Source organism: Canis aureus, chromosome 24 (assembly GCF_053574225.1).
Source record: "Canis aureus isolate CA01 chromosome 24, VMU_Caureus_v.1.0, whole genome shotgun sequence".
Classification (NCBI taxonomy): domain Eukaryota; kingdom Metazoa; phylum Chordata; class Mammalia; order Carnivora; family Canidae; genus Canis; species Canis aureus.
Genome location: NC_135634.1, coordinates 39,345,454 through 39,417,542, shown reverse-complemented (window position 1 = coordinate 39,417,542; position 72,089 = coordinate 39,345,454). Strand labels below are relative to the sequence as shown.

Genomic DNA, 72,089 nt, shown 5'->3' with positions numbered 1-72,089 from the left:
ATTTTGTCACACAGAACATTGACAAGATAGGTAATTAGGAGTTGATATTAAATAAAATTTGTTATTTTCATTACTTCATTAAGGGCATTCTTAAGCAAACTACCTCTTTTTTCTTCCTAATATTACATTACTTTGTGCTAAGTTGCCAGAAGTTTTACTCACCATTGATTTTTCATCTACAAATGTCAACACAGTAAAAAAAAAAAAAAAGGCAAATAATAATACCTCACTATTATTATGAAAACAATGCCTTTACTTGATGGATAAGCAGTTTCAAAGACCCCCAGAGCTTCACTCTTTACATGTTGAGAACCATTAATATAAAAAATAATTTTATTTTATATTATGAATTTTATAAGGATGATTTAAGCACATTAAAGTTATGTGAAGGGTGGTACATTATTTCATCCTGATTTTTGTTTTTCTCCATTAAAAATATATCTAAGGTTTTAAGATGCACCATTCAATTTAAATCCTTCCTACAAAAGATGTTATTGTAGTCCACATTAGTTGATACAATGTAGTGAAGTCTGTACTTCATGTAGTTACCAGTTATCCAAAAGTTGAATTCCTTTCCACTAGGAGCACAGTGATGTGGTTAAAATCAAAACAATAACAAACATGAAGTCATTCCTGCTCATTCAGAAAAAAATTCTTGGAGCTGTTGGGAAAGCATCATTCCAAAATCAGTAGAGTGAATGTATGTAACTAAGACTATTGGTTAAGAGTCCTATATGTGGTTTCTCCATTGCAATGTGAAAACAATTTCATTTTGTTTGTTGCAAATAGCAACAATAGATTTCCTTAAGAAATTTTTAGATCTGGCTACATTTAAATGTGTCTGCTAAAAGCTTCAGGATAATATCAAATATTAGTATAGCACAAAGATAAACAATGGAGCCAAATAACCTGGGGTCAGTCCCACCACTGACTACATATAGGACCATCCATAAAATGGGGATAGTAATAGTGTTTCCTTCCATTATTATAATGAACATTATTATTAATAATAAAATCATTTTTGAAAGACAACATGAGTTAATATATGTAAAGTTCTCAAAACAGTGCCTGGAGTAGTAAGTAATAAATATTTTTTATTTCACTTATGAAATAATTTATTTTATTTCAATTATATCAGGAAAAATTGTGAAAGACTTTGAAATAGGCAAAAATAAGATTAGTAGATATCGTATCCAGTCCACCCCTTTGGTTTATCACAGTCTTTAGTTATTTTTGAGCTATTTTACAACTTTAGAAATTTTAGAAACCTAAGAGTAATGCAGAAGACTGTTGTGAGCTGGAAAACAACTGATCATTGCCTTGTGGTTGTTGACTGACTTTACAACTTCCCAATTGTCTATGGATGTGTGCATTTTTAGAATTTTCCTTTGAGCAACTTGGAATGCCTTCCTTGTGCCCTCATTAATTAATTATAAAATCTTTGATGAGTGTTCATTTTATGCTTCTATGAGCATCATGATTTTAGCATTTTAAGAAATTATTCTTTAATTCATTATTATTGCAAAGAAATCTGACATTAATTAAAGGGGAAACACACTATGAGGAGAATTAATATAATTTTGGAATATAGTAGGATCAGGTGCCATCGCTTACTGGAGACAGCACTGGAAATCCTCAGAGGGCATCATATTAACAGCAGCGAGTTATTAAATCAAAGGTAATCAGGTTAGACTTTTCGCTACTGAAAAAGGTCGGGAAGTGAATATAATATTTTTGTTATTTTTTTTTAGTTGACAGTGTTTTAATATTTTATTTTAAGCTTAGTTATCTGGAATATTTATGTAGATAGAAAACCTCATTTCTTGACAAAATTACATATATAAAATGCTATCTACAAAAATGTGAAAGCTTTTCTCTCTCTCACCCTATCACTGTAATTTAAGTTGATTCTCCGATATTCTGTCCAAGGTTATAATTCTGGAACTAGAAGCAGTAAATCATCAGTTGTCTCTATTCCACTCTCTTCCTTGGGTGGACTAAAAATTCACTGAATTCTCAGAGTATTGAATTTCTGATCCATTATATGATGGCATCTCATTTTAGCATTTTTAAAAATGCCATTTATTTTATTCCATACACATGTATAACTGAATTGTTGAGAATATTTATCTGTTTTAAAGAGAGCTCTTTTATTTTTCCTTTTATTATGGTCCTACATTTTTTTAAATTTTTTAAAAAATTTATTCATGAGAGACACAGAGAGAGAGAGAGAGAGAGAGAGAGACAGGCAGAGGGAGAAGTAGGCTCCAAGCAGGGAGCCTGACACGGGACTGGATCCCGAGTCTCCAGGATCACGCCCTGGGCCAAAGGTGGCGCTAAATCGCTGGGCCACCAGGGCTGACCAGCCCTGGCCCTACATTTAAAAATACTAATACAATAAATCAAGAAGGCTAAAACTCAGTAATGTGGATATCTTAATAATTTAGGCAGGAAAAGACTAAAATCACATTGACTTTTGTACACCTATTCATGTGAGAAAATGATTTACTAAGTTTATTTAGTATAAAATAGTTCAAAATTCTCTATTAAATTCTCTATTAAAGAAAGTAAAACATTTCAAGGGCTTTATGCATTCATTTCTACATAGTCCTCCTGATAGTAACAGATAATTATTATGTACTAATTTAAGATATCCACTTTTAAGATAGTCTGTGGTTCTGGTATACACCAAACATCCTCACTTGCTTTTTTTTTTCAAGATTTTATTTATTTATTCATGAGAGACACAGAGAGAAAGTCAGAGACATAGGCAGAGGGAGAAGCAGGCTCCATGCAGAGACCCCGATGTGGGACTTGATCCCTGGACCCACGATCATGCCCTGAGCGGAAGGCATATGCTCAACTGCTCTATCCCTCTTCACTTGCTTTCTGTAACAATATCCTACAATTTAAAGTAACCTTTCTGATGAATAAGCAAAAGCTTGAGTGTTTCATTGCATGTAGACAATATAAAAATGTTTTTATCCTAAAATATCTGAGTGCCATTTTATTTGTGCAAATTTATTAAACATATTGAATTGCCAATTTTATAGCAAAGTCTCAATAACCGATTTTTCTTTTCTACCATTTTTTTTAATTCCAAGAAGCAACTTAATTCTGCTCTCCCAGCCATATGAATAGAGGAACCTTATGCACAACATGGTAAAAATGAGACCTCAAAGCAAAGTGAGAAGTTTTCCTGATACATGTCACCAGCTCTCACAGACTCAGAAAGCTTTAAGGATACAAGCTTGTATCCTCGTGCCCAGTGTCCGACATGCAATCTTATAAGTAGGAAGAAAACTAAAACCGTCTGAAAAACTAGGGTTTAACCAACATAAAATTCAGTATTTCCCAAGGGACCAGTATTTGTATATGGCACTTCCAAAAAGTAGATTAACTCTCTGCAATTGGGTGTGAAGTGTACTCAAAGATCTCCAATCTTGAACCACTTGGACTGACCAAAAGACTATGGATCAGTCAAATTCAACCACTCCTACTTACTAACTACCAATAGAAGAATGAAGAGAGAGAGAGAGACAGGCAGAGAATGAGGGAAAACAATCCTGGTTTGGATGAGACACTAATGAGATAATGCGGACTTTTCATTGAATTATAAAATCATCCTCAAAACAAAAGCTTGGTTTATCACCCTCTAATCACAAATTATGCAAGCTGGCTGCCAGTTAAGCATTCTTAACCATGTGAGGAACTCTTAGAGACAAAGTGATCTACTTGCCAAAGTACAGCAAGAGACAGGAGGGTTGCCCCGGCAGCCCTGGATGCAGAAAGCCCTAAATCTTTGAACTGGAATTAGAGTAAATGAGAGAAGCCTGCACTATTTCCACAAACTCCTTCTGTGCCTGTGGGTCCCTGACCTCATTCAGACACTTCTTTTTTTTTTTTTTTTTTTTTTTTTAATTTTTATTTATTTATGATAGTCACATACAGAGAGAGAGAGAGAGAGAGAGGCAGAGACACAGGCAGAGGGAGAAGCAGGCTCCATGCACCGGGAGCCTGACGTGGGATTCGATCCCGGGTCTCCAGGATCGCGCCCCGGGCCAAAGGCAGGCGCCAAACCGCTGCGCCACCCAGGGATCCCCATTCAGACACTTCTTCATTCATCTTTCCTTTAACAATGCTTTAGGCACTGGATTTATTTAAGTTCGATGAGCACTAGTAGATTATTTCATGGGTAAGAAAATAACGCCTACTTCTTTTCCATTTTACTAGAAAAGATGCTTCCCCCCCACACACACTGTACAAAGAATATGGGGAACCATTAGGAAAAAATGAGTTGTCTTTCAAATTGTAAATTAAAAATTATTTCAAGACTGGGAGCAAGAAAAATTTTTTTTGGCTTATATGCCTATTCCTTCCAGGAATATCCTTGCACTATATTTACAACTAAAACAAATCTCTTAAGCATAATGTACCTTTGTAAAATAACATCTGCCCTGAAGTCTCCCTGGAGTTGTACTGAGAATTAAATATAATAATTTGGCTAAAGTCCATATACTTATATTTTAACTGTAACATAATTGCATCAATTCAAATATTAACACAATGATCATATTTGGCCCATATATTATAAAGGTTATATTTCATATAAATATATTCCTTACGTTTCTGTTTCAAATATACAGGTATTCCATGAATCAAATAAGCTCTTTGGAGACGTTTTGAGTTTTGATCACTCTAAATTATCATTAAGAAAGTTTTCATTAATTCTGTGAGTTCAGATTTATCTCCGTTCACCCCAGTTGCTAAAGTCATGATAATAGGAAATTCAAACAGTAATAAGGAGATTTTTATATGTGATGTTAGTTCTGGCATGCTGCCTTCTGACTTTTTACAGGTCAAGTCTCAGAAATCTCATTCTGTCCCTGCAAACTGCTTTATTCATGACTTTGAAAATGCCAAGATCAAAAGGGGGTGCATTCAATTCAATTCAATTTGTTCAAGTGGACAGAAAAGATGTTCTTTTATTCAAATGACAAGGACATTTGATCCAGAAAAGCTGTACTACTTCATTCTTGAAGAAGGGCACACACCTTGCTTTACGAATTCTGTTTTGAAAATGTCTTTGTTGATCAGTTTATTAATAGTCTGATCTAAATAACAATCTAAAAATGAGGCAATTAGCAAGTCCTTTGTCCAAAGATGAAAAAAAAAATGCATTTCATTATCAACAGCCGATGAGCATAAAAAAACCATCTCTGGGATTCTGTTTCTCTGAGAATCTTTGGCAGGGTCAGGGGGATGCCACATAGGCTCTGAGAATTGAGAGGAAACGATAGTTCACAAAGTGCCAATAAATCTATCTGGGTGTCCCATTTCAATTTGCCTGAAATTTGGCACCTTACTATGTCTCTGATCAGCACCTGGCCTTTCAGCCACACTAAGGAGAGGGTCCAGGAGGTGTGGCAAGGGCTCTCACCCTTGTTTGCAAATCAGTATCACCCGGAGAGCTTTCTGACTATGTTTCTGTCTGGGTCTCTTCTCTTAACCCACTAAATCCGGGTCTTTGTGGGTGGGCCCCAAACATTCCCAAATGTGCCGCTAGAATCAAGAATCACTGATTTCAGGGGAAATACAGGCTTTTCAAAGTGAAATGGCAAATATAGGACATATAACAATTCAGGAAATAGAAATAAGAATGCGTGTTCTCTCAGGACTCACCTGACAGGTCCCAAGTTCTGGATACCACTTTTCCTGTCTGGTATTTCCTGGTAAAAGAGGACCCACATTTGTACGTTACTGCTGTCCCATGCTCTCTTCTTTCCTCTTCTGCTAATCAGATCCAGGATGTCAAAGCAATGAAAACAATCACTTCACTCTTATGAAGCTGACAGCAGTCTTCAATTCCAGCCCTGTTTCTAAGAAAGGGGGCCAGAGTGATATTTTTTAGTGAAAACGTGGAACTTAACGTAAATTCGACCAGATAGGTACTTGCCTTGGAGCTTCAGAGTCTATGAGATTTGATTAACTAATACTGCCTGCTGTCTTGCTGATTTCATCCTTAGAAACAGGAACCTAGATGATTTCAAGGGAGGTACGTGGAATGGCAGGAATGCTCTGATGCTTGTGTGGGCAAGGATGCCGTAAAGCAGAAGGCTTGATCAGATCCGGAGTAAAGGAACACCTCCTAGGGCAAAGTGGTTGGCAATCCATGAGCAATGGTGATAAAAAGAGATCAAAGAACACTATTTGATTCTCTCCATCCTCTCTGTGTCAGGAGGCACGCTATTGCAAAACATGACTTCTGTCTTTTGTACTTGCTCCTCACCGAACACACACTGGCAGCCTCAAAAGAATCAAGTACGTGGAACTCACAATGATGGTGGTGACTGAGCCAAATTACAGTATTTCCAAGGAATCTGTAAACTAATCCTTACAGAGACTATCTTGCAAATTCATATATACCATTTATAACGAACCTAAAACATCTATATATGTTGCCTCTTTGTTAATCTCTCAATGCAAATTCAGAGATAGAGGCAGAAGGACTCCAAGACTTTTAGAAACTTACCTCAGTGATGACTAATTTTAAAGTTGGGTTGAGGTCTTTATGGCATTAAAATGATTTTATGGCAAGAGGACACAAGGATACTTTGAACTCTGCTCCAGACCAGAGGTAATCATCTTCACACGGTTGTCCATAGAACTAAACACAGAATGTCTGCAAAGGGAATGAAAGAATTTTTTTTTTTTGTCGTGGCTGAAAGAATATATTTTTTTTTTATTGTTGTGGCTCAACGCAGCTATCAGGAAGGCTGAGCTGGAGAAAATCACCTAGGTGAGGAGCTTCCTGTTACCAGAGTTTAAATCTGAACCTCAGCTGTCATCATACTTTAGGAAATAACTATGTTGAAGAAATAGTAGAAATATACCTGGAACTAATGTAACGTTGTGTGTCAACTATACTTCAATAAAAATAAGTGAATACATACATACATACATACACACACATATACCAAGAAGAAAACAAAAGAAAAAAGAAAGAGCATGATAAGAAAAAGGCTAAGGAACAGTCCCTGTGGCAGTTTGTCTGGGTTGCAGAGACAAAAGTATACCGGGTGATGACTTCATTTATTAAACTTTTAGTTTTAATTAATTGTAGATTCTCATACAGTTATAAGAAATAAAACAGAGGTCCTGCGTACACAGGATATTGACACACTTAGAATTCACAATTGTACTCTACTCGTGTCTGTGTGTGTATTTAGCTCCGTACAATTTATCTTATCTGTAGGTTCATATATTCACCACAGAGTCAAGGTACAGAACAGTTTCAGCACCACGAGGATCCTTCATTTTGCCTTTTTATAACACACTCCTCTCTCTTCTTCCCAAGTCCTCATTCTTCTTCCCAAGTCCCCAACCACAGATACGTTCTCTACTTCTAAAATTCAAGAATGTGGGATCCCTGGGTGGCGCAGTGGTTTGGCGCCTGCCTTTGGCCCAGGGCGCGATCCTGGAGACCCGGGATCGAATCCCACGTCAGGCTCCCGGTGCATGGAGCCTGCTTCTCCCTCTGCCTGTGTCTCTGCCTCTCTCTCTCTCTCTCTCTCTCTCTCTGTGTGTGACTATCATAAATAAAATTTTAAAAAAATAAAAAAAATAAAAAAAATAAAATTCAAGAATGTTACATAAATGCCTTTGAACAACATGTAACACTTTGAGATTGGCTTTTCGCAGGTAGCATAATGCCTCAAAATTCATCCAAGTTGTTGCACGTATCAATCATTTGTCCCCTTACGTTGCTGAGCAGTATTCCATAGTAGGTATGTACCACAGTTTAACTGCTCACTTGTGGAAGGACATCTAGGATGAATCTCCATTGTGGCTATTGCTTCTAGAGCTGCTTTGAACAATTGTTTACAGGTTTCTGTGTGAGTATACTTTTCATTTATCTGGAATAAATGCCCAAGAGTACATTGCTGGGTCATGTAGAACTTGTGTGGTTAGTGGTTTTTTTTTTTGTTTTTGTTTTTTTTTTTTTTTTTTTTTTTGTGTGTGTGTGTGTGTGTGTGGTTAGTTTTTAAAGAAACTCCCAAACTGTTTTCCAGAGTGGCCATACCATTTTATACATTTATAGCATTTTATGAGTGATACAGTTTCTTTACATCCTCACACTCATTTGCTGTTTTTTATTTTAGTCATTCTGGTAAATAGTAATATTTCATTGTAGTTTTAATTTGCATTCTCCTAATGGCTAAGGATATTGAACATCTTCTTATGTGCAGATTTCCCATCTGTAAATTCTCTTTAATGAGACATCTGTTCGTGAGTTTTGCCTATTTTCTAATTGGATTACTTGTTTATTTTAACAGCTAAGTTTTGAGAGTTCTTTACATATTCTAGATATTAGCTTTTTATCATATATGTGGTTTTCAAATATCTTTTTCCAATTTTTACTTGTTTTGCATCATTTTAATAGGGCTTTCCACAGGGCAAAAGTTTGTAATTTTGGTGAGGTACAATTTATCTTTTTTTTTTACTTATGAATCATGCTTTTGGGGTCAAGTCTAGGATTCCAAGGCTTTTGACTAGTCCTAGATCCCAAGAATTTCTATTTTTTTTTCTAAAAGTGTTATAATTTTCTGTTTTACTTTTAATCCATCTTCCATTTTGAATTGATTTTTGCAGAAGGTGTGAGGGTCAGATCAAGATTAACTTTTTTGCCTATGGACATCTCAGGACTCCAGTACTAACTATTTAGAAGACCATCTTTTCTTTCATTGTTATTACTTCTACATTTTTGTCAAAAATCAGTCGTGCTTATGTATGTTTATGTATTGCTACATTCTTTGTTCTGTTCTCCGGTCCAGTGACTGCAGTACCTAATAAACATGTCCTGATGGCAAATGCTTACTAACTCTCCCTGTTGGAAATAGAATGGGATAGGAAAACATTAAGGGACCTTGAATATCATCCTCTGACGGAAAAATCCTAGTAATGTTTTGTTTTGTAACTGCTGTATTAACACACAAGTGTAACTAAGGAATTACACTTCCTCTCTTTGTTTGACATAAGCAAGATTAGTAAATCGTCAAGAAATTCCATTTCACACTTATATGATCACTTCCTAGCACAAGCCCCTGATCCTATGAATCCAAAACACTGTTACCGGACAGCTCAACCCCTCAGTGTCTCTAGACACTATGACTTGTGATAGATCAGGACATTAAATAATTCCTAATCACTTTTAGTTCTTAATGATTACCATGCCCAGCTATATTGTATAAACTAGATTACCAGATATATTACACATTGCAGATTGCTTAACAGTATAACTAAAATGAAATGAAGTTAGCCAGATCGAATTCTCTAGTGAACAACTTTAAATAAGTGAAAATCAGAAAGTGAATCTAACTTGAGTGAAGCTAGATACAAGTTGTCAAACAGTACAGAAGCCAATCTTTTACTGTTTCTTGTTTTCATTGTCTTTATATTAAATCTGCTGGAAGCAATTTGATGAACCTGGATCACTTCCCATGCTCACTCCCTAGACTAATCACTGCTGATAATCATGGGATTCAATGACTGGCCAGATTTAAGATGTGTATAGAGATTGTCAGACTCACTAGAACAACATTGGATCACAGAGAGAAAAATCTTGAGTTAAAAGGTTACTGAGTAGGCACAAATAAGAAATGGCCTCTCTCTAAGAAGGATGAGAGGTCAAAACTATCTCCCTTGTCCCACTTTCATCAAGGGGAGTATCATTCAAGTGTATGTCTGTGTCTAGTTACTTCTTGAGAACTTACATTCTAGCCATCTTCTACTGGGAGTATTTTAGCTCCAGCTTCCCAGATACTGGGAGGAATCTGCTTGCCTCTGATTGAGAAACACTCCTATATCCTTGCAAACTGTAGAAAGGAAGACCTGAAGTCCTCAAGTTTTCTTTGACTTTCTTTCCTTTTCCTTGGTGTCAGTTCTGTCTATTTAAAATATTTACTAGATATTTCCCTTTGGATCCTGATTCTATGGCTTCCTGACATGGGTACCTTGAGTTTATAAGAGGAAACTCTCCAGCAAAGTTCACAGTCAATATAACTCTGGTCATATATCGCTCTCCCCAAATCCCACCTATACTCAGAATTTGGTATTTTTTTCTTGGACTTGAATAAATCATGACTTATTTAATTGTAGCAGAAACATTCTTTTCTATGGTATTTTTCCTGCACCAGATGGATATGTCTCTATTTCCTCCAGGGTTCCATTTCTATCTCCTTCTGTTATTACCATCTCCTTTCAAGCAGATCTTAGCTGAATTTTTTTAAAGTTCAACCTGCTTCTTCAATTAAATTCAATTTCTCTTCTACATTTGTAGGCTAAATATTCATTAGATCAAAGTAACCTCTTCTTTTTTTTTTCTTTATTTTCTCCCACAGTTCCTATTTTTCCTGCAAAACAAAACTTAAGTGTTTTTGTTTGTTTGGTTAGTTAGTTACTCAGCTAATATCGCTACTTGTGTTCTGGATATTCCTTTCGCAAAGCCTAAGCAGTAATTCTCTCTTCACATAGTGGGCAATCAGTGCTAGTTGGTACAATAGACAGGCCCTGAAATCTCAATGACTTACCACAATGGAAGTTCATTGATTGTTCAGATGATAATCAGAGGCTGGGTGAGTGGTCATCATCCACATTGTAGCTGTGCCATCTGTACCACATGGCCTCCAAGTCACCATGGCAGGAGAGAAAAAGATTGAAAGACTTCACAGGGTGATTCTAAAGACTAAGCTTATAAGTGGCTTACAGAACTTTCCCCCACATCATATTGGCTAGAAATTAATTACATGGCCTCAGTTTAATTTCAGGGGAATCTGAGGTAGATGAATGGACACTTTTATGAACAGACAGGCTGTGTGACAAGCACTAATGGCCTCTGCTGGTATTCATTCTCAATTCTTCTCATGCTCACATTTTTTCCCTATCTCAGAGCAATCCTGATTGAACACTTGCAGTGTGGCTGGTCTGAACTGAGATGTACTGTGAGTGTGAAATACATACTGAGCTTCAAAAACAATACAAAAAAGGAACATCTAAATTTTTATATTGATTACATGTTGAAATGGTAGCATTTTGGACTTATTTGGTTAAATAAAATGTTGCTAACATTAATTATTTGTGTTACTTTTTGTTTTTGTTTAATGTGACCACCAGAAAATTTTAAAATCTCGTATATGGCCAATATCGTATTTTTATTGAGTGATACTGCTCTAGAGATGTAATGTTCCAGACTAGGCTTTTTAAAAATTATGTTTAATAATGGTTTTGCAGTGATTTCCTTGAGATTTTCTACCTCTAACTCCAAGAGATGACACCTTCTTCTAATAAATATCCCTGTTCTTACTTAGTCATCATTGATGGTGTCCTCCCCTTTACTATATATAAATCCACTGTCTAGATTTCTGAAATCTATAACCAGGATAAGGACTTATCCAATAAGTATACAATACCCAATTCAAGAGCAAACTTTCACCACTGAGTAGGTGTTAGCTGTGGACTTGGCATATATGACCTTTATTGTATTGAGGCACATTCCCTCTATACTCTATTGATAATTTTTATCATGAAAAGATATTGAATTTTGTCAAATGCCTTTTCTGCATCTATTGAGATCATTGTATTATTTTTGTATTTTATTCTATCAGGGTAATGTATCACATTTATTGACTTGTGTATGCTGAACTACCTTGAATCCCTGGTAAATCCTACTAACTCATGCTAAATGATTTTTTTAAAGATTTATTTATTTGAGAGAGAGATGGAGAGCATGAGTGAGAGGAGCAGAGGGAGGGGGAGAGAGAGTCTCAAGCAGACTCCACACTGAGTATGGAGGCTGACACAGGCCTGGATCTTATGACCCCAAGATCATGACCAGAGTCAGACACTGAACCAACTGAATCATGCAGTCACCTTGTATGCTTCTTTTAATGTACTGTTGATTTGGTTTGCTACTATTCTCTTGAGAATTATTGCATTTATATTCATTAGGTTGTTGGCCCACATTTTATTCTTCTTGTAATATTCTTATCTAGCTTCGGTATCAAGGCCATATTGGACTCATAAAATGAGTCTTTCCTCTTTGATTTTTTGCAAGATTTTGAGAACGATTGGCATTAATTCTCTAAATGTTTGGTATAATTCACTCATAAACCCATCTCCTCTGGGCTTTTCTTTGTTGGTAGATTTTTGAATATTGGTTGAGATCTCTGTTCTGCTTGGGCACCTCTGCTAGCAAGAATGTGGTCTGTCAAGATCCACACACTCATTGCTGGGAGCCCCACACCACTTCTTTGCCTCTAGCTGACTCCCCCAGTCATCTCCATGATGCAATATCTAAGTGAGCTTCCCTGGGGAAACTGAACATCCTTGTTGGGATATTTCCCCCTGGAGAAACTGTAGGTCTGGGGGACCTCCTTGGTACCAGCCTGGGAAAGGGTAATGCAGCCAAAGTGAAACCATTCTTCTTAACCTTCTAATGTAGTTTTCCTGTTTTGGTGGCCAAGAGATGCTTCAAACTCAGCCCCAGCTTGGGAATCCTAACAAAGACATCACGTCTGTGGATACATATGGTTAAGTTACTCTTTCTGTACGGGGTACCAAAGTCAGGAACCACTGATTTCACCATTTTGCTGTCACTATCCTTTACTCATAAATCTTTATCTTAGAGCAAATGGGAAAATGAATAAAGATATAGATATGTAAAGAAAATTACTTTAGTTTTTTTATAAGCACAGTGAAGCAAATAGAATTGTGTTCTGTAGAATAACTTGCAGTGTGCAGGAATAGGTGGTATGGGGTAGATTTGAATTAGATGGTCCAGAAAAGCTCCCAGAGAAGCTGATATCTGATCTGACAGTGGACAGATATAAAGGACCCAGGCATCTAAGGAGCCAGGGGATGTGCATTCCAAGCTGTGAGAGTAGTACTGTGTATTGAGTAGCCCCCAGGGAGGAAAGTGCTTATAGTTTTTGCACAAGTGAAAGTTAGTGGGGAGTGTTGGGTCAGCTAGAGCATGGATCAGCAAACTTTTTCTGTAAAGGATCAGAAAACAAATAATGTAGGTTTTATTGGCTGAATCTCTGTTGCAACTGTCCAACTCCCTGTTATAACATGAAAGCAGACATAGGTTTTATATATTCCAATAAAGCTTTATTTATCAAAGCATAATATCACCATAGGCTGTAGTTTGCTGACCCCTGAACTAGAAGGGTATGGTGGAAAGGGTTAAGGAGGTAGATAAGAGTAAGAGTCAGTAAAAACCTGGAAGGATGAAGTGCATTGACTCTCTCTCTCTCTGTAACAAACCACTTCAACTTTGCCTCTTAAGTCAACAACCATTCACTTGCTCATAATTCTAAAATTTTGGCAAAGTTCAACAAGGATGGTTCCTCTCTGTCCCACACTCTCTTGCCTGGGATGGCTGTGGTGGGCCTGGAGATTCCAAAGACGTTCACTCTCATGCCTGGTGGCTAAGCTGAGACAGATGGAAGGGCCAGAGACTGTCTGGACTCCTTTCTTTCCCTTCATAGTATCTCAAACACCAGGACCCCTCTCTCACCACATGGTCTTTCTCTGCACTAAAGCCCTAAACTTCTTTGGTGTTTTGCTTTACATGGTGCAAAGCCCAGCTCCCTGAAGCCTAAGTCTAGAACAGGTACAACATCGTTTTTACCATATTTTACTGATCAAAACAAGTCATAAGGATACTCCAGATTCAAGCATAAGGAAAAGAGATGCTACCTATCACTAAGAGGATTGTTAAGAACCATATTTGCAAACCAGCCATGATATACACAGTAAAAAGTTTAGGATTTTTTTTTTCTTTTTTTATTCCTCTCTTTTTTTTGGTTTATTTTTTAAAATTTTTATTTTAATTCCAGTTAGTTGACATATAATATAATGTTAGTTTCAGGTGTACAATATAGCAATTCAACAATTCTACACATCACTTAGTACTCATCACAAGTGCTATCCTTAATCCCCATGACATATTTCACCCATCTCCCCTCCCAACTACCTCTAGTATCCATCAGTTTGTTCTCTATAATTGAGAGTTTGTCTCTTGGTTTCTCTCTTTCTTCCTCTTACTTGTTTGTATTGTTTACTAAATTCCACTTTTAAGTGAAATCATATGATAATTGTCTTTCTCTGACTGATTTATTTCACTTAACATTATACTCGCTATGTCCATCTATGTTGTTGCGAATGGCAGGATTTCATGTTTTTTATGGTTGAGTAATATTCCATTGTCAATATACACCTCATCTTCTTTCTCCGTTCATCTACTGATGAGTACTTGGGTTATTTCCATAATTTGACTATTATAAGCAATGCTGCAATAAACACAGTACGTGTATCTAGAAAAATCAGATTATCATTTTTAATTATGTGAACATTAAAATAACAGGTATGTCAGAAATCAAAATGTTAATTGTCATGCTTATAAATATCTGTAATGGAAACTTCTTGCACATGATATTAGCTCTCTCAATTATCTTTTTAAATAAACATGGCTGTGCAGTTGCTCATGCATTTTACATTTTCAATTTTTAATCAGATATTTTTATTGATATCATATTATACAGTAAGCATAAGCACTCTATGTGCTTACTTATTATATTATTTTGTTGAAAGCTTCAGTAGCAATTTGACTTTAGTCCACTTTTAACTGTGATATGGATATTTATTTATTTATTTATTATCCCCTTTTAAACAAAAACAAGTGCCTCAGGGGAAACTTACAGTGAACAATAAAGACACTTAGTCTCTGTAGTAGGTGTGTTTGAAGAGTCATTAACGATAATGGAAATTATACAATGGCCTTATTTCTCTGTCATTGAAAACAAGGCAAAGAAATGTGCTCTAAGAAAATGATTTGCAACAGTCTAAAAGTCAAAAGTAGCCAACCAGCTATGTTCCCTAGGTAGTAGAAGTAATAACACAATTTCTTTCCTGTCACAGTACCAAGAGAATAGAATAAATGTGTTTCAAGCATCACCTGAAAGGGGAAATAGGAACATTTTAAAAACATTCTCATTAAGTTTAGCATGATTTCATTGTCCTTCAGCAAAACATATTTCCTATCAGGGAACTCTGTTTCACTATTCTCTTGAAACTGGCTTAGGGAGGGAGACATGAACAGCTTGAATAATTTCCTGCCAGCTATATGCTATTTTCTTACTATTGCTTTTCAGGTTATGCTATAAAATCAGACTTGGATTTACCTAAAATTTAGAGTGGAGGTATTATGTTCATGAATTGAACCAGGATCAGCAATAACAATTTTTAAGAAAAGCTTATTAAACTTTCTTGTACAAGAGAGGATTCTTTTGTAATACAAATAAGGGGCATTTGATTTATTTACTTTAGACTTGGGGCAAGATAGAGAAACTCATGCCACAGGTAGAAGGAATAGATTAAAGATACTGAAAAGGACCATAAGGGAAGGGGGGAAACTGAGTGGGGAAAAATTAGAAAGAAAGACAAACCATAAGAGACTCTTAACTCTGGGAAACAAACAAAGGGTTGCAGAAGGGAAGGTGGGTGGAGGGATGGGTAATTGGCTGATGGGCATTATGGAGGGCACATGATGAGATGAGCACTGGGTGTTATACTATATGTTTGCAACTTGAATTTAGATAAAACTTTAAAAAAATATTTCTACAAAGAATGAGAATGACAACAAGAGAAAAGGAATATGCCCTTACATGACAGTGTTTGAAGAAGTGTTTGTGATATATGTTCCTGTTCCCCAATTTTTACTGGGGAACTTGTACATTCTCTCGAAGAGGGTTGCAGGCAAAACCAACAGAGTTATTCATACTCTTGGATTCATAAATAGCATCTCTCAGTATCCAGGTACAAACTTTGCTATCAGTTCCAAGGGAAAGAAGAGGGGGAAAAAATGATGATAAAAAAAGAGTTCCAAGGGAAAAAAGGTAAAAAAAAAATTGGCATGGACTCATGTAATCTCATATAATAAATTTTTATTCTGGCAACTCAAAGGCCATAACACTCATTAACACCAGAGATATTGTGGGACATTCCCATCAGAAGGCAGCATTGCCCAGGATGGCAACATGAGGTTGGCCAGCAGAGGTGATAATCCCTCTACTACTCAAAGAGTAGTCCCTTTTCCCAACCTCCATGCAGCTGATGAGAGAGGAAGAAAATGGTGCTGGAGCAACAAGCAGAACTTGCTTGCTTATAAACATATCCAACAGCACATATATTGACCATAAATAATTGAACAGTTACTTTAAAGTGTGTATCAGAGGACAGTTGATGTGTTTCCAGCCCTCTAGCATCCATTTCTCTCTTAACTAATAGCTGCATGATTTCCCTCTGGGAATTACATCCCCTCTATACTGTGTGTTATCCAGGAGGGTAAATCATGGTACCATCCCATAATGAGAACCAAAGGAAACCCCAAGGACTTTGACAGTCATGGTCTTCCAACCTGGTAGAAGCCATAGTACAGAAACGTGACCGAAGTGAGAGCAATTGGCCTCTGTTCCAGCTTTGAAATTGGAGCATGAAGAATTAAGCATTGGATAAATAAAGGGAGTTGATCCCTCCAGTAAAGGCCTTAAAGCCCTAATGTCAGATGATTTCTATACAGAGATTCCCTAAACTTACTATTACCAGTTTCTGTTATTCCCAGACAATGTTCTGCTTTTCTTTCACTCCTGTAAGTTTCTATATACCCACCAATAAATTCACTTTATGTTAGAGATAGAGTTTGTTTCTCTTGTTTGCAATAAAAATATACAAGTGGGATATTATACATTTTTAAAGTGAAATAATGCTTATAATTATCATGTGTTTAGAAAACCTGTCTTATTTTGTCCAGCATAGTTTTACTAAAAACCAGATTTTAGATGGATCATTGCTCTATCAGGCTGCAGTTTCAGTGTGGTGTTTTATGGTCCACGACTGCACCACTTTTGTTCTAGACTGGGTTCCTGGGCCAATGTGTGGTATTGTGTGCCAAAGACTCTGTAGGTGGGTCACTGTCAGTCTTCAAATAATGGCCATGAAAGCCTGAACGACATATCCATACCAGGAATACATATCATTTCCAGTTGAGATGAATCACTGCCTATTCCAGGGTTGTAGAAATCCAGTGTGATCAACTTGTCACTATGTGGTTGACTTGTCACTTTAATGGACAGTGTCGCATCCAAGGACTGTTACTTGTTGCTGTCATTTGTCTGTCGGGCCTTCAGTAAAGGCCATAGCTAAATCAGCTTTGATGAATGGGGACCCTGACTCCTTTTCTATCAGCAAGTTCTGAGTCTGAGAACCGACCCACCAAAAACAGATCATAACTATCTATTACCCTTAATTTTATTACCTATTGTTAATTTCTTTTGACTGTACATGTCGAACAAGACTTTTATCTGCCCAACTATTTTGCCCTAAGCAAAGCCATGCTCTACTCTCCATCTCAATAGTTCTCTATTGGACCAGCCTGCCTGGCTGCTGCTTCAGCTTTGCTGCCCATTATGATAATTGTGCACAACTTGCTTGTGAGTGCTAAGTACCACCACCTGCCTCTATTATTTTAGGACTGTATCACCCCATTTTAATCGGGGAGCCCAGATCTGCTATAGCATCTCCTTCCATCTCCCCTACTTATGGGAGACAGCCACCACTGGGATTCTCCATAATAGTGGGGTCTCTCTCACTAGCACATCCTAGTATTGATAAATGGAGTATTCCCTGCGCCCACCACAGAATGTAGTTGGTTTTCTGGCCTTACACAGTTTATCCACTCTAGTGTGCCCATTCTCTGAGCCTTGTAGTTCTTCCTCTATCATTTGCATAGCAGTTTTGGCTTTTCTTCTTCACTGCAAGCCTTAATTTTCTCCGAGCTTCAGAGAGCCAATGGAGCAGCAAATTTGCATTGTTTCCCAGATTCCTTGCCAGGGTATAAAACTCTGTATCAGAGAGAGTGTTACATTAACAAACACTCTCTTAATGAACTTTGTATTCTGCCTCCTACCCATCCCCGGGGTCTGGAACCCTCAGGATCTGGTCCCAACATATGTTCCTGGATCCTACTATTATAGTTGACTGGTTCTGCAGCTTTTTCAGAAAATGGCACTTCTCTCCCTCTAGCAAAATACTCTAGAATATATTGGCCAGATTATCTTATGATCACCCCAGCTATTGGTCTGTTATCCAGGAGGAGAGGTGGAAGCAACTGCCTCTATATTCTCCGGCAGGTTGGGGAGGCTTTAATTGGCAGGAGTAGACCACTGCTATAGACTAGGTGGATTCAGATATATCTTTGTGTTTCAAGGCTCAGGTACCATCATTTCAAGCATCCTTATCCTGATTCTCAGGTTCTAGACCTTTCAAGCCATAAACCTGACCTTGGCAATGGCAGACTTGCTAAAGATGAGAATTTAACCTTCTCTGAAGCTCTGCTACACTTATAATTATATCCTGGTCTTACTCTCAGCTTTTTTCCAGCCTCCACCTGCAAAAATGTGGTACTCTTTTTATATGCTGCCAAACAGGCCTTTGGTTTTTACATTTTGACCTTAAATTGTTGATGAATCACCATCAGCCTTTCATCGTCTTTGTCTAATGCATCAACAGTATTCTGATTCCACTGTTTCTTTAATTGCTACTTCCCCAAACCTCTAAAACCCATGAGATTTTGCAGCAGCCAATGCATTACCTTCCCCAGCATCTCTTTGCAGTTCACCACCAGGGAACATTTAACTATTGTTATTACAGCAGGTCACATGCCAGCACTGTCCTACCTAACAGTGTGGCCAGCTGGCCGGGGGTGATCTCGCTCAAAATTCTTCTTTTTAAATCTACTTCCTTAGGGTTAGTCTTGGCATTAAATATGTGAAGCCAGTTTCCCCATACATGCAGTCTGAGACAAAGTGTGCATGCAGGACATCTATGGGGCAGTGGTCATAAGAAAAACACCTATTAAGAAGGAGGGAAGAATAATTGGGAAAGGATGAAGTTGAATGTAATGCATTTGCAAAAAAAAGCCCCAGTAGTCCAGCTAAGATGACTCCAGAGGGGCTGCTTGAGCTAGGATGACCTTCCAAGGCCGTCTAAGATTGAGGCCAGGGGTAGGTCTCTGCATCCCCCTCCATACTAATAGGTCATGGATGTGGGTTGGACCCTGGGGCAGGGCTATAACCTTTGTGAACCAGCTTTTTCATGCCAGCACTCTCCACAGCAAGTGGCTCGATCCTGATTTGGGAGCCAACACAGCATCCACTGCATTTGTACGTGTCACACTAGAGGAGAGCTATGGCTTTCAGGTTTTACCAAAAAAGGCTCAATTTGCACCTTGGCCTTGCCAGTGACAAATGATTGGACAAGATAGTTAACTTGTCCTAGTCTTGGTTGTCTCTCTTGTGGAAAAGAATTTAGTTATTTTTTTAGCATTATTATGGCTATTCTCACTTAGCCGTCCTTCCAGATGTAATGTAGATTTACCTTGTTAAAGCCCCATTCGTATCAAAATTCCATTAGTATTTTAAGTGAAGAAAAATAAATATATGGTTTATTTTGAAAAAGAAATTTTGGGGATCCCCGGGTGGCTCAGCGGTTTAGCACCTGCCTTCGGCCCAGGGCATGATCCTGGAGACCCAGGATCAAGTCCCACCTCAGGCTCCCTGCGTGGAGCCTGCTTCTCCCTCTGCCTTTATCTCTGCCTCTCTCTCTCTCTCTCTCTCTCTCTCTGTGTCTCTCATGAATGAATAAATAAAAATCTTTAAAAAAAAAGAAAAAGAAATCTTTTCTATATTACTGAATTTCTTTCTCCATTCTCTCTCTCTCTCTCTCTCTCTCCCCCTGCCCACCTCTCTCTCTCTCTTCCCCTCATGTGAATTCTCACTCTTACTCTCTCCCTCTTAGTTCCAGCTGGCATAACATAGTATCATAAACTGTGTGGCTTATAAAACAATAGCATTTTATTTCTCACAGTTCTGGAGGCTGGACATCTGAGATCAGGGTGCTGGAGTGACAGAGCTCTGGTGAGCACCCTCTTTTGTACTGGAGGCTAAGATTTCAATAAGTGAATTTGGGGGAAATACAAACATTCGGTCCTTAGCAGAAAGACTTCAGTTAAGTCGTGGTGTTGTGAATAGGCATTTCTAAAGGTTGCTTTTTTTTTTTAAGATTTAATTTATTTATTCATGAGAGACAGAAAGAGACAGAGACACAGGCAGAGGGAGGAGCAGGCACCCCACAGGGAGCCCGTTGTGGAACTCAATACCAGGACCCAGGATCACGACCTGAGCCAAAGGCAGATGCTCAACCTCTGAGCCACCCAGGCACCCTAAAGATTTCTTTCAACTGCTGTAGGAGCATGTCTCCTCTTTTAAATTTCAATTTTTAATATGTTAACATAGAAAATTTTAATTTTTTGATGGGATGTGGAAATGGTTCACATTTTCTAGGAAGAAATTTTCATTTTCATTTATAATATCTTATCTTTTCAAATTATCAGCACTGATTGCAAGATAATTTTTTTACATTTAAAAGCATCATCTGAAAAAAATCCCTCATCTATACATATATTTAAAGTCTTCTAAGTTCTAATTCTATTTCATTTTGACTTTTTCTTTTGCTCACTAGACTATTTAAAGAATTTTAAAAGATTTTTTGTTTGATTTATTTAAAAAACAACCTTCTTCATTTATTTATAAATTCAGTTGTTTTTCTAAATTTTCAAATTTTATCATTTCTGATTTCTTATTATTTCTAATGATTTCCTTAATTTTCCTTGCTCACTTATGTTAAATTTTTAATTAACTTTCACTGATTTTCTTCTTGCTTAATAATAAAAGCTACTAATTGTTCTTAGAATTTAGCCTAATTTCTCTAGATATATAGTATTGTAGTTTCTATTATTTATTTACCAAAAAGACCATTCACTTGAATGTTTAATTTCCAAATGGCTAAGGCTTTTTTAATGTTTGAATTTTTACATTAATCTGAACTTCATCACATTTTGCTAGGTTTACAAAATTTCTAAATTTTTAAATAAGCCGAGATTTCTTAAGACAATGAAGTATGATCTATTTTAAAAATAAACATCTATTAAATAAAATACATAATTTTGTTACCAAATTCCTCTATATTCATTTTTCTCTATTTCATCAAAACTTTGGGTTTTCACTGTTTCCATTATCTCCTTTATGATACTGTATTTATCACATACACAAAAATCATGCCTATTGATATTCTCTTGAGGTTTGCCTCTTTTATCTTTCTAGAATGTCATCCTTTTGTCCTATTAACCATCTTTTTAACTTTGTCAGTCACGGTCTACATGTTTCTTATTTGTGGTTGGTAGATATTCATTACCTATTCTTTTAGCAACTTTGCTGTGTTACAATTTTTAAGTATTCTTTATTATAAAGAGCAAGACATTTATTGCTTTGTTTTGTATTTAATACAAATTAACATTTTTTAACTGAGAGCTTAACTTATATTTATGATAACTGATGTTTATTATTACTACTATCAACTTTTCTTTCTTTCCAGGTTTTTTTTAACATCGTATTTCCTAATATTCCCTTTTAAATAGCAATTTTCTAATATTATCCTACATATGGCAAAAGGCATCATTTTATTTGATCTATTATTTTTTACAGAGATTTTTATTTAAATAATACCATATTATCTTTTAAACAATACACACATTTAGATTTTTCAAATTAGACTTTGTGTGAAGAGGAAAAGTGAACATGAACCTACTGACTCCTTCCAGTGAAAATACAAACATTTTTGCATGTTTTTAATTCTTTCTACTTTACCTCCTCACATCCAGAAGTTTTTCTGGGACTCCAAAACAGTTGTGGAGGTTGAATACTAAAAAAATTTGGAGCATGACATTTACATTGAAGGCATCAAAGATTTATATATATCATGGTGGAAAGTGTCCAGCAGATAGCAGTAATAGATCTTGTGTTAGAAAAATATGTTTATTATTTCAAATTCTTAAAGGATTAAAGTAAAATGTTCTTATTCAAGGATATCTTTTTCTAATTCACAGGGAAGTACCACAAAACTGTTCATGGCTCTGCTTAATAAAATGTGAGATACGTTTATTATCATTGTAAGTAAGTCTTCTCTTTCGAGCATTATTGCTAATATTTTTCTAAAATTTCGTATCTTGGGGATCCATGGGTGGCTCAGTGGTTTAGCGCCTGCCTTTGGCCCAGGGCATGATCCTGAAGTCCCAGGATCAAGTCCCATGTCGGGCTCCCTGCATGGAGCCTGCTTCTCCCTCTGCCTGTGTCTCTGCCTCTCTCTCTCTCTATGTCTATTGTGAATAAATAAATAAAATCTTTAAAAAAAATAAAATAAATAAAATAAAATTTTGTATCTTTATTAAGAACAACATAAATAAAAGGCATAAGAAAGTTTGCACCCAACAAAGATGCAATAACAGGGAGCCAAGTTACCTTTCTCCATTAAACTATGAGAAAATCAAAATAGCAGTAGTTTCCAGAACTACTTTCAGACAAGTTGGCTTTGAACGACAAGCAGCTCCTGTTAGTAGTGATCCCTGGGGAAGGGAAGCCAACAGGAGAAATGCTCTGATAGCTCCACATCGTTGTCTGGAGGGTCTATTGCTGAGAGGCAGAAGGGGAAAACAAGGCAGAGCCTGAGAGTCTCCCTAATTTGAGCAAACCACCTGGGAGTTGGATGAGGCCAAGGCAGCTGGGATTTGTGCAGAGGTTACCAGGTAGAAACAGCTACAGGGGACCTAAGGGGGCTGCTCAGGGAGCCCTGGAGACCTGCAGAGGATTTCCTTAGTTTCCAGCACGTGACTGCTCCTGCAGGTCAGGAAATTGAGAGACCAAGATAAGAACCAGCAGAGACAGAATTCACCACCAGCCAACCTGCACCACCAGACAAGATGAAGGACGTACTTAGGGCAGGACAATGATAACTATGCCCACATCTTGGTTTCCGGATACCAGACTAGAAATGGCTGACTCTAGGACTGGAACACAAAGTGCAAGGTGAACCGTCTTGTACCAGAAAATGAGGAAGGACTCAAATCACAAGAAGATGGAGGCATTTCCTAGGGACACAGGAAGTAATTTGAAAGAACTTCCAGCGATCAGAATAGGAATGATTTGTGCCATGTAGGAATGTTGTACTGGGCTATAAGCCAAATTATAAAATAACTATACCTAAGTCCACACAGATACAAATAAATAATTGAGTAAGCAAATAAATAAATAAATCGGGGGTCAAGGAACAGAGGCAAAACTCCCTGGTAGGAGAATTATAAATAACAAAATCTTATGTAATGTAAGGGTTATCCTAAGTGTTTCCACATACTATATATGTGGGAAAATTGAGGTCACTCAGTACCCCATTGATAGTGTAGGCCATGCCCCAGGCCCATGGAAAGTTGAGTGACATATGGATTTGCCAAACTCCTTAGTTACTTAAGTAAGCTTAGTAAAGCCAGGAGGAAAAGAAAGGTTGCCATTTCCATCTTGGGCAGCCCCACTGGGGAGAATGACAGTTCTCCTGAGCCAGCCTGACTCAGGTATAAAAGAGGAGAGAGAACATCATTGTTATATAGTATTATATGATATTTTATAGGTTTGCTTTCCTCAATTAAACTTGAGTGTTTTGAGGTGGCTCTTTTATAGCATGAACAACTTTCTGGGGACAGCTCAGCAAGGCTCCATTTTAGTTGCCTTGAAGGGTGGCTGAGGGACTAACACCAAGCTAATGGTCGATAATCATGCAAAATCTTTCCTGTGAAGGGAAAAATAATTGGGAATATATAAAGCCACTGTCAAAAATTTCTGACCATCTAGCATTAAAAGGAGGCTCTTGGGAGCTATTGCTTTGAGAAACTACTGCAAAGGAGAGCTTCCACCACCCTGAGGAACTAACACTGGACATGGAAGCAGTTGCTGGGCATTACTACCAACCCCGGCAGTGGTCAACAATGAGAAACTGCCAGGAGGCATGGAGCACCCACTCTTGCACGCTCTCCCAAAGCACATACAGTGTCTCAGTGTGTTGCCTTTTCGGCATCCTTGTGTAACACCTCAAAGATATGTCAAATTCAGCATGCCTTAAACCAGAATCATAACCTACCCCTAACCCAGCCAGCCTGACCCAAACTGGCCGTACTCTTGTATTCTCTACCTGAATGATTGACAACATAAGCCAACAATTCTCATAGTTTGATCATCTACATCTCCCAAACTCAGTCTACCTCCACATCCAACTACTTTTGTCCTTGGTAACTCCTAATCTGGTTCCTTGCTATATCTTCATTACTCTACCCAAATGGCCATCAGCTTTTTTCCTAGACTAAAGCTATATTTTTCCCTAACTGGCTCTCCTTTGCATCCCAAACTCTGCTCTATAGCCAAGGATTAGAAAATGCAAAATGATCATATCACACCCTTCTTAAAGCCTGTCAACATGTTCCCATTGCTCTTGAAATAAAAACAAAAATGTTTAAATTCTTACACAAGGTTTCCGTGTTCCAGACTTTTCTTGTTATTCCAGATGGGCCAGTAAAAACTCAACATCACTACCAACCCCTTCCAAAAACTCCCCTGTGCTGAAGAAGAGAATCAAAGAACTACATTTCCCAGAGCACTTTTGCGTGTTTAGAGTTTGGGGATGGCAGGCACTCATACAAGTTTCTGAAGGTAGAAATCCATTGTTCTCATGTTGTGGCAGCAGAAAGCATGAACAGCTGTCCGAGTTTCAGAAGTTTCTTCTTGAAAAACACATGCATTTCTGAAATCCTCGCAAGCAGATATATTTCTTTCCCTGCTCTTCAGTGGGGCTTTCTTCAATAGCAGCTTTCGTGACCTTCAGTGGCAACTTCTGTATCTTCATTGCTTTGGTCCTTCCAATGATTACATACACCCCTGTATTTCAGATCCACAAATATCTGTGTTTTCTGCTTCCTTAACCAAATCCTGACTGACCTCGGTTTTCATGCTGAAATTGGGCACAAACTTTAAAGATGAAACTCTAAATTTGGTTTGCAGATCTGATTCAAGTTAAGGCAGTAATGACCTCATTGTCAATGGACATGGGTGTCGTTGTCGGGTTTCCCCCAAAAGGGGACCCTGAAACAAAAATGTAAATGCAAATGGATAATCTGAGAGGTGATCTCAGGGAACACTGTTTTAAACATTGGACCATGAGACAGTAAGGAAAAGAAAAAAATGCCTTATCAAGGCATCGCTGCTGTGAACAACTGGAGTTCAACAGTACTACACAACAGTAGATATGACAGTGACCTCAACTGAGTGGGGATCCTGGACCTTTGCTCCACTAACTGCCTATCCATTTTTGGTCAAAGAATAGTTCCAGGGGCATGGATTCCCCAGTCCATGTAGCTCACCCTGAATGCGGGTTGAGTGTGCTCCTGCAGCAAGAAGAAAAACAGAGAAGTCCTCAAGTAAGGAGCCACAGTAAACGACCCACAGCATGTGGAAGAGAATGCAAAGGAATGCACAGATATATGGCATCTGCTCCAAGGAGACAAAGGCAAGTGAGCACAGAGCTGCTTATTTTATAAACTGTAGTTCCTGCACAAGACAAAGCTTTAGAAGACAAAGTAGTTGCTGCAATGGGTATGACTTTGGAGAACTCCGAGAAAGCAATGGACAAACTCAAGGTTTTATATCCTCAGTCCAAGTCACAGAACAGAGTACTCTAGAGAGTACTTCCTGGAGAGAATTCCTTATATCTTGAACCTGCAAAGTGAGATTTCTGAAAAGTAAAATTGGACCTTATAGGTGGTTGAATTATAAAACAAATTGACTTACAGCCTTCGTAGAGCTCTGATGTTAAAGTTAAGCCATTGATGGAAAAGGAACATGACATTAATAACTGAAATGGACATATTTCAATGAACCTAATTATAGTGACCTACCCCAGATTTTTCCGAGTTTCCCTTAACAACCAATGCAGCCCTCCCTTCCCTCCCCCATGTGAAATTATCAGCCTCCACTTGCCTGAAGAGCGTATAATTACCATGTCAGGCTCATCACTCTGGAAGGTTATGCTGAATCCTTACTACCCCTTTCCTTATTGTTTCCAGATGATATTCTTCTGAGCGAGGATGCTAGAGCTTCTGTCCACTCATTGCCCATTCGTTTTTGGTTCAAAGCTACTTCCAGGGGCATGAAAAGAGGTTTGGGAAAATATACATAACACAAAATTGCCATTTTCACCATGTTTAAGTGTTCAAATCTGTGACATTATGGATGTTCACACAGTTGTGTAACCATTACCCCCTACTTTCCACCTTCAGAGTTTTTTTTTTTTATTTTTTCACCTGGGACTCTGTACCCATTCAATACCAATTCCTCTTTCCTCCCCTCACCAGCGTCATACTTTCTGTTTTTATGAATTTGACTGTTCTAGGTACCTCATGTAAGTAAAAGCACATACCATTTGTCCTTTTGCAACTGGTTTATGTCACTTCACAGTTCATCCATGTTGTAGCATGTGTCAGCATGTGTCAGACCGCCCTACCTCTGTAAGACTGCATAATATTCACTGTGTATTTATCCCACATTTTGTTTATCTGTGCATCTGCCGATGGACATGTAGGTCATTTTTGTCTTTCAGCTATTGCGATCATGCTGCTATGTACATCGTTGTGCAAAGAATGATTCACATTCCTGCTTTCAATTCTTTTGCATCTCAGTGAGCTTTTCACAACTACTTGTTTCAGTGCTTTAAGCTTCAGTCTTTGACAGAAGCTTCCCTGACATTTGGTGTTCATATTTTTGGTAGTTATTTCCCCCACACACACTCCTCCATGTTATGTATGCCCCTTGGTACCTTGTATATGTAGAGTGGTTTCTGTTTTTCCAGCTCATACAGCCACCTTTCACGTCTTGTGCTCTCTGCCACTCATTCTCTCTGCTATAGTGACACTGGCCTCCTTTGTGTCCATTTTACAACCATGTTACCCTCTACCTCAGGGCCTTAGAACCTGCTCCTCTGAGTACTTGGGTTACTTTGGATATACCCAACCCCTCACAATGAACTCCTCCTCTTTCAAATTTCAGGTCAATGCCACTTTCTCAGGGTAGCATTGCCCTTCTCAGATAACTTTGTGTACCATGTCCTCTTCCCTTAAAACACTTATTTTGGTTTTTGATTTTACAGTTTGTACTTGTTTGATTAACATTTCTAGTATCATGTTAAGCTCCAGATGAATCTGAGATCTGTTGCTCACTTTATGCCCGGCACCAACTTGCTACCCTAAGTGGCCATCACTCACTATGATTTCAAGTCATTTTAGAGCCTGTTAAAGCTCTGCGAAATGTAGTAAATGCTGTGTTCTCTGGAGGAGGCATGAAGGGCCAGAGCAGATTGAAAACCAGTGGTTTGGGGTTGCTGTTTAAGTCAATGGCTGAGAACACATGTCAGAGCTAAGAACATACTTACTCCATTGTCAATTGCAAGGGTGGGGGGGTGCCTCTGGTTAAGGAGATGTCAGTGTGTCTTTGTTCAGCATCGTGGATATTTGGGCCTTGCATTTTAGACCTCCTTGAAGAAAGAGAACACTGACTTCTCCCTATAAAATTTGGAGACGTCAGAAAGACATAAACTCTGGAGCACCCACGGCAACAGAAAGACTTCAAACCAGATTCCAACATTTGTAACAAGGGAGTACAAATGGTTGGGAGAAGAATTAAGTGAGTCTATGTTTTTCACATATGATAAACCTCTAGATATCAAATTGCAGACTTCAGAAATCAGAAGGAAAACACAACTGCGCAGAAATGGAATAAAAATACAAGTATGCCAGTAGGAGACTTTGTTTGCCTTAAGTATTTTTAAATGATTGATTTGTTGTTTCTGCTTCCCTCATGTAAACTCCAGATAATTTTCAGAAGTCATTCTCAAAATTTGACATATATTTCCAATTTGAAATTCTGTCCAATGTAAGGGCATCTGGGTGGCTCAATTGGTTAAGTGCCTTTCTTTGGCTCAGTTCATGATCTCTGGGTTCTGGGATCCAGCCCTGTTTTGGGCTTTCTGCTCAGCAAGGAGTCAGCTTCTCTCTCTCTCTCTCTCTCTCTCTCTCCCTCTGTGCCCACCACTCATTTTCTCTTTCTCTAATAAACAAATAAAATCTTTGAAATTCTGTCCAATTTAAGCAAGGATACAGAAAAATATAACAATATGCTCCTAACAACCTTTTATGTAATTATGTTTATGTGGTCTTATGTATATGTCTAATCAACTGCATAACTTGTGCTCCTACCAAGCCTAAACACTGAAAATCATATTCTCTCCAAAACTGAGGGCTGATTCTTTAGATTACAATAACAATTTTACAAGTCTAGCCATGAAGATTTTAAAAAGCCCTATTTATTTATTCTAGGCACCCCTCTAAAGAACTTAACTGGAACTGCTAAGCTACAAGTTGTTCTCTTCTGATTCACCCAAATTTCTAAAGTGACTAATGCTTGGATGATAGTGAAAGTTTTTCTAAACAATGAAGTTAGTCACTATCTCACAAGGTTCTCCTCAAGGAAAATAGGCTCTAATGATAAAGTAAGTGCATGGTAATTGAACTCCCACTCATGGCAATTCAAAGCCTCTCCAAGGTTTGATTTTCATTCTTGTTTTAGTGACTAGGTCTCTATGTTCTAGGTCATGGGTGGAAATAGAAAAAGAGTGTGGCACTGAGGATATAGCTAGAGAGAAAATCACATGAGCTGATGCAGGTTCCAGGGAGCAGTAGGATAAGGAGCCTGATCAATCAGAGAAAGATAAAGGCCACAGGAATGGGAATAGAGGAAGGCCAGTGGCATCCAGTTACCCTCGGCAAACTGCAGACTGTCAGGACTTAAAGGAACACAGGAAGGCAGGAGTAGGGGGTTGGAGGGTCAAGCAACTACAGGCAACCGGTCAGTGAAATAGTTGATAGTTCAGCGCAGGGCAGGGAGAAGTAAAGATTCTGTAGGGCAGTGGAAGCCAAGAGAGGATTCAGATTCAGTGTCATCTGTCTCTGTTTACCTCTCACGATGGAGAGAGTTGCTCCTGAGTGGACCCAACCTGTAGGCTTATTTACAGGTTGAAGTGATAGTAATAGAGAACAGCTGGTAGCATAACAAATGTGCGTGTGGGGAGCACATACCATTCTCTAGCAAGCAAACATTTCCCTGAAAAACAGAGCTTCCCTGTAATGTTATCCTCAAGGGCCACATTAATGGTCCCAGCTACAAACAAAATCATGATATAATGAGTACCTTTGTGCACATTCCTACGAACTCAAAACGTCCTTGGAGGGAATTCAAGTTTGGCCCAATGCTTGATTCTAGCCTTCCATATTTCATATCATGGTATAGTTCCACCCTATAAATATGAAATCCTCAATGAAACCATATGCAATCATATTGTAGCATGTACATGACATGAAAGCTGTGTTTATATGACACCAAAAACATAGGAAGAATGAATATCCCATCTGCCACGGGGATATGTGGGCTCTAGCATGAAAAACAAGTGTATATTTGGAATTACACAAACACTATCTGAATAATAGACTCCTTTTCACTCAAGTACATTGTTGTAACTTAGATCCTTAAACTGACACACAGAAATTGGATTTTTGAAAGATATTACTCTTGAGGACCTCAAAATATTTAATATACTCTTCAGGATAGGTGAAAGCTTACATGTATAGTGAGAGAAGTGAGAGGTATTATATTCTCCACCTGGTCTCTGAGTTTCTTGCATTCATCAGCTCTCACAAAATAGTGTTGGTCATGATATGTGAACGTACAAGGCTATAAGCACATTTGGCTCTCATGTAGATTCTATTCCATTTTTTTTCCAACCCCAAATTAGCTCAGACAGGTTCAGAAACAAAAGTAGGGAGAAGGTAGTGAGGGCTAGACAGCCGTGGATGTAACAACGAAATCACACCGTCACGCCAAGTTGAGATTCCTCAGTCATAGTCTGAACACCTTCTACACAAATGCAGATCAACCCATTTGCTCTGTAACCAAGCCCAAGCCCCTCTGCCTGGTGCACAGCAAAGCCAGTCCCTGAAAAGCTATCCAACAAGAAGAGTTTATTCAAGAGGCAGCCAAATGAGGAGACAGAGGACAAGCTTCAAACCTGCCTCCCCAAATGGGCAGAGAACAAGTTTTTCATAATCATAGGGGTTGAGATTTCATACACATTGATTAAAAGGGTGGAGAAATTTATGATTATTCATGAGGAAAGATGGAGCATGCACATTCAGCAAATATATATGTAACATACATCCCATGTTCACCTTAGGGCAGAGACTAAACATCAGAAGGAGTCCAAATTTAACCCCTGAAGTCAGGAAGTTGTCATAGGACAAGGAGAGGGGCTACTAGCATGTTCTGAGAGTTGGTACAAACTGGAAGGGGTCTCGGGCTTGTGATTTTATGTAAGGAAGGCAGGGTATTGCTTCTTCATAGGCTGGAACCACATCATTGGCCTGGAGTCCAGGCTTCTGCAGAGCCAGCTAGTGAGTTTCTTAGTGGGATCTGAAAAGCTGATTAGGCAGAAACAATTCTCTGACAAATAAGCTTTAAGTTTTTTGCTGGTTTCCAAAAAAACAAAACCAAAACAAAAAACTCTATGCTTGTTTCAACCTCATTAACCATGTGGGGCAAGGTTTCAGATCTAATGAAGTCATTCTTCACACTGTAAATTCAAAACAGGTACTTGTCACTACTTTCAAAGCAAGAACATTCTCTAAAAACTCATTAAAGTGATTACATTTGAATAATAAAATAATTTTTTATAATGCACAATCCAAGCTATGACTTTATCTAAGTTTGTTTTCAGCTATCAAGACTACTGATGGAGGGATCCCTGGGTGGCGCAGCGGTTTGGCGCCTGCCTTTGGCCCAGGGTGCGATCCTGGAGACCCAGGATCGAATCCCACGTCGGGCTCCCGGTGCATGGAGCCTGCTTCTCCCTCTGCCTATGTCTCTGCCTCTCTCTCTCTCTCTCTCTGTGACTATAATAAATAATAAAAAAAAAAAAAAAAAAAAAAAGACTACTGATGGAATCTCTAAACAATCACTAAGAAAGCATTATAAAATGTCTGGCCAGGAGCATGACTGCCAAAACAAACAAACAAACAAACAAACAAACAAAAAACTTTCCAGTATTGCCCCGGGAAATACCCTGTACTCAATATTGAACTTGATTCATGAAGACGTCCGTGTAAGGGCTACTAAATCTTCACAAAAATGCTCTCATGGTCCATGGTTTTAACAAAGGTATAATCAAATAAGCGTATGAGTGTGGTGTAGATGTATCTATGGCAGATAATCTTATGTAAGTGAAATGTTTAGAATATATATGACTTAAGGAGAAAAACACCTGGGAAGAAACGTTTTTCTCTAAGACAATTCTATTTTTAGGTTGAGTGTCCTCCTAAGTTAGGTATAAGATAGCCATCTTTTTCTTAGATGCAGGTCAAATTAGACATTATCCAAATAGTGTCAGCAGGGAACCCAGTTGGTGAAAGGAAGGTTTTACAGACTCCAGTGGCCTCACATGCTATTTGGAAATCAGTACAGCGCTGGTTGCCCGGTGCAGCTGTGGTTGCTATAGGGATGGACTCCTGTGAGTATTCCATCTGCTGCAAGAGGGACAGCTTGGAAGCCCCTCACAGGTCTTAAGAAGAAATGAAGCAAACAAATGACTCATCTGGTTAGGAAGGCTGGTTTGACTAAGTAGCTATTTCAGCAGATTTCAAGCATATGCATCCTATATGCTTTGGTCAAACCAGAAAAATCTTAAATTTCAAAATTGGTTGTAAATATTATCCAAATTTCAATTACTTTGAACACATACATGTTACCTAAGCACAATATGTTGTAACTCTTTTGTGTTAAATTTAGCAAATGCACATTTATTTCAGTTGTTTAAACCACATTTTCCAGAACAATTAATATTAGCGTCTAAACAAAATGAAGGGCTCATTTAACAGACTCATTTTGGAGGACACAGCAAAAACAGACTTCTGTGATGAGTCCATATGGAATGTCGGGGTCTCACACATGCTGGAAAAAATTAACTCAAAGTTGTCTGAAACTATTTTTAGCATTGCCCCCTTATTACTAAACACAAAGATTGATTTAAAAATCTGGACATGTGCTAATATTACTTTTAAACTCCTGCATCCATCCAAACTAACAAAATTAAATAAGGTCCAATGTCGAGCATTTTGAAATATTATTAAAAAAAAGAGCCCTTGTTTCTTGGATTCTCAAAAAAAAAAAAAAAAAATCAAATATCCTGAAGGGAAATTGAGCTGTTGGACATTGATATTGTGGAGAATACAAAATATTTGAAAATACTAGTGACAGAGGCTGCTACAGGACATTTTTCTATTAAAATGGTTTTGCCTACTTATTTGGTGGATAACTAATGTAGCTGACTAATGTAGTTTTCATGTTATATAAATTTAAAATTACATGACATCCTTAATGCAGCAGAACCATGTTAAAGAAGAACAGATGTTCTTCTTCATAAACTGGATCCTCAAAGCATCTCCGATGGAAAGGCATATCTGAGTTAAACGTGATCTTTTTGAAGTTGTCCCCTAACTATTCAAATATATCACCATAGAAATTAAATGTTAATTTAATTTGAGTTCTATTACTCAAAACGGTACCTCCATAGGTCTACCCTACCAAACTGTCCCTAAACAAAATGACCTATGTGCCCTAAGGACAGAGAGCTTAACTTCAGAAACTCACAAGAGAGGCAGAAGAGTTCTATCTATGGTCCAATATTCTTTTTGAATAAAGAAAGACAGCTAGCAGACAGGTAAGTTTCCATATAAGACAGATAATACGCTCGACGCTATGCTACTAATCCCAGGCTGAGTGTCTTCAGGTGGCCTTGCTTCTTCTCCTTCTACTGAAACTTTCCATCTGGGCTTCTTTTTTACCATCACTTTCACACCTGTACCCTCCCAGCTTCCACTGGTATCAAATTTAGATGCCATTTTTCTCAATTCCCCATGGTGTTCCCATGTTATCTAATTCATGCTAAGTTGTTAATGACTGATAATGAATTCATATGGCATCCCTCTCACATGATGTATTTGAAGTTTTTAGCAGAAATCTTGCTTTTTTTAATGCCATTAAGTAAGAAATGATATATTTTTTGGTGTCAGGTAGAAGTGACTGAGAGATACTTTGGAGCAAGGCAAGGGTGAAGCAAGGGAGATTTTTTTTCAATCCCTCTGATTTTTGTCACACGTGAAATGGTCTAATCTGCTTCAATGCAAGATTGGATCTTTGCTTAATCTGCATACAATGTATTATAAAAAGATCAAAAACTGCGATTTTTATGCTCAGTTTTGATATCATTAAAGGAATATTCTCTAAGCAGCATTATGCATACGTTCTATATAAATGTAATATACATTGTTTTACTCATTCTCTGAAAATTTGTGATCCATTGAAGGCAGAATAAAGCTTAATATGTTTAATGGTGTAGAAAATCAGAAAGACAAAGCTTAGGCTAATCAGGGACTGACCAAGTCATTGGTTTAGCAGATTTATAAATACGGAAGGGAACGATTAAAGAAATACAAGGTAGACTAACCAGGAAGCAATTAGTAGAGACACCAATTTTATAAGATTTTATTTTAGACAAATGTGTTTGATCCTCTTTAAAAATTTAGGCAACGGAACATTTTAGTAAAGATTTGACACACCAAAGCAGAGTAAGCAAAGATTCACATATCTCAAGATTCTAGAATCAGGATGAAAGACCAACTGGATATACAAATCTTCCCCCTCCTCCTCCACTTCCTCATCTCTTTTTCTCTTCCTCTCTTTCTCGTTCCTTTATTTCTCTCTTTCTTCTTCCTTCCTTCATTCTTTCATTCAATAAATATATCCCTAATGCAAACAGTTCTGGAGGATACAGCAGTAAGTCAATCAAAATTTCTTTTCTCCAAAGGTGTATTCTAGTTAGAGACAGACAATTAGCAATGTATACTGTGGTGATAAGCGCTATGAAAATCATGAATCTGGGTAAGGACATGGAGTATTGGGAGGGACAGTTCCGAAGAAGATCTCCCCAGTGAAGTGATAATTGAGGGGAGAAAAAGGAATTAAACCATGATACTGGGATGAAGCATCCAGGATACAGACCGAATGGTACATTCAGAGACCCTAAGCAAGTATGCTTGGCTCTTTGAGAAAGAGCCAGGAGATCCTAGTGCCTGCAGCACAGTGAGCAAAGATATTTTCCAGGGATGAGTTAGCACAGGTCACTGAGGGCTATACTAGGAACGCTTTATAAGCCAGTGTAAGGAATTTTGTGGGGTTTTTTTTTAAGGTGCGGCTATAGGAGTTGTAAGCAGAGAAAAATCATGTGCTAGTCTACATATTCAAGGGAACTTAAATTTTTTAACTAGCTTTGAATCCACAAAGCCATTAATCTAAGGTCTCATAGAAAAATACCAATTCAAATAATTACTTTCTTGAAATAAGATATGAAAAAGAATGTCCCAATCTGCACAACTGGAAAGGTTCTGAAGAACTTATTTTTAAAAAATCAAGACCTTGGGCAGCCCGGGTGCCTCAGCGATTTAGTGATGCCTTCGACCCAGGGCGTGATCCTAGAGTCCTGGGACCGAGTCCTGCATGGAGCCTGCTTCTCCCTCTGCTTGTGTCTGCCTCTCTCTCTCTCTCTCTCTCTCAAATAAATAAATAAAATTTTTTAAAAAATCAAGACCTGGACCTTAATTAACACCCAAACTCATACCATTTCATGGTTTTGATGTTGCAAAGACCCAGCAAGAAGGAAACTATGGGTGATTATCTGATATAACACTTCCATTTCAAGGAGGAACAGAGTCCTTGAGACACTGAGAGATAGAGGCAGAGCTTAGGTAAATGGAGAACTCTTTTCTACCTTGTTTCTCTTCCCAAAACATTCTATTATACTTTAAATACCTGAACATATAGGTTGGAAAGCATAAAATAGATAGAAATTAACTTGAAAGCCAAACTAAACAATGTTTTTGAGGGAGATCCATCGAGCAGGACCTTAAATTGTTGTATTAGAACCCAGATACTATGTAGAGAATTTGTTTGTTTGTTTGTTTGTTTGTTTGTTTGTTTGTTTGAAATGGAATCCATCAGTGGAAACCTGGAAACCAGGGCATTGGCTTCTAAGCCTCTCCTGACACCTTTACCTAATTAATAGCTGGCACTTTTATTTTTAAGAGATGACATTCATAGAATCTATATGGAATAACCAATAATGAAATGCATACAGAAGATGGTGAAGATCATGTCAAAACTAAAAGACAAAAAATTGAAAGGAGAACATAATAAGGAAGAATGATGTTTGAATTCTTTTACTAATTTAAAAATACTGAAAGTAAATTTGTTGGGACAGCATAATTTTATTTATTTACATTTAAAAGAAAAAGTTAAGTATATTGATAGGGATAATTAAAAACCTATTTAAGAGATTAATATTTGTAGCTATTTCTTTAAAATCAGATTTTAAGAAATCACCAGCTAAATCATTTTTGTAAGCTTTTGTTTTAAGGTAAATATATATTATTAATAAAAGACCACATGTCACAAGAAGCTACGTTTCATCGGAGCGCACGCTCAGAATTGAACATAGGACAGCATAAAGAACATCCAACTATAACTATCAGCCAAAACTTTAAAAATTGCATTCAAGACTTTATTCATGCTGATGATTAGACATGATAACAAATCCACTGACTTCAAGATATTGAAGTTGTTCTTCTCAATATTTAAAAGCATATGATTTTCTCAGAACATGGATTTAAAGAAAGGTCATCTAAATTTCCAAAATTTTATTAAGGTCACACTGATGCAGGGAATATACTTTTCCTAACTGTTAATCTATTATTTTTACTGGTTGTGAAAATGAACATAAAATTAGAAAAATTCTAGGGCATCTGGGTGGCTCAGTGGTTGAGCATCTGCCTTTGGCTCAGGTCGTGATCCTGGGGTCATGGGGCCAAATCCTGCATCAGGCTTCCCTGCCTATGTCTCTACCTCTCTCTGTGTGTCTCTCATGACTAAATAAATAAAAATCTTTAAAAAATAGAAATATTTTAATACTTCTTACATAGTATTATATATTTACTAATTATGTATATACTAATATATTATGCATTATATATTATGTGTTATGTTTGTACTAATTACATGGTATTTAGTATTTTTTCTAAGACTGAGGGGAAAATCCACTGTTTTTGGACCAAAACTTATTCATTCACAGTTCTACATTTGGGGAATGTGATGATGTGTTCAAGCATTTCAAGTTTTCTAGTAAATGTTAGCATAACTCTATAATAGTAGAGCACTTACTAACTTTCAGATATGTAGTCTTTTATGGATCATTTTAATGTGTATGGCCTACCTACATAAGTAGAGAAAGGAAATCAATTACAGATATAATCATAAAAAGGAGAATTTAATATTTGTTCTGTATCATAAAGGTTTCAGTCTTATGTTTATGCCTCGATTGTATTTATACAATTATTACTGTTATTACACTAATATTATAATATTGAATAAACTTGTATGGCCTACTAAGTCTTAAAGTACATTTGTATAAAATCTCCCGCTTGATCTTGAAGATAAGTCTGTGGAATAAACATTACTATGGGTTTCTTGAAGTTGGGTGAGTAATTGGTTGAGGGGAGAGTCAAAGTGAGAGTCATAAAACTGTTCTTTTTGTGGTTGTTTAATGGAAGTTTTGTGATGGCTGTAACTGATATGGGAGTGCAGATTTATAATCCACAGCATCTATATTTAAATAATTTATAATAATAGTTGGGAAGGATGCGCAAGAAATCCATTTGAGTGATAAGGAGTATACTCAATAAACCCATTTAAGACCTTTGGTAATAAGTGACTGTAGCAAGATTACAGGATACAAGGTTAACATATGAAAGCCAATTGCTTTCATACAAGCTAACAATAAATTGGAATGTGAAGTTAAAAACACAGTATCATTTATAATAGCACCCCAAAAAATAAAAACCAAGGTGTATATCTAATAAAAAGTATATTGGATATATTTGTGGGAAACTATAAAACTGATCTAAATAAATGTAGAGAAATTCTGTGTTTATGCATTGGATGATTCAACATTGTTAAGTTGTCATTCTTCCTTAGTAAATGATTGCACAAGTGAATTAAAGAAACTTGGCAAATGTATTTTTTATTTTTTTGCTCATTCTAAAAATCACTATTTTTTCACAAAAGAACACAGAAGTAATTCAGCACAGAAAATAATCATTATTCTAATCATTATACTACCCTTTCTAAAACATGAATTACGTTGTGATTCACTTCTATAGTAAATTATGGCAATGATTATTCATTTCTACTGAGGAACTATTCCATTCGACTTTGATTTTCTTTGGAAAGGTATCCCTTTCCCCATCTCATGTAACTCTAGTGACATCATGAAATAGAGTGCCCACTCATTCCCTGGATAGACAGGCAAGCATGTTACCCAAGTCCTGCCAATCATGGCATTGATTAGTTCATTGTGTATAACACAACCAGCACCAACCACAGAACTGCTATTTTATTTATTAGCCTTAAGAGATAAACAGTTTATCTTCCTTCCTGATCTCACATTGTAAAGATGTAGACTTAGGGCTGCTCACAACTTTCTTTCCTGCAGCATGAGAGAATGAGGCTAACCTGTGACAAGCAAATCTGAAGAAGGAAAGAAAAAGATCTTTGGTAATGTCATTTTGATTGAGCCATTGCATCAATCATGATTAAATTTCCTGGCTGTGTGAGACAAAATCTATGGGAGTTTTTGTTGTTGTTTGTGTTTTCTTTTGTTTGCTTAAGCCACTTTGAGTTGAGTTTCTGTCACTTCCAACAAAAATTGTCCTTAACAAAACATGTTTTTCCTTTAAAACACAGCTTTTAAATTAGTAATAGAGCAAGATAATAACAGAGCTACAAAAAGTTAATTGCAGAAGAAACTCAGGATTGGTTCTGTATAGTTATCAATGTAGTCATCAATGCCTACATCTACTCTAATTGGTCAATAATTATGCCCAACCAATCATTCAAATATTTTGGTTATCATAAACTTGAAGAGAGGCCAGAGAGACTACATATACAGAAGTTAAAATGCTCAACAAACTATGAATAGCTAGAAAAAAAAAAACTATTAATAGCTATAGAGATATTAATTATTGGTGATTTCTTTCAAATAATCCATGGAACTTTGCACCTTTTCATTTACTGAGTGTTTGATAAAGAAATGCATCTCTGACAGGACTAAACCTTCCCTTACAAAAATTTCAATTGTTCCAGTGCATCAACTAGATGAGTGGGTTCCCAAAATGTTGGTGCCAATCAGATGAAGACAAGTGAGGAGGCTCATTAATCCAAGATAGGACTATATTGACAGCTTGCGGCCAAAAAAAAATAGTCTAATGAATTTTTCTATATTCTGCTCTTTGAAACATAACCCAATAATTTATCACTGTCCAACTCATATCAGGGAATTTCATGCTTTCCATAAAGTCTGATATTAATCTCATAACTTTTAATAAACTGTTCATTGAGGTCACACCGACTTTCGCTTTCTGGATTCAGTATGCTATTAGCATATTTTTTTCATGTTTGTATGTTTAATCTTGGTAACAATACCAAGATTTTTTTCTAATGATTTCTATTTCTGTACAGAACTTTTCTTAAGATTTATTTATTTGAGACAGAGAGAGCACATTCGAGCAAGGGTAGGGGCACAGAGGAGGGAAAGAATCTCAAGCAGACTTCTTACTGAGAGAGGACCCCAATGGGGGAGTCCAACCCTGAGACTATGACCTGAGCCAAAATCAAGGGTTGGAGGCTTAACCAACTGAGTCACCCAAGTGCCCTTGTACATAACTTTTATATGTTCATGCTTATACGTGTAATCTTTATATTCTTAAACTATAAGATAAAACCAATTCCTCTTTTTTCTTCCAAATGGTCATTTTAAATAAAAACCTTTGTATTCACCTGTATATTTCATTTGTGTCTTATATTTAAGTATGAATACATATACAAACATTTGCTTTTTTTGCATGTTTTTTTTTTTTTTTTTTTTTTTGCAGTTCTATACCTTTATTTGACAATCAGCGATTAGTTCTCATCCTCATTAACAGTCTGTAGATTTTGGAAAGTGGTGACATGTACGTAGGTAACCAGCGTATAGAGCTTGTTTGGTGAATCTTCATCCTCCTTACGTTTTCTGGACAACCGCACACAGATACTGTATGGAACGTTCCTTATTCCTTTGACCCAGACAGCTTTGTTGAGCCTGGTGTCAATGTGCACATCTGGAGTTCCCATCTCCTTCAAGGCAAATTTCCGGATCTCTTTGAGTGCCCGAGGGGCACACTTCTTGCAACCCACTCCGTGGATACGTTTGTCAATGTTGATGGTGCGTTCTCTGGTCACTACCTCATTGATGACAGAATGGCCCTTCTTCTCAGCCACCCTTCTTGGCAGGGGCCATTCTGCTGGGCCCTAGTTTGAAAGGAAGATTTTTTTTTTGCTTGTCTTTACATTGCACTTTTACCCTATTTTTACATTTCTGTAATTTCTGATACAAAGTCTGCAATAACATTCATACAAATTGTTATATAATCCTATATTTTTAATGATTTCTACAGGCTAAAATTAATTGAAGCCTTCTCATGAGGTTAGCATTATGTTTTCTAACATTCTTGCCTCTTTTTAAATGAGAGATATGATATGGTTCTCTAATCCTTTGCCCATGAAGATAAGTGTCATCTTTAAGAAATTCAATGTATTTTCTTCTTCAACTCTTGTCCAGTTGTAAATATATTTCTAATATGTATCTATCTCCTTGGAGGTCTTTCTGCTCAACTTGGAAGTTTGACAATAATACCACCTGAACCCTGTCTCATCAATGGTCAATACTCAGCTGGGTTTTCAAGCTTAAAGAAAGTGAAAATCAAACCTATAGTTTTTAAGGTTGTGTATATGACATCCAATGGCAAGAGAGTGAATAAAAGCCCATGATATCACACATTAAAGCAAAATCAAATGAAATGAATAAAGGAGTTTTCAAAGATTTTTTTTTTTAATTAGGACAACATAATGATCCCAAACCTCAGACACCCTAACAGGAGCTCAGATTATTATAATCACATAAAAGGAAGTCCATGGTGGGCTTTTGTACATGAATTTCTGTTTTCCCTACATACGCAACCAATGGAGTCAGGTTCTCTTCCCACTACAGCTCATGCTGTTTTTCCCTGCAGAGACAGAAAGCAAACATTGTACAATGGTGATTTATGTTCCTAGACCTTCCAGTTGACGATAACTCCATGCTATCTTTAAGTCAAACCATAGACAGAAGAGGTTTCTGATGTGAGACACACTAGGGTTAATCTACAAAATATTAAACAATCGATAAAATGAAAAATTTGCTCAAATTGGTTGTTCTGAGTAGGGTATGAAGATATAGAAGAGCATTTGCATAGGGACCCATTTTATAACACACACAGCCTTTATGTGTCTGCTCCCACCACTAAACTAACCTTTTCAAGAAAAGACCTATGTATGCTACTTTTTTCTATTGCCCATATACTTAGCCTGGTTGATATTCAGTAATCTAGAATTTGCCATTGGATGAACAGGTAGATGAATGAATGAGTAAATGAAATGTTGCTCTCCTGACTTTACTGTTAGTTTAAACTAAATTTTGTCTCTATTTTTGTACCTAATGTCAGTTAAGAATTCTCGTAACATGACAGTATGCCCAAAGACCAATATGCTAATGAGTCTCAGTAACCATTGGTTCAGAATGCAAATATCGTTACGAAGGAAAAAAAAAACTTTAACACATCAAACATCACAGTACAGGATACATTTTTTTTTATTAACAATGAAAGGAAAGGGAGAGGAAAGCATTAAAAGGCTCATCTTCAAGCAAATCAAATATGAGATGTTCACAAGCAATCTATTTAAAAAGGAAATTGTCTTTTCTGACCTTTGCAGTGTCCATGAAAGATAATATACTCAAGGTATCAGAAAGATTAAAGGTGTGTTTACTAAGAATTAAGACTGGTGGCAAAGCACAATTTTACTTTCAAACTTTGTTTTTTAAAGAGACTATTTCAGTCTGACTTACGTAACATTGAATTATAGAATACTGCACCCGTCTTTGACCAGCAAAAAGGTCACACGATGCAAAGGATAATAACTTATAAATATGGCATATTTCAGAGAGAAAAGAATATTTAAAAGATAATCAGCAAGTCTGACCTTTTGGAACTCCCATTCATTTTTTACAGTCTAAGCACTGAAAAGACTTACTTGTCTTTTCACTTGGATAGAATCTTTCTGATAGCTGGGAGAGAGGAGATCACTTCCCTCCCCTTCCAATACTGATAGGCTTTGTCCTATCTCTCTGTATTTTAATACACATACATGTGCAAGCTCAAACTTTCAAGGAATAAAACATTTAATTCTCTAAACTCAAAATGATTGCAAGACTTCTCTCCTCTTCAAGGCAAAACTCCTTTAAAAAGTGAATACACATGCTATATCACCCCTCGTGCTTTCCATAATTCATTCATCCACTAAATGTTCATTCTGGACCTCATCTGTGGCAGAAATTATTGTATGTGCTGGGAAACCAGCAGCAAGCATAACAGACAATCCTAAGACATAAGTATCTTCCATCCTAGTGTGAAGGAATTAGACAACAAACATCATGAATAAGTAAAGCATGTAGTACATCACTTCCACAGATGAAAAATAAATCACAGTAAATATATCAAAGCTTTGAGTGAGGCAGCAATTTTTAATGAGATGGTTAGAAGATGAGCAAACACTTGATGAAGGTGGGGGATTTAGCCAAAGGGATAGGAGACAGTAGAAGGCTCTAGCCAGTGCAAAGGCCATAGTGTACAGTGTGCCTATTGAGTTTGAGAAACAACAGGACACCAGTGTGGCCAGAGGACCTTAGCAAGGGGGAGAGTAATAGATGATGAGGTCAGATAGGGGGCACCAGAACATGTATAGCTTTGCAGGGTTTTAGAAACACTGGTTTTAGAGGGTTTCTAACACAGCAATGGCATAATCTAACTTAAAACAGAACTAAAAAAAAAATTTTAATTGTTTGTTTTGGTAATGCTTCAGGTAGCATTTAATGCATAACAAACCACTCCAAACTTAGTGGTTTAAATCAATAAATACTTTTTTTTAGGTCACAATTTTAGTAGGAAAATACTTTGCACCTCACACTGTCCTAGGTGCTGTGAGCGTACAGAAGCTGTATGATTATAGCATTTTGATCCCAAAATAAATGGCTTAAAATCTGGCTGGAAAAGAAAAAAGGTTGTAGAAAAGTCAACCAAGTAGTAAATGACACAGGAAGGAGCAGAGCCTCCAGCCCTGAGTATCATTATACAAACCACATGCAAAAAAAAAATCATCTTCTGAATTTAAGTCCTCCCTGTGTGCACATCAGCATAATGCCCAGATGTGATGTTGTGCATACCCTTTGGGTCTCTGATGAACATGGGGGTCATCATGCCGAGCTTTGGTGAACCTCCAAACAATGCCCTAGGAGAACCAGGTGTCAGAAAGCATGGATGAAACTTCCCTCAGCCACCCTGCCATCAGTTTCTATATTAATCATCTCAGGAATGAAAGGAATTTGTCTCCACAGATGACTCAAGCCCATTTCAGGAAAGGTTGTACGTAATGGCATCTTTTTGCTGACTACAGTAGTACTTTCTCTAGTTATGAGCACTCAGTTATTTCAGTATAAGTGAATTAAGATATGAAACCCTTTCATTAAAACAACCAGATAGCTTCAGGGTCCCATCAGTATCAAACTCCATATCTAGCAGTTCCTTCACCAATGCCCCCCCCCACTACCCTGCCAGAACATAAGCAGAAGGATAATAAAGGAATTTCTTTTAGCCCTTTTGTCCAAACTCCACAGACTTCATGTAGCTTATGAACATTTCTCAAATGTGCATCCAAATCTGGAATTATAAGACCATCTCTTTGGTTCACAAGCATCCAATGAGTAGTTCTCTCCTAGCAAAGGGAATAGTGGACAATGCAAACCTAAAATGCTACAGTTAATGGTAGATCACCTCCATCTCTTCCCTTCTTTTGAATCCACAGAAGGGAGAGAGACCATTATAGGTATTTTCAGAAGAGGTGGTTGCATTTCCTGGATAGAACCCTGTCTCCCTTCAACTGTGCTCCTATATATATAGTCATTTCCATAAAGGGGAAGTAATAGAGAGGCTTTAAAACCTTAGGATACCCAACAATTTATGATAAACTATATCTCATTATAAATCAGGGCTGTTGATCCTAATCTAGCTGAGTTGTGAAGTGACAGGATACAAAAAACACCCAACATAATATCTAGTATTAAACGGTAGTTGCAATTAGAAACTATAATAACTGATATGTCCAAGTGGTAGGTATCATGTTAAATGCTATTCAAATATCATTATATTTGACCAAGTAAGGACCTTATGAGATAGAGACACCTGTTATCTTTGGGTTGCCAGGAGAACCCAGGATACCCGGTTAAATTTGAATTTAACATGCCGTGCAATGTCTGGCACATACTGAACACTAATGTCTTGTTCATCTAAATTCAAACTATCACCATTACCATACTATGCAGCAGTAATAAATTCAGTGTGCCTAGATTAGTCTGCTCTCTTACTTGGGATGCCAGAAGAGTGAGTCTGTGCTCCTCTCAGTCTTGGATACCCGACTTATGGGTTTCCAACAGGAATCTAGGCAGTGATGCCCATGAGTAGAACAGGGGAGATAACGTGAGGAAGCTTCTACAACATTTATTACTTCCACTGACTTGACCAAGGCCAGCCATGTAAGGAAACTCTTACCCCTTGACCTGAAATTCCAATTCCCCACCACAGAGTCTCACTGTATGAGAACTACCAAATTTGTCCAACACCACCACCAGGTAAGTTACTAAATAATAGTGCCAGGTCCCAAGCAACTCCATATGCTTATCAATGAACATTGATCTGGAATAGCCTTCTTTAGTTTTAAGAAACACAGGAAGAGTCAAAAACACTTAGCAACTATACTTTTAAATTCATGATAGTGGGTTCCATCCCAATCCTTGCCCAGTAGTAATGACTATATAATAGAGGTATCTGGAAATCTTTCGCAGTAGCTAAACTGGGTCAGCTGATAGTTAAAATGTGTCTTCCTGTGTCTTTTTGGCTAAACCTGAAACAAGCAATCTTTGAGGTAGAGATTTAAAGCTTGATATTTGACTGAGGCTGCAGTAAATTGCTCTCTGACCCTTTTTTGTTCTCTTTGCACTTTACTTTGCTCAGTAAAGCAGCCTATGGGAGTAACCCCGCTCACATGGCTGGCGTGAACACCTAGCAGTAACAAGCTTTCTCTGGAATGGAGAAGGTGAGTGATTGTTTCCTTGACCTTGAAGGAAAGATGAAATCACTAGTGTAAGGAAACAACACAAAACTTTCGCCCATTGGAGGACCCCTGATTCTGCCAATTGTGATTAGCTACAAAATGATGGGAAGGGACCATATATGCAGAAAAAGCCAAGAAAGCTTCATACCCTATTCTGTGACTTGTTCAGTCATAAGGGGGAAATAACCATTTGTTCCAGCCTCCTATGTTATGTTCTTTGGCTACACACAAAATCAGAGCTAAAGCCAACACATATGTGCTGTCCCTTTCCTATCATGGTTGGTCAGTGTGGATTACAGCAACGTTTCATAAAGAACTGGCTTGTATTGAGACAGTCTTTGAACCTCACAAAGGACTTTGTAAGTAGAGAGTACATTTTACGATTTCTGAAAAGCAAATTATGCACCAAGGCACACTGGTAGGTATTATTCATTTTCAGCACTTGACAAGAAGAAGTTGGCTGGGAACACTGAGGTCTGAGATCTCTCCCTACTGAGATCTTCTATATAAACCTCAGACAAGTCATTTACAAGAAGTTGTCTGGAATGTGTATATACATACACAACAGGCATCTTTTTCCTAATCCCATATGTTCCAAATTGAATTGTGTTCCCCCTAAAAAAGATACAATGAAGAACCCATGAATGGGACCTTAAAGTCTTTGCAGACAATCAAGTTAAGATGAAGTTATATTGGATGAAGGTGAACCTGAAACCCAATTGCTGCCATTCTTATAAAGAGAAGGCCATACAGAGACACATAGAGTGAGAAGGCCACGGTAAGACCAAGAAAGCTTGGTCTTGGCCAAGAAAGACCAAGAAAGACAGAGGCAGAGATTGGAACCATGCAGTTACTCCTGGGTGAAGAAGAGCACCACATATTGCTGTCAACCCACCAAAAACTCGAAAAGGAAAGGAAAGATCCAACTCTGGAGCCTTCTAAGGGAGGCTGGCCCTGCAACACCTTGATCTCAGACTTTTGGCCTCCAAAGACTTGAGAGAATGCATTCCTATTGTTGTAAGCCACTCACTCCGTGGTATTTTGTTATGGCAGCCCTATGAAACTAATACAATATGTACCCACACGGATCAAAAGTATGTGAAAGCGAAGATTTGGGGAAGATGTGAAGAAGTCATAAGGAAAAAATCAATCGTCTCTGGTCTTCTAGTTCTTTAATCTAACTGAGAGACTAGGTTAAATTAGCAAAATTGCCAGCAAGTAATTGCAAGGCAAAGTAGCATCCTGTGCCAGATTTTATGGGACACATTAGAACCATAAAGTATGAAATTAAATTTTCAAAAAGAATGATTAGGTCAGCGTATTGCAAGACCTAAAATTTCCAGTGCTTCATTGACATCTTGGACCTCAGAGGTCCCCAGAGACCTAACCATGAGCTCCCTGGCTCTTACCAGCTGTGCCCATGGTGCAGCAGGAAAGACTCCCCACCCACCTAATACCCCTATCTTCAAGGACTTCTCCTTGTCCTCAACGTGAGGGGTCTCACTTCTCTGCCAGCCCACACAGTCACTTGGACAAGCCAATCATATCCTCCCACAGGGACCCCACTTACTTGGCACAACAAAGTCTGCCTCCCATGGCCTTGGCAGGTTCACTTTTTCCCCACTGTAATCCCCACCTGTCCCCATGTGGTGGTGCACAGTGTCCTTCTCCCTGGGGCTGTAATTATATGTGACTAATAAATTACTGTCGTCTCAGCCATCCAGTGTCACATGTCCTGGGTCCCACAATCACCAGAACCTGAAAGTAGGAATATCTCCCTCACCAACTGGATGAAGAAGAGGCAAATAAAACAGTAGGGAAAATCATTCGTTAGGGAAATGAGACGACTTCTAGATGAGGTACAGTTGAGCTGGATCTTGAAAAAATAACAACCACCACTACCATTAAATGGCAATTTGTGAAGAAAATGTGGAAAATAAAAACACAAACATGTAAACAAAAGAAGAAATTAGCAAATTGGAAGCAGAGGCGTCCACTTCATCATTGGAGTGGCAAGAACCGCCTGTGCGGCTAGAAGTGGTGGGACTAGAAAGGTGGCACAGACCTTCATACCAACCCGAGACAGAAGACATGGTAGAGATCCAGGCCCACTGGAGTTATTTTTCAAATAAAAATTTCCAGATTATATGCAGAGATTCAATATGCCTGCAACTAAGAACTATTTGAGAAAACTAATCTAGCTTTTTCAGCTGGAACACATGAGTTTCCTTTGATTTTTCTATGCTTTCTAGAATTCTACAAACATTTATCTGGGATAAAATCAGGCCAATTTTGAAGCTCTGCAGATGGCAATCACCTAAGCCCATGAAAAATTTGTCAGCAGGCTTGTGTCATTTTTGTCTAAAACATGTTTTTATAAGACAAACAAACAAACAACAACAACAACAACAAAATCTTAACCTTATACTTCCCAGTTTCTCGTCAAGAGAAATTAGCATTCCATTTATATTTTCCTCTTCCGTATAATACTAAAATTTCCTACTATTTTAATGATTCTGATTTACTTGTACTTTATCCAGTGATTAAGTTCAGTGCTTATATATTACCTTTGCTTTTTCTACATTTGAGGACAATAAGGATTATAGTACAGTTTCCTAATGTCAAGTTTTCAGAACCACAGGCAAGGTTTCTTAAAACATCCTTTTAGGCCAGTGAATGATCATAGCATCTAAAAAAATAGAAAAATTGACTTATTTGAATATCCCTTACATTTTGTCTACCATTTTTCAAATGCATTTTATGGGAATTAGTGAGGTAGCTACAATATGAGTAGTCATAAGAAAAGGAAGAGAGTTAGTGGAGCTGATTTACTCTAAGTAATTAGTTCCTGGATAATATTCTTGAAAATCAATCTTTTTTTTTTTTTTTTTGATTTTTTAATTTATTTATTCATGAGAGACATAGAGAGAGAGAGAGAGAGGCAGAGAGACACAGGCAGAGGGAGAAGCAGGCTCCATGCTGGGAGCCTGACGTATGACTGGATTCCGGGACTCCAGGATCAGGCCCTGGGCTGAAGGTGGCACTAAACCACTGAGCCACCCGGGCTGCCCGAAAATCAATCTTATTGAGGTATAATTTACCTACAATAAAATGGACCGATTTTGAATATAAAAAAATAAATAAAATAAAATTTCCCAGGTCTGCCGCCCAGAATTTGTAAGTATTATATATATATATATAAAAAATACTATATATATAAATAGTACACTACATGTGTATACTACATATAGTGTCATATATATATACATATATATACACAATAGACTGCATGTGTATATATTGTACATATATTTATAACCTCAGCAGTCTCACTTCCCTGCCAGTGCACAAAATTACTCTGAAAAGTATACACATACTACACATATATATTATACTACATGTGTATATCATTTATAATGATACAGTATATAATGTATATATCCCAGTAGTTTTTAAAAATTTGGAAAACATACATTATTTCAAAATTACTAATGTATAGTTATATAGAATACAAGGCACATAGTATTATCTGTTAAATATATAATATAATGTTTTATAACAATATATAATGAAATGGATATGTATGCACATATGTATGTGAATATAAATAATATAGAGATAGATAGATGATAGATAGACAGATAGATAGTTGGATAGATAGATAGATAGATGAAGATATGTATATATAATGCACCTGAGCATGCAACCTTCTGCTTCTGGGGGTATTGATGATTGATGACCAATGAGATACAGCAAAGGTTGTGAAGAGCACAATGCTGTCCTGAAATAAATACACTTTTGTCTTCATTTTTTCATCTTTCATTCTAAAATTTCTAACATCACAGAGATCATTCCATTCATTTTCACATCATAAAGTGGAGTAAAACCTTTAACATATCCTTTGGGGCAGTTGTATCACTAGAATTTTAAGGGAGGGGGGTCAGTCCACAGATAAAATGATATTTATTTCTATCTATTCAATAAACCAAGGGTTTTTTAAAACACAATGGACATTTTATGACTAGTTTCCACAAACGACCTGATCAGCTGGCACCATATTATCATAGAGAACATGACCTAAATCTCATAGGATATAACCTTTTTTTATTCCCTATTACATCTCATATTTTTTTCCAATTGTTCTCACCTTTCAGAGGTTATAATATTAATGGCATGCAAGGAGAAGCTTGATATTAATTATAAATTGGTTTGAAAACTCCAGATTTGCTGACATTTGCATAATGGCTTTCTTTTGTTCCTTTTATTCCCAGATAATTGAGTTAGAATATCTCTGTTAAACAAAACAACCTTTCAGGAAGACAATTGGACCTCATTATAACCCTTGGTAAAGTAAGAGTAGGTGTTAAAAAAGTAAAGGAATTGTTTCTTTTCTCCTCTCTGGAACATAAATTCTAAAGTGTAGGTTTCCAAAGCGTGGCAAAGGGAATTAAAACAAAAACAGAAATAAAAACACTGTATTGCAATCTATTTGGGAAGTAGACAATGGACAATAGTGAGAGTCCAGTTATCAAGGTCAAGATGTGTCTGCTAATAAGGTCCTTGCACTTCTCTTACCCCAAAATGGATGTGAATAAGAGAGTGCTGGGGTAGGATGTGGGCTGATTTCATTGGCCAGATTTGTTCTATCCTTCTAAGGTTTGAGAATCATGCACTGACCCCAAAGAAAGCACAACTCCCTGAAAGCACTCTAGCCCCCGAGCCATCCATGACGCTCATACTATTTTTATTACTTAATCAAATAAAAAGTACCTCTTTCTTAAAATTCTAAAAAGTGTTTATATGTCTTGGGATAATTCTAGGTTATCAGTTCATGGCTCCTATTTCTCAGTTCGTTTTTTTCTTCTTTTAGCTTACATTTCTTTTTGTATTGCTGTCATGTTGAGTTTCTCATAAATAACCATAAATAACCTTTTACCTTCAGCATTTGTATTTTTCCCACACCTTTGATGATTTTGTGTTTGTCATTCTTGTCAGGTGTTAGACATTTGTTTTGCTCGTCCCTAGATCACCCTGTTATTCTCATCCTGTCTCCAGACTTCTCAGAGTATCTTCCACGAAAGGTTGTGAGGTCTCCTCTGCTATTCTACTTTGGTCTGACTGAAGTGCTTTTTTAAATCAGGTTTTCATTTGTTTTTCTGCTTTCAGCATTTCTTTTTGGGATTATAAGTCTGGTTGATTTGAGGAGTCATCATTTTCTTCAGACTCCTTCCCCACTGTGACCCATTCTTTCATATTCTGTTGAACTGTCATATATTTTTATATCCATTTTATATGTGTACTACCCTACTCCATTAATCTCAGGTAATGTTATGTTATTCTTTCTCTTTTTTCCTATTAACAAAGATATTTACCCCACCTCTTGCTAGTCATTATAATTTCTTCATTGTTTTCATTCAGCATCAGTTCAGGTTAGGATGTTAATCCACTCTACCTCTGAATGAAGAGCATGTAAATATACTTTCTTATGAAAAATGGCACCACAAAATCTACAACTGTAATCAAATGTGGGTTTTAAAACATTGAAAAAAATGAAGAAGACTAGAAGGGTGAGAAAAAGGATACAAGATAAATGGATTCAGTTAAAATATGCTATTTTATTTCAAAACATGATTTTGCTGCATACCTTTAAAATCCATATGTTCCAACAAGAAATAAAAAGACAAAGTCATGTTTATCAATACGTTAAATGGCCATATAATTTAAAATATTCGGTTCCAGGTTTCACAAGCCATAATGTCCACGGTTTTGTGGGCTTGCCATATAAAAAACAAACCTTTCCTCATAGAACTCAAGCTGTTACCATTCAAATGAAGTTGCTCTATCTCATATCACCACTTACCACAATGATTATTCCATACAATAAATTAATGTGCTATATTACTTAAGGTTTTGATTCATGCTTAATTATAGGTTGCCTCATTTAATTATGAATTAAAGACAATAATCAAGCTTCACTCGAAACCACTGTCTGAGACTAATGAATTTCCTATCTGTCACAGCAGGAAGCTTCCTTAATCTATTTCCTCACCCCAGACCAAGTTTACTGCCTTTCTTATATGTTCTCATAACACGATGTTTTTTTTTCTCTCTCATAGCACTTAACACAATCATAATTATTTTTGAGATCGATGCAATTATCAGCTGAAGTCTGTCTTCCCTCCTGTCCCCTTCTAAGCCCCATGTGAGCATAGACCAGGACCTGCCCTGCTTAATGCATGCCCATGATAATAGCTCAACAAATATCTGCGGACTGAATATGGAACTAAAGCCAGTGTTATACTCCAAACTATTGCTACAAAACTTCTATTGCAGAACACTTTTGGCCAGCTGAAGAATGACACGCTTGAGAATTAAATGTAAGCTCAAAATACTCCCCACTTAACAATAAACACTCAACTGCAAATACCATAGCAGAAAAGTCAGCACTTGGGATATTTTACATGGAAGCAACGTTGCTTGTGAGGCTTTAGGTAAACACTTTTAAGTAGATGGAGTGAATGAATGAGCACATTGAAAAGAAAACAAATTCTGGCTCTGGAGTTTGTTTTAATTCATCACAGTGACCAAGAATATACAATTAAAGATATTAATGCCTCACAGGGAAAGTGGTGTTATACCTTGAAATAAACAACTTTTGAATGGTGATCCCATTATGGAATACAAATCACGCCTTACAGCTGGTCACTCTACAAAAATGTTCTGAGAGAGATTCATTAGTTCTTTTGTATGGTTTTGCAGTGGGCCAAGCACGATTTGTGATGCTTTTCTCTCCCTTTTATGTTATGTGTGTACGAAATCTCAATATAGATGCTTATATAGTTCACTCTATAAAGCACAGCTGTGAGATTATTGCTTACTATTACATTAAAGAAAGAAACACAATCGAGAGGCCTGGATACAGTGAATAACTGATGAGAGCGATGATTGAAATGCCTTTTTCCACATTTCCAAATGTAGTAGCAAAAAAGGAGGTCATTTGCATACGCTATGGGAGTGGAATACAATCTTAATAATTTGTGTATTTTAAACCAAATCTGGTTTCTGTTATTATTATCTGTGTTGATCAAACTGTAAATTCATAATTTCCGGTTATTATTGCTCTAGTCTCCATCCCCTTATTTAAAAAAATTAGAAAGTGAGTTATCACTGACATTATTTAAAATCAAATGTTGGCGTATACATTTCATTACTGAGCCAATTCCTCCACTTAGCAACATGGAACCAGTTTCGAGAAGACAGAGAAGGAAAAGGAAAGGGAGAAAGAAGGCAAGAAGGTCGCTGAGGGGTGGAGGAGAGAGAGAAATAGAGAAAAAGCAGAAAGAAAGAAGGAAAGGGAGGATGAGGAAAGGAAAAGATCTTAACGCTCTTAACATGCTAATTTAAAGCTAAAGCTAGCCCTCTGCTGCAGCCTGCTGGCAGATTGGGAAACTACAAGTGAGGAAACGACTGGCAATAACAAATGTATTATATACATGCTTCATTTTATAACAGCAGTCTCAATAATTTTATTATCCATAATCCAATGGAATGTACATGAAATAAAGCATTTTGTTTCTCAATTAGGAAATAGATGAACTCTTTGCAAACGGATGTATAAATATTGTAACATGTTTCCTTACCTAGGATACAGATTGATACTCCAAATTAGAAAGTAATAACTGGGTTCCTAGTCCATCTCTATTAGGTAATGGCTCACTTCAAAGAAACTCATTTTTACCCAGAGAAAACCATGATGGGGACAGAGCACAGATGAAAATCACTGGGTAAGGAGAGACTGATGCTCAATATCATTTTGAGGATCTGTATTCGACCAGAAGCTCTGAGACTACCTCTGGATTTTTAAAATACCGGAAAGTTTTGTAAAAAAAAGACAAAGAATCCATTGTAAAATATCCAGGAATTTGCTTAGTGGAATTCAAGGTGGAAGCAGACACGATAAGGTTTAGGATGTTAACTCTTTCTCTGTTCAGGCAAGGCTCACTGGTGAATTCTCTTGGTCAAAAGTCAAGAACTCACTCACTCATCAGACACTGGTGAGGAAGCCATGGGATGTTAAATATATGTTGAATAATATAAAGGATTTTTTCATTGGGGGAGAGGGCTTTCTGTCAGGAATACACATACACACAGAATTATTTTATGAGACTTTATATTTTTCCTAGGAGGCTGGATGATGAGCTTTTAGAGCTTTTAGAACAGGGGAAGAGAGACATTGAAGTAGGGAGGCTAATGTTGGTTGGCAAAGCCTACTTGTAGATGATGGTGCTCAGGACCCCAGAGAAGGAAGGTACTGTGGGAACAGTGACTTGACCCTGAATTAAACTTTCTTTTCTATATTGCAAGTCCCTTATATCTTCAAATTTCCAGTTTGGTTTTAATCAATTCAACTAGTTGAAGTCTTGGTTTCCAGAATTAAAAATTAAATTCCTTAGAAGAAAAATTTAGAAGAAAAATGTTAATGTAATGGGTTGTGCACAACTCCTGATTTTTCCCTGACATTCTCTCGAGATGCAATATATGCAGGAAATTTTGAAATGAATGAGAGTGTCGTGGATTAGAAGTTGGGTACAGAATGACTTCATTTCGAGAAAATAATCTTTCGTATGTGACTGGAGAAAAAGCTCTCTTAATGACAAAAGAGGAGATCTTGTGGACTGCGGAGACGGAACATTTGAATGAACTTTTAAAATCTTCCCATTCTGAAGAATCATAATAAATCAATACCGATAATAATAACATCATTTATTAACTAAGTAGTATGTTCATTCTAGAACTAAATTCCTATCAATCCTCACAAACATTTTATGAGATGCCCTTATATTTATAAAGACAAGAAAACTGAACCTTGGTATGGCAACACCCATGCCTTCCCCTTGGTATCTCCTCAGCAATGTTGCCTGTAGTAATATAGGAGCCATACTGGTTGGTTCTCAAAACAACATAGAGTCGTTCTAGATTTTCCTCCATAAGACACTATCATCTCAAGCCCCTTTTAAAAAAGGAGGAGGAGAAATAAACATATACATGTAACATATACATATATTTGTATGGATATATGTATGTATATATACACTATATATATATATACATATATATATATATAATTTCTTCCAGCATTATTTGGAATAAAGATGTGATATATAAATGACCATAAATCTATAAATGGTTTATGGCCTATCAACTGAAACATTGTAACATGCCTACAATTAAGCTTAAAAAAGAACTATAAAACCAGTAGTAAAATAAACAGGATAAAATGGCAAGAAACAATTCAAAATCATTTTTTAACGACAATTAATAATTAATGAAATATTGTCATTATATACACATGAAAAACAAGTGGAAGGAAATGGGCTAATAGTTTTCTGGTTTCTTTCTCAAAATGTTGCTTTATGTTATCATGTTTGTATAATAAGGAAAAGCATGCAGAGGCATCAGTTCAGATCCTCTGGGAAGCAGATGCCAAGACAGGATTCAGTTCACACAAGATTTGTTGGGAGAATGCCCGGGAAGGATGAGGATGAGGACCCAGGGAAGGCAGGCAGACAGAGACCCCAGACGGCCATGCAATCCTGACCACCCATGAAAGAGAGGGAAAGGAAAGAGGAGATATCCTGTGTCTCAGGCTGCTATGTCACCATAAGAAAGTTTGGACCATACTAATGGGGAGCTCTTCAACTGAAGTCACTGCTTTGAGGAGGCCCATGTTTGGCAGAAAGGGGACTGCACTTTCCCTGGCATTTGGTGGCAGGGGAATAGCCCAGGGGAAGAGGGGCTTCAGCATGAACCCAGTGGTGGATCCCAGAGGGTCCCTGGGGCTCTCACTACATCCCCCAGGAGCAGTTCTGGGCCATGCAGTCAGGGCCACCAAAGAATGCATAGACGTCATGAAGTTTGTGCTGCTTTTTCTAGCATCATGCTTTTTATTTACACTTTAGATTCATTTCCACCATGATTACACTTTACCCCAATTCTCCTGGGTTTTGTCTTCTTTCTCCCACAGTTTAATTATATGGGATTCATATAGTATACTGTGTGCCAGTGATTTTGGATTCCCTTCAGTTTTTGTCCTGTGAGCTGGTCTATCAGATGAAATGGTATATCCCTTACCAACAATGACAATTTTCTTTTTTTTATTATTTTTTAATTTTTTTAATAATAAATTTATTTTTATTGGTGTTTAATTTGCCAACATACAGAATAACACTCATCCCGTCAAGTATCCCTTACCAACAATGACAATTTTCTAATTCTATCCATAAGGACTCGGGGTGGGGGGGGGGAGAAAAAAATGCTAGGTGAACTTGAAAGAAAAAAAAAAACATAAAAATAAAAATCAAGAAATAGCCCTTGTCAAAGGCTTAGGAACCCCCAGTGTAGGAAGGTAAACATCAGTCCCTTCTTATATTCTAGATCTGATATTTTCAGTTTAAAGGAAGTCTTTCTTTTACTTTTTTCAGGTAAGAGAGAACTGTGCTCGTTGGATTCTGTAATAATCTCCTGTCAGTATTACTGGTTTCTGGAAAGTGACCTAGAAAGTACATTACATTTCACAAATTACTGTTTCCTTAAATCTGATAAGGCAGCTCATTTGCATGCACACTATTTCTCTTCTCCTCTCTGAATAAGGAATCATCCATAATGGATGCAAGCTTTTTAATATAAAACTCATCTTAAATACTTTCTACGTACCTTAAATACTAAATGGAAGAAACAAAACTAATAATTTTCTCCTCCTTTTAATTATTATTCACTTGAGAGGAATATTTCCTGCTTAAAATAATCTAAGAGGTAGCCAATTATAAGCCTTCTTTCTTAGCTGAATTGTAGCAAATAGAAAACAAATAGAATTCTCGAGCAGCTTTTGATGAAACAATTGGAGTGACCATTGGCCAGAGATACCTCTCTAAGTATTACTGCTGAAGAGCAATTGTTAATCTGAGTACCTCATGTATTAAGGAAAACCAATGGCCCAGACAGGGATTTTAAATTTATTTCTTAGCAGGTGTACCACTTAGACTATCTTTGGCTGCCTGATTAAAATGGATTGAACAATAGGAGCAGGTTAATAATTCTCATCTAAAGACAAAGTCAGAAACGGGTTGTATCAGGGTCCACTGAAAAATTAGTGATGTCATAGCCCAGAGTCGCTTCCCCTCACCTTCACCTCATGTGACTCTGCTAGTTGAGACATGCCAACCTCATGTGATAGACTCAACGCTGGAAGGAGGGGACAAAGCTCTCTCCTTACAATTCCCTCATTGTACTAGGGCAGAAAATCTCTCACAGAAGAATCCCAGAAAATGTTTGTCCCTTTTGTATGTCCTTGACAATACCTGGATCATTTGGCAACACCAGCCCCAATTACTTGCAAAGTAGGGTGGAAGTACCCCAATTCATTTAGTCCAATCATGACTCATTTCTTTTGTCTGTGAACATTGCCCAGGAATACCAGAGCAAAATTGCAGTTCTGGTATCAAAGAGTAATGATGTTTGGCAAACAACGTTCAATGTAGGCAATGAACTGTGCCTCCCATAGCAGAGAGCAAGTTTTCAAATATCTTGTAAATGCTCCAAATACAAAAATGCAATATACGAAACACATGAAAGTAGAGTAGCATCAATTAAAGGAAGAGTGCTTCACTCCTCTATGCACTTTTTTTCCCTGCTGTACTCCTCAGGCACCTCTGCTCAATGCCTAGTACACTTGAAAAACACTGTCCCAGAATTTAAATAACTACACAGACAATTAGATGGAAACTACACCACGGCCAAATGGGATTCATCTACAGAATGCAAAGATGGTTAACTTGGAAGTGAATTAATATATCTTGCTTATATGTATAAGTAAAAAGTAGAAGGATGAAAACAAACTCCTAATTAGCATTCCTTAGCAGAATGTATATAACTGATTCATCTTTGTGATGAATTTTATCCCTTTCTATATTCTATATATACATATCCCTTTATATATATGTGTGTATATATATAAATATATATACACACATATCCCTTTGTATATTATATATATATATACATATATATATACATATCCTTATATATAGATCTAAATGTTGAAAAGGTAGAAGTATTGCTATTATGTTCAGAAACAAGAGAAGAATATTTGGTATCAATTAATCTAGAAGACTGATGTCTACATTAAAAAAGAGTAGAAATAGGGCAGCCCAGGTGGCTCAGCAGTTTACCGCCACCTCTAGTCCAGAGCTTGATCCTGGAGACCTGGGATGGAGTCCCACATCAGGTTCCCTGCATGGAGCCTACTTCTCCCTCTGCCTGTGTCTCTGCCTCTCTCTCTCTCTCTCTCTCTCTTTCTCATGATAAGTAAAATAAAATCTTAAAAAATAAAATAAAAAATAAAAAGAGTAGAAATATATACATGTATATGTATATATATGCAATTTCCATTATCAGATAGATAATATAAAAGCAATAAAGATATATAAAGGCAAATTTAATTATCTGTAGATGACATCAGATTAATATTCAGGTTAATACTCTAAGAATAAATTGGACCTGAACCATGCATTACCCATATTGAAGAATCCCTTTCCTTACTCTTCAAGCTCTCTTGTTTCATCATCTTCTTTTTTTTTAAAGATTTTATTTATTCATGAGAGACACACAGAGAGAAGCAGAGACATAGACAGAGGGAGAAGCAGGCTCCTCACATGGAGTGGGATGTGGGACTCAATCCCCGGACCTGGGATCATGCCCTGAGCTGAGGGCAGACGGTCAGCCACTGAGCCACCCAGGCATCCCATTGTTTCATCATCTTCTTAGGCACTCATAGGTAGGTACTTTAAAAAAGTGAATCGTTTGAATAAGTGGGTATTTCTATAGCAAGACCTACTCAACCAGCTGGTAATAGGATAACTTATAGATAAGCAATGGCATTTGAACTGATATTATTTTGGAGGCTCTTGTTACTATCAGTTAGAGTAATAGCAAAAGAGACGAAGGGAGATTGTGAATTCGGTATATAATTTGAATGTGGTTTTCATAGTTTGTCTCCAAAGTGTACTCTAAGACAAAGATTCAAGTTTAAATAGTTTATTTAGGCGGTCCAGGGCACACAATTGAGGTGGGGAAGTAAAACAGGAAAGGAAGACAGTGAGTGTGGAGATGTGATTAAGCCAGTTACTACAGTAGGCAACCAGAGCTTACTCTCATAGGGAAACTCTGGAAAACAGTTCAGTTATTCTACCCAAGGAGTCAGGATCTGAAGTATTTATACACCAATCCCTGAGAGTCATTGGTTGAGGACTGTTGAGTGGGTGGTGAGGAGGAGGGATAGAGGGCAGTGCTAATCCCCTAGGACCTTCAACTACTTTGTGGGCAGAGCAGCCTCCTATGTTCAGGGAAAGCCCTCAGACTTAAAGAGGCAGATACTCTAGCTGCTGGGGTTTAGTGGAAGCATGCTGAAGTGGCTGAGATGTTATAGTTGTGCTAGGGGTGCAAAAGGCCATAAGGATTCATGATAGATTGGACTGGGAAGTGTGGGGCCAAGACCAATCCCAGGTTACTCCTTGGCTGCATTGTGATCCCTGGGATGGTTATGCTGAGATGAGAAAGAATTGGTAGATGATCAACATGAGACAAGGAAATCTGATAGTGGGACAGTCATATGCATGAGGCAGCACCCAGGAAACTCACCAACATCCTCCTTGATACTGTGAGAAGGCCTAAGGTTTACTGAGGTCATGGGTGGCCGCCATCCTCATGATTGGAACATTATTGGAAATATCAACTCCTTTGTAGCCACTGGGAAACAATACCTAGAAATAGGATTTACATAATAAAAAAGATTGCTGCAGCTTACAATCTTCAGAATTCTATAAACTGTGCAGAGAAAGGATTGCAGAAACTAACCAAGAGCAATGATAAAATCAACGGCAACGTTCAATCTTTTTGCCCAACTGTCATGAAACTACATGACGGTGGCACTTGGATCTTCTCGGCTTCTCAGCGATCAAATACTGGATTTGGCTTACTGAATGGTCAGGGTATAAAATTAAATTATTACATTTAATAATTTCGGTTGACATTTTGTTGGGTTCACCATTGTAAAAAGAGGTGATCTTGAGGGCTGCGAGTCAGCTGTTTTACAACTTCTCAAATGAGGCAATAAAGCCCATGGCGTTGTCGACCACATCTGAAATATAAAACATAGGCAGGAGAAATGAAAACAAAGGTTTCTCCATCTCATAACAAGAAAAATCCTTATCCAGGCTTCCCAGTCATAAAACAATCCCATTTACAAGGAAAATAAATTTAGAAGGAAATATGACAGTTTTCCAGCAATATCTTCATCATAACCTTGAAACACTATCTCCAGTTATGTTCTCCTTTCCTCCTTTTCAATATATCAGCTGACAGCTAAAAATGGACTACAACCCCCGTTCACTTGATTCCTCTCTGACCCAATTCAGGCTTCCAAGGGGGGGTGGGAGACACAGAAGCAAAGCCAGCACTGGGCATTTGTTTACGTCTTTGTGTCTCAGCACAAATGATGATACCACTAGAAAGAGTCTGGGGAATAATGTTTCTTTGTTATGGTGTAGCCTGCACACCTGCGAGGTCAGTGCATGCATTGTTTTGTGGGTTTCTCATATGCCAGACCAGATGAGAAAGCAATTCTTGTTATTGCTTTGTGATTCAATATGCCAACCTATTTTTATTTCCCCAAAATGTGGGTAGGAATGTGTGCAACTAAGTGCATACTTCAGAAATCTAGGCGGTTATTAATTTTTTTTTCTGTTTCACATTTTCTAGTGGATGTTGATTAGGGAGATTCTGGATTGAAACGTTAATCAAGATGCTGTGAGATCTCATCAGTAAGTGCTAGTTTCACCATTACACGATGAAAAATTGCCTCTATGAGACAATTATTCAGAGAATTTTAATGAATTTTCCACCATTCTACCGAACTATTGTTTCCTTAGTATCCTTTCTTTGTGGTTGACCAAATAGAAAAATGTTTAAGCTGTAACAAAATTATCTGGAAAACAACTATTAAGTAATTAGTTTGAGAAAGTTGTCAATCTATTCATCTAATGATGCATTATATGTTTTAAACGGCACACTGGCACATACAAGTACAAAATTTATTACCCAAAATAATGCAATTTTTATTGAAGCTCACTGGACATGAACCAATTATAGTTAATATGCTGAAGGCATTAGTGGTAAATAAGAATCCAGAATTGCTGTATTTCTGTGGATGATGGCATAGTGTTCTCTGATGTCATCATGATGGTGACACGGTACAGTGTTGGATTCCAGTGGAAATACACAAGCAAAATCGTCCCAATCTCACCAGCAGCCAAAAATTAAATTTGGCTTATCTACCACACTTGAGATATAGTCTTAACCACTCCTAGATTCCGCACATTTCCTTGATGGGTTTGATTTTTGTGCTTTAAATTGTTTGCCTCTTAGGGGCACTGAGAATTAACAGTTGTCATATTTTTGGCAGTTTGGGAGAGGCACCAGGAAATGCAGTCTCCCATCATCTAGCATGACTGCCAACATTTATACTGAGCATTTATAAACAATGAAACATCTATTTCATTTGTACCACTGTTAGATAGTCTTGGGCCTTAGGGATTTCTGAATTACAGCTGGGACAGAAATCAGATTTCAACAGCTTTTGAAACCAAAATGTTCCTTTACATGGATAGAAATTCCTACCTCGTATTTCCATAATTCCTTATGAACGTTTTCAAAGAGAATTAGCAATTATTTGAAGGCAATTATCTGATTTTGTTAAGGATAGTTGCTACCTGTGACAATCTACTTTATTGGGAATCGCCCCGTTGGTAGGACAGTGATGAAAAACTCCATGAGATGCAGCAGGGGACAGCTTGACATCAGACAGAGCAAAGCTTAATTCTAGGTTCTCACAATTAGGACTGTTTATCTTTGAACGAGATACTTAAGTTCTCACAATTTTAAAAACCTTTCCATTTTTAAATCTGTTTTTAATGCATAACAGATTTTAAAAGATGGTTAAACAACAATACGTGGAAGTATCTAGTGTTCTGACAGCATAGAGTCCAATGTAGAGGGACACTCATCTCAACGGAGTGTGCACTTGATGGGATGAGCGCCAGGTGCTATACTATATGTTGGCAAATTGAATTTAAATTAAAAAAACGTAAAAAATTAAAAAATAAAAAATACATGGAGTGTGCGCTGGCGGGAGTATGGGCACCTCCAGATGTTACCATTTCTGCCTCTGTCACAGGAAAAGGTGTTGCAGGTGGGGAAGGCGGGCCCTGCTGCATAGTCTGGAATGCAGAAGTGAGAACAGAGGCTCTGACCGTCACCACACCATTAAGTTGAAAGAAAGGAGGAAGAGTGTCTTTTTGAGCTCAATATGTTAATTTCATATAAAAAGAAAAAGATTTGGGGGTGGGGGTGCTGGCGAGGTAGGAGTCTGCAGTGGGGAACAGATGAGACAAAACAGGAAGGAGGTTCTGCATGAACTTGACCCCCCCCACACACGTGGCAACCAGAAGTAGGCGTGGCCTAAGGGATGGGGGCTACTGAAATTAATGATCTCTCTGTGATTGATGATGTATTATATCCAACGATGTTTCCATTGTATGAGGTAATGCCCTGTCACTTCCAAGTCTCTGGTATTCAATAAGGGTTATCAACAGTCAATTTCATGCTGATCTTCCATTAACGTAAACTGGAGGATTCAAAAGAGGGGGTGATGACCATGTTGGGCCAGGGAGAGAGGTCCACAGGAAACTGGATTGCCAGGAACTCGCAGGGATGAGATGCCCCGGTGCTGTGGAGGAGACCAGGAGCACCTGAAAATGAACGTTCAGTGTCAGAGACCACAGACGTGATGTGAAAGCAACCTCAGAAATTTTCTAGCCACCCAAAACTCTTCTAGTCTTTTTTAAAAGAGTGAATTTCTTACATTTACATCAGGGCGAGACTCATCATTTGGTACATTTAAAATAAAACCCCCAATTTCAGAAGTTGAGGACATTTCAGCCATAAAAAGCGTTAATAAGTTGAAACCCATACAAATAGCTCGAGTTAGTTCTGAAGTAAGAAACTTTGCAAATTCTACGATCGGGTTGATTTAATCAGCCTCATTTGGCATTATTCCAATATTGTTTTTCAAGAAGAAGGAAACCAAATGACATGGAACCCCCGCTCCGTGCCAGGCACCTTGGGTTATCTCATTCTGTTCTCGAATTACTTCTACCAGCAGAATATTGTTTCCGTTCCAGCAATGAGACAGCTGATACAGTGAGTGGCTGAGTAACTAGCCTCAATGAGTCATTCAGTGGTGGCAAAGCAGGGATGAAAACCATGGTCCTTTGACTCTCCTGCCCCTGCGTGTTCCAGGTCTCCCCCGCTGACTAGCAACTTCCCACGCCAGGAAAGCAAGGCTGCTGTCTCCCCATTCCAAGTGCACACAAATACGTTTAATTTATTGTAATTGTTCCCAGAAAAGAATGAGAGTCTGACTTCATTTAAGCAGCTTTTCATTCTCCAGGAGCTGCTTAATATCCCTGCTATATGAAATGTAATAAATTTTCCAGTGTAAAAGCAGCGTTTCATCATTACCAAATGCATTAGAAAACATTTACTAATATCTGAATCACACACAATAATGATAATATTTATTGAATACTTGGTAACTGCCAGACACTGTACTAAGTACTTTATATAGATCACATAACTCAATATTCACAAAATCCACAAGGTTGGTATTACTAGTTTCTGCATTTTTACATAGGAGGACATTGAGCCTTAGAGGGGGGTAATTTGCCAAAGGTCATGCAACTAATAAGGTCACAATTAAATCAGGCAGGCCAGGTGGAGCGCTTCCACTTTTTATCAACATGCTGAAACTTCTCCAGCTTAAAACTTTACCAGGAGCTAAGCACAAAGTCTAGACTCCATCTTTCTTCTGTGGAGTAAAATCCACACTGAATAACAACAAAATTATACATTATAGATAGTCACAAAAATCTAGTGAATATCTTCTCTCTCTCATCTGTGCTCTCTCCCTCCCCAGCCACCATAAAAAGCAAGACAACTGGAGAGGTTAAATAACTTGCCCAAGGTCACCTACCCAGAGCCAAATCTCCTGACTCCCAGACCAAAGGAACTTCTAGTACAAACCTCAAGACCTGGTAGAGGTTAGGCTACATCCTGTAAAAACCCAGATAGTTGATTATATTTTCAGAATTGTCTTCTTTTGAAAGTAAGTTCATTTTATTGTTTTAAACAGAAGTTTTTTAAAAATTTATTTGTTAAATACTTTATTCATTTATTCATGAGAGACACAGAGAGAAAGGCAGAGACATAGGCAGAGGGAGAAGTAGGATCCCTGCAGAGAGCTTGATAGGCAACTCGATCCCAGGATCCCAGGATCATAACCTGAGCCAAAGGCAGACGCTCAACCACTGAGCCACCCAGGTGCCCTGAAAGTAACTTTTTTTTTTCTTTAAGATTTTATTTATTTATCAGAGACACACACAGAGAATAAGAGAGAGGCAGAGACACAGGCAGAGGGAGAAGCAGGCTCCATGAAGGAAGTCCGATGTGGGACTCAATTCCAGGACTCCAGGATCACACCCTGGGCTGAAGGCAGCACTAAACCACTGAGCCACCAGGCCTGCCCAGTAACTTTGTTTTAAAGAAAGTTCCAACAACCTCCTTTTAGAAAGATTTGTCAATGAAATTGTTGATTGATGGGGTCATGACTTTCCTATATACCTTAATATGATCATTTAAATTTTAGGTCTTGCTCATGAAAATGAACAAGCTGTTTCATTTCTTTTGTTCTCCCCTAGAGGTGTGATTTTATGATTCCAGACTCTCGTATTAATCCAAGGCTCTAAATGATATTTTTGCCTTGAAAAAGAGAAAATTCCATATGGATTCACATATTTATTTCTAATTGGAATGACACTTTGAAACAAGGTTTGATTAAAATCTCTCCATTGTATGTAACACTCAGCACTAAATCTTTGCTACATATTTAAAACTTGTGTTCCAGAGCACTTTGGGGTCTGTGAATAATCTTGCTCTTTTCATTAATGATTCATCAGAGAGTTGTTCAAGTTGATCCTGTTTGCAGAGCTTCTACGTAGTATAAAACCACCCATAGTATGAGTATGGATATATATGATAACTACTAGATAATGATGATTACTAACTAAACTTCCAAACTTACTAACCTTATGTTTGAATTCTTTGCATTTCCTACATGACTTAGCAACAACTATCCAATCCTCTCACTGTAGGTTAAATATTGAAAAGTGAAAAAATAAAAGATACACCCAAATTTAATGAAGATATTGGTGCCTTGGAGAGAAGAGATTTGGAGAGAAATCGAGGCATGGGGGAAAGTAGACCAAGTAATCTGTAATGTCAACATGGTAAAGACGGCTAATTGTCCTCTCAGATTCATTTTCTCCTTCATTCAGAGTAATAAAGTTTAAGGCTGCCAATTTAGAGATAGCATTTCTCAACGTTCCTCAAAGAGAGATGTGGTCGGATGATTGTATTAAAGCAGATGAAACTGAATACAAGTGATGTTTGCCATGTCTGGATATTCTTCAATTTAAAACACAAGCCACTTACCTTAGAGTTCTTCTCTTTCTGCTTTGTTCTGTGAAATAGACACAATCATGATCCAGCCTCAACTATCCAGATAAAGAGAATGCCTGGGGATGGCCAAACAATGAAATGGTGGAAGTTGGTCCTGGAGCAGGGCCACTCTCCCAATCCAGACCATTCACCTTAAGACCCTTAGATGCGAAAGAAGGACGTATTTGCTCTGTATTTGACGTCTATTTGTTATGTGAACTTAACTTCACCTTAACTTTAATGTCTGCCCCCTCAGTAGAGAGCTAACTCCTGATTCCCCGTGCCCAGGGAGTCATGTGCAACGCTCACTATTTTTATTATTAAAAAGTAATTATAATCACCTTGTGTAAAGTTTTGTTTTCTTTGGCATTGTCAAGTAACTACATTCGCTACCATATGTGAAGGATTAAAATGAGGGCAGAATGAACTATATAAAGTTTATGCTGTCATAAATCCATTTTTTCAAACCACACTAAGGCTTTTACTGTCAATTGATCTTCCTATTCCATGTTCGTGTACAGGAGGGCTATTCTTTTTTTGAAGAAAAGAACAGCAGTACTCAGTAAATGCACTTAATTTTTCATATTGAAGTCAAACAATTATTTGAACAAAAAGATAATGTAAAGGGAGATCTGTGATTGCTTCCAACTATTAATGCTTATTTTTAAAAGATAAGTTCAAAATGACAGATTTTATTGAAACAAAATCACTTGAAAATCATCATTCAGGTTGAATCACATGAAGATCTGAAAATTATGCATATAAGTCAGTCAATATACCTACTGGTATAGGGGAATTGGAGCAGGACAAAGAGAAGTGCTATCACTCTGCAGTGCTGATTTTTGTTAGGGGTAAAAGTTACCATTTTACTGCCTATTAGTCTAAGAGATTACTTTTATAATAATTTTGTACATTTTAAGAAATCATATGGGTGTCATGAAAGTAACTAAGTTTAAACAATCCCCAATACTGATGTCATTCTGGGGTAAACATTCTCCAAGAAAGTAGAAAGGTCTTGATAGCATGATGCCAGAGGTCACTTTGAGGTTAAAGGTGACTTGTTGCATGTGTGAATTTCAAAAGAAAAAATAACGTGTGCTCCACTCCCAAAGTGTATTGTCAACAAAGTACTAGTATTTCCTCCAGGGTTTTGTTTGACTTTGACTTCAATACACAAATAAGTTTACATGACTTTAAAATAATTGCCTGCTAGACAAACCAAAACAGTTTTAAATTTACGAACTCTCTAAAAAGGTCTCAGGGACCCCTCACTGCTCACATTTTGAGAATCACTGCCTTAGGCTAAATAATATTATTAAATAAATAGCAAAACTATGGAGGTAAGGTCAGTGCAGGTTAAATTAATTTACTGGCTCATTGACATAATCAAGAACTCAGATTCTTTCCATTTTTATCACTGTGCCATTCTCAGAGGGTGTGCCTCTCCTCCTTGGCTGGTTTCCTCATGGTCCCAAAGCTGCCAAAGTGCCAGACATCAATAATAAAGACCAGACACAGAAAAAAATTTTATTTCATAAAAAGTTTTAATAGTTAAAAAACAATTTTAAGACTTCTGTTATGCTCACTGACCCAAAATTAATAATACATTTTCTCATCAATCTACTGGATAGAATAATCTTGCTTAGGCTTCACACACACACACACATACACACACACAGATAGATACAGAGATCTTTCAATATGTATATTCACTTCGAATTTATAAGTCTACTTTCAGATATTTTTCCTAGTGCAAGTATCAAACACATACAAAGATGAATGCATTTTTGTATAATTATTAATTATACATTAATATTTTTAAAAAGTCAATGGTCCAATCATAAGAAATTGGTTGAATAAAATGTTTTGTGCTTCTATCAATGGAAAGCCTTGGAATCATTAGAAGTGATGATACAGAATTATACTTATTAGTATGGAAATCTCACAGCATATTGTTAAATAAAAAAAAGGAAATTTACATAATACTCTACATAGTATGAGCCCACTTTTATAAAATATGCCCAATGTAAGGTGCCTGGGTGCCTTAGTCAGTTATGTGTCCAACTCTTGTTTTTGGCTCGGGTCATGATCTCAGGCTCATGGCTATTGAGCCCCACATCTGGCTATATGCTCAACAAGGAATCTGTTTGAGATTCTCTCTCTCTCCCTCTGTCCCCTACCTTTTGCTTGTGCTCTCTCTCTCTAAAAAAAATAAATTGAAAATAAATTAAAATATATCGAATGATGTCAGTAAAACATGTCAGAAAGGCTATATATGAAAATAGTAAAAAAAAAAAAAAAAAAAAAAAAAGAAAATAGTAATAGTGGATGTCTGGGTCATTTTCATTTCCTTTTTCATACTTTTCTGAATTATCTGATTTGTTGATAAATGCATTTTTTTATTATGAGCACATTATTTTATAATAATTTAGCAAAGCTCTTTTATCTTAAAATAAGTGGCTATAATGCAGAAAATTTTCTAGTTCACTAGTACCATCTAAATAAATTTCAAAGGCATTTTACGAACTAATTATTTTCACTAACTTCCCTTCCTTCTCAACATAGAAAAGATGTTACAAGTTTTTAAAAATTATTATGCATATACAATTGTAAAAGTAATTTAATGTGACCAATTTTTATTCTGCGTGATTTCACAGTAATATCCGTGTAAATAGAAATCATCAATCACATTTGAAAGTCTCTCTGCCTCACATTTCCTTAAACCAAAATTAAAATTAATCCTAGTTCTATAAAAACTAAAAACTATGTCCTCAATCTCTCTGTAACTGGTTTGAAAGCACAGAAATCACACATTTACTTGAGGACAGGATGTGTGTGAACGGACTGCCGTTTGTGGAATTAAAAGTTTAACATCAAATATAATCTTTTTTTTTATTTGAGTGTAGTTGACATATAATGTCCCATTAGTTTCATGTATACAACAGAGTGATTAGACAAGTTTATACATTATGATAGTTCACTGCAAGTGTAGCTCCCATCTGTCACCATACAACGCTACTGCAGTATCATTGACTCCTTATTCTGTGCCTTTTATTCCCATAATCATTTCACTTGATTTAAGCACTCACAGCACTGTATTCAAGAACTACTGCTTTAATTCACCTGTTTAGAAGTCAAGGTGATTTCTATCTGCAATTTTACTATCGATCTTTCATGTCTAGTGCTAACACTATCTAGTATCATTCACTCATTCATTCCCTGGAATAAGGGACTACCTAACATGTCCTGAGTCCAGTGATGGGCCCCAGGGGTACAAATATAAATGAGAGAAGTCCTGCTCCAACACATTGAAGAGGTGGGGTTGATGAAGTGGTCTCTTTGTCATTTTTGTTGTTGCTTACCTGAAATAACAAGGAAACAGTGATGCAATAGGAGCCAGATTGTGGAAGGAGAGGCTGCGACTCAAGGAAATATATGTCTGAGAGTGTCTATTTGCTCTGTGAAGTGGGAAGCAATGCCCACAGCTGAGACACAGCAAGGATTATGGGAGATACAGCAAGCTGGTGCCTGGACACATGAAGAGAGGGATGAATGCATGAGATATTCTCATGGGGAAAAGTCAAGGAAGTGAACCAGAAACAAGGAGACAGGGAGGTGAATTTAAATTCTCCATAACTTCAAAACAACGATAGGAATAGTGTGATTGTGCCAGAATGGAAAGCATGAGAGTCTAAATAAAGTAAAATTTCCCTATAACAGAATTTGAGAATGTGCTTCTCATAGAGAAAGGCTAAGGAACTCTCCTTGTGACTAAAGAAAGATGAGCACATTGTGTAACAGGTTCATCAACAAATATACACTTAATAAATATTTAGTAAATGGAAGGAAGAGAGGTTAGGAAAGAAGGAAGAGAGGCAGGGGAAAGAAGGAAGGATGGCAGGAGAGGAGGGAGGAAAGAAGGGAGGACCCATAGAAGTATTGGCCTAGTCATCAATAGCCCTGTACTAAACCACTCCGCTCAGATATAAGGCTCTCCCTATGTCCTGAGAAGGAAATGGAGGTACCTCTTAACAGGGATTTGAGATTCACACTACCAACTCAGTGAAAATAGAAAGCAAACTAGTAAGGAAAAAACAGACTTGGAAGGGCAGGAGTTTGCAGAGACCTGTGACACTAATACCATTTCTGAGAGCTCGGTGCAACACGTAGAATCAACAATCACCAACATGTCATTGTGCGACTATCTGTCCCTTTTCTACTTTGTATTTGTGCTCATGTCTTCATCGATGTGTCAATAATTTATGCCACCATTTAAAAGGAAAGCTTAATTTAAGAACAAACCATGATTATATGATGTGTCATTGAGTAAATTAGAAGGTGGTGGTAGTGAAGACAATAGGCAAAAATACTTGTAATATTAATCATACAATAGAAAGATGTTTTGCCAAGGATATAAATGTTACCTTAATATATTCTGGTAATTATGGATATGAATTAAAAATAGCACTATGTTCCTACAGAAAAAACTAAATGTTAATATTAAAGTTTTAGAAAGTCATTAAAAATAAGACATTTTAATCAAAGTGCAAAATTTCAGTCTTCTAAAGCAGTTGTTTATTTGGATGCAACTAGTTTATGATATGGGCATGGGGATAAAGTTTTATTTTGGCACTATATATTTATGGACCCTACATTTCCCAGAACATGTTCCTAAGGAACTCTGAATGTCACTCATTCATTGAATGTCAATGAAAAAATGAAACATAAGGGATACCTGGGTGGCTCAGTGGTTGAGCATCTGCCTTCTGCTCAGGCCATGATACCGGAGTCCTGGGATCGAGTCCCACATCAGGCTCCCCACAGGGAGCCTGCTTCTCCCTCTGCCTATGTCTCTGCCTCTCTCTCTATGTGTCTCTCATGAATAAATAAGTAAAATATTTTTTTAAAAAAAGGAAAAAAAAAAAACAAAGTGACACATAAATAACCTAAAGTGAAATGCCTGTATACCAGGAATCCATAATCTTTGACCAGCCAGTAGGAAAATCTTTGGTGGTCTTACAGAAAGATCCATTCATTCACAAAATGACTGAGTATTTTAGTAAAGTGAGTCTTCAGAAAGCTCTTAACAAAATTCTCTTCTAATTTTGCTATATTTGTTAGATAGTCCATGCCACTTAAAACCTGATTGATAAAATGATCCAGTTTGCCAAGGAGAGGACTTTCATGACTCTGAACATGCAGTTTTAAAAACCAAGACAGCCTTGGGCAAATCAGAACAAGTCAGTTGCTCTACCTAAAGCTGACCACCTCCAAGTAAAATGATCAACTCTTCAAACCCCCCAAAAGACAGAGTATTAACATCCTTTAGGCATCAGTAAATGAGGGAAGCCAGAAAATACAAACATTTATAAGAAATTATTCAGGGTTTTAAATTTTTTAATTTCTAAGGTGCCTGGGTGGCTCAGCAGTTGGGCATCTACCTTTGGCTCAGGGAATGATCCCAGAATGCCTGGATGGAATCCCATACCAGGTTCCCTGCATGGAGTCCACTTCTCCCTCTGCCTGTGTCTCTGCCTCTCTCTCTCTCTCTCTCTCTCTCTCTCTGTCTCTCATGAATAAATTAGTAAAATCTTTTAAAAAATAAAATAAAATATTAATTTCTATCTAATGAAGTAAAACTCTGATACATATACATATGTTAGTATATCAAAGTCTTCCAGCTGGACTGAGTGAAATTTACATGAGACAGGTTAACAGGAGAAAAAAATATAAAGTTTTATTACACGAGCACAACAGCCCAATAAAGCGGAAACATAAAGCTGAGACATAAAGAAATGACCAGAGCAGGCAGTTTTTACACTTTTTAGACAGGGACAATACATCTGTAAGAAATTGACAGGACAAAGAAAACTTAACTTTGGGAACTTCAGGTAGTCAGGAATTCTAAACAGGATTTAGGCTGAGGTAGTAAATTAGTAAAAAGTAACAAGAGTGTTTATACAGCCTTCTCAGCCCTGAATTCCCTATCTCTGGTGATAAGGATGTTTCTTTATGTCCTGGTACAGGGAGGCCACCTCTCACGTATTTATTTCCTGCTTGCAGGGACGTGGGGGTCAGAAACAGAGGAAGTCCTGAGTGTCCTTCTTGTAGAGCTATCCCTCATATAACCTTTATTTAAAATAATCAATTTCCCAAAGTGACACACTTTGGGGCAGCCTGCCTTTGGCCGGTATAGTGCAAACTCACTAAATTGTATGCACTAATTGTGTGCAGTTTGGGGAAGGGAGAGACATTATATGAAACCTCAGACCAACAATGAGTCCTTAGAAGGGTATGTGGCATTTAATACGTTCTTAATATTATCAGTTTTCTTGGATTTAGAAATTGTATTTTTTTTTACAAATTGTATTTTTTATTTTTGTTTAATTTCTTTAAATATACAACTAAATCTTTGCAAGCACTCCATTCATTTTGTAAAACTTTTTCTTACTTTACTCTTACCTTCTATAATATCCAATGACCACAATTCCAGAATTTTGGGGGGCTTAAGGGACAAATAAATTGGCTTCTTGATAGTTCTTTCTCCATTATTTGGGCTGACTTTTGGTTGATATTTAGTTTGATTTTTCTTAGGCTTCTATGCTATTTCTTTTTTCATATATAATATTTCTTACTATCCTTTTACTTTGGCATATCTTTCAAGAAAACAAGAAGGTGGACACTTTCATTGACTTTAAAAATGTCTTTGTTGAACCACTGCATTCACAGAAAGAGGGGAGCACTACAAATCATTCACAATCCCACCATTCCTACCATGAATGCATCAGAAGACATCAATACAGAGCAATGATGGTATTGGTATCATTTTGCTGAGGTTTTCATTGTTGTAACTTACCACTGCATCATAAATGCACCACTGATTTTGAAGAACGACTCAGAAAATCTAAAAGGTCCTCATTTGCTCTTCTCTGACATGAATATCTCCCTACCCACATCACTCTGATAAGACTCCAGAGTTTCTGACTATAGTTCCAAAGTCTTTATCATAATTATGTTTATAATGAAAAAATATGAATATCTATTTTAAGTCCCTTTTGATCATCATTCTCAATTCTAGCCCCATTTTCCTTTCTTCAGACATCACGCTGCTATGATTTTGTATGTTTAATGTGTATCTCTTAGAGTTTTTCTCATAGATGATAGATAGAAGATAGATGATAGATAGATAGATAGATAGATAGATAGATAGATAGATAGATGATAGACAATAGGTAGATATGCAGATAGATATCCGCATATGTTTATCTATATGATTCACAGTACTGCACTGAAGATTCTAATAATTCCTCCTCTCTGTATACGCTTCTGCAACCTGCTTTCTCACTCAAACCATGTATTTTCAATGTGTCCATTTGTCTGCACATTTCTCATCAGTAAACTATAGTGTTAGACTGGGTGGATGGTAAAAAATTCAGGCAGCTACTATGCTTAATCTCCATCATTATATTTTGCCAGGAAATCAACATATTTAAAAATCTTAGTCTATGTCCATTGAAACACTATTTCTAATAGCAAAAGGCTAAAAAAATATAAAAGAACAAACCAACCCAAAATAAACAAAAAAGTCATTTGAAAAGGAGGGGACAAAGAGAAGGGAGAGGGCAGGGATGGAAACATGACCTCTACAAATACCTTTGTTTTATAGTTTTACTGGTAACAAGATAAGCTGTTTCATAATTTTTTAACTAAAAATGAATATAACTAAATATCAAACTGGGGCATGACCATGTAAAGAAGAATTTAAAATGACTATAAAGCTCATATTTTGACTGTTTCATCCCTTGGGGGATATGTCCTGAGGCCAAACGAACTACAAAAAGATCTTTCAATAGTTTTTGTTGGGAAAGATTT

The 72,089-nt window shown here is 37.2% G+C and overlaps 1 pseudogene; it reads right to left on the bottom strand.

Moving 5' to 3' along the window:
* Window positions 1-39,212: 39,212 nt before the first annotated feature.
* LOC144296531 (large ribosomal subunit protein eL31 pseudogene) lies at window positions 39,213-39,609 on the bottom strand (annotated as a pseudogene).
* Between the last annotated feature and the right edge of the window lie 32,480 nt (window positions 39,610-72,089).